Source organism: Stegostoma tigrinum, chromosome 18 (genome assembly GCF_030684315.1).
Source record: "Stegostoma tigrinum isolate sSteTig4 chromosome 18, sSteTig4.hap1, whole genome shotgun sequence".
In the NCBI taxonomy this organism is placed as follows: domain Eukaryota; kingdom Metazoa; phylum Chordata; class Chondrichthyes; order Orectolobiformes; family Stegostomatidae; genus Stegostoma; species Stegostoma tigrinum.
The window spans coordinates 12013284-12085372 of NC_081371.1; the positions used below are offsets into that span (position 1 = coordinate 12013284).

At 42.7% G+C, this 72089-nt stretch overlaps 1 protein-coding gene across 1 annotated transcript; it reads left to right on the top strand.

Moving 5' to 3' along the window:
• Nucleotides 1–1755: 1755 nt before the first annotated feature.
• Nucleotides 1756–28601, top strand: LOC125461033 (synaptophysin-like protein 1). Its single transcript, XM_048549338.2, has 5 exons — nucleotides 1756–2029; nucleotides 14662–14783; nucleotides 16541–16736; nucleotides 23018–23206; nucleotides 26939–28601. The coding sequence occupies exons 1-5, from the start codon at nucleotides 1961–1963 to the stop codon at nucleotides 27068–27070; spliced, it is 708 nt and encodes a 235-aa protein (XP_048405295.1). The 5' UTR covers nucleotides 1756–1960; the 3' UTR covers nucleotides 27071–28601.
• The last annotated feature ends 43488 nt before the right edge of the window (nucleotides 28602–72089 follow it).

The following is a 72089-nucleotide window of genomic DNA, read 5'->3' on the forward strand; positions in this document are numbered from 1 at the left end:
TGTGTGTGTAGTTTGCCTGTTGATGGGTGTTTCTCCCCGTGTGTGTGTGTAGTTTACCTGTTGCTGGGTGTTTCTGTGTGTGTGTGTGTGTGTGTGTGTATGAGATAAAGTTTACCTGTTGCTGGGTGTTGCTCCCTGTGTATGTGTGTAGTTTACCTGTTGCTGGTTGTTTTTCCCTGTGTGAGAGTAGTTTACTTGCTGATGAGTGTTTCTCCCTGTGTGAGTGCTTCTCCCTGTGTGTGTGTGTGTTTGTGGTTTACCTGTTGCTGGGTGTTTCTCCCTGCATGTATATTTTACCTGTTGTTCACTATTCCTCAGTATGTGTGCAGTTTACCTGTTACTGACTGTCTATGTGTGTGTGTTTTACCCGTTGCTGGGTGTCTCCCCTCTGTGTCTGTGTGTGTGTGTGTGTGTGTGTGTGTGTGTCTGCACGTGCACACATTTGCTGGGTGTTTCTCCGTGCATGTATATTTTACCTGTTGTTCACTGCTTCTCAGTGTGTGTACAGTTTAGCTGTTACTGAGTGTTTCTCCTCTGTGTGTGTGTAATTTACCTGTCACTGGGTGTTCTTCCCCCTGTTGCTGTGTTACTCCCTGTGTATGGATGTGTGTATGTGTACTTTATGTGTTGTTGGGAGTTTTTTGCCGTGTGTGTAGCTTACCTGTTGCTGAGTGTTCCTCCGTGTGTGTGTGTGTGTGTCTGTAATTTACTTGTTGCTGGGATTTTTTCCCTATGTATGTGCGTGTAGTTTACCTGCTGCTGGGTCTTTCTCGTGTGTGTGTGTGTGTTTTACCTTTTGTTGGGTGTTTCTCCCTGTGTGTCTGTGATTTTTACCTGTTGAATGCTTCCCCTGTATGTGTGTGTAGTTTACCTGTTGCTGGGTCTTTCTCCCTGTGTGTGTAGTTTACCTGTTCCTGGGTCTTTCTCCCTGTGTGTGTCTGTAGTTTACCTGTTGCTGGGTGTTTCTCCCTGTGTATCTGTAGTTTACCTGTTGCTGGGTGTTACTCCCTGTGTATCTGTAGTTTACCTGTTGCTGGGTCTTTCTCCGCGCGCGCGCGTGTGTGTAGTTTACCTGTTGCTGGGTCTTTCTCCCTGTTTGTGTCTGTAGTTTACCTGTTGCTAGGTGTTTCTCCGTGTGTCTGCAGTTTACCTGTTGCTGGGTGTTACTCCCTGTGTATCTGTAGTTTACCTGTTGCTGGGTCTTTCTCCCTGTGTGTCTGTAGTTTACCTGTTGCTGGGTGTTACTCCCTGTGTATCTGTAGTTTACCTGTTGCTGGGTCTTTCTCCCTGTGTGTAGTTTACCTGTTGCTGGGTCTTTCTCCACGCGCGTGTGTGTAGTTTACCTGTTGCTGGGTGTTTCTCCGTGTGTCTGCAGTTTACCTGTTGCTGGGTGTTACTCCCTGTGTGTCTGTAGTTTACCTGTTGCTGGGTCTTTCTCCCTGTGTGTGTGTAGTTTACCTGTTGCTGGGTCTTACTCCCTGTGTGTGTGTAGTTTACCTGTTGCTGGGTCTTTCTCCCTGTGTGTCTGTAGTTTACCTGTTGCTGGGTCTTTCTCCCTGTGTGTGTGTAGTTTACCTGTTGCTGGGTCTTACTCCCTGTGTGTGTGTAGTTTACCTGTTGCTGGGTCTTTCTCCCTGTGTGTCTGCAGTTTACCTGTTGCTGGGTCTTTCTCCCTGTGTGTGTGTAGTTTACCTGTTCCTGGGTCTTTCTCCCTGTGTGTGGAGCTGTGAAGCAGTGTGCCTGTGAGCCGGAAGGAGGAGTCTGCCTGCCTCTTGGCCCCTTTCCTGCGGGAGCGGCGGCGGGAAGCAGTGCCTGGTGGAGAGGAACTTACTGCCCAGCAGGAAGTGAGGGCGGCGGGTACTCCCAGGTAGGAGCCGCAGCACGAGGCAGCAGTCCGTCGTTCCCTCCCTGCCCCTCTCACTCGTTCCTTCCGTCCATCCGAGCCGGGGTGCGGACACCAATGCCCGCGATGCTGCTGGACTTCGGGCCCCTCAAGGAGCCAATCGGCTTCATCAAGATCCTCGAGTGGGTGAGTAGATGCTTCCCTCCTCCCGGCTCTCTCTCAGGTGAAGGCCGCGGCCTGGGGCCTGCTCCCGGCTCGGCGATGGGACTGCTCAGTGCCGCCAACTCCAGCCCGGGGTTGAGCGGCCTGGGGCCTGGCTGCGGGTCTCTCTCTGTGTCCCGTGTCCTCCTCCTCACAGGCCCCCGGCCCCACCCGGGCCTTTCGGGTGTAACCCGGCAGCAGCTTTCAGTGATGGAAGACGGTGCAGAGAGAGAGAGACAAAAACAGTCAGTAAAATGCTTCAAAAAGAAAGAGTAATCTTTAATTTTGAAATTTGCATTTTGGGCAAAATTGACTTCTGGCTCATCCGCTGCATTGCAGTGAAATTTTGAATTAAATTAATAATTGATTGTTGAACACTGACTTCATTGGTGAAATGGTGAACATTTTAGTGTTAGTCATTCATGTTTGTTGGTAATTTGGTCAGCAGTACAGCACAGATAATGTTTGACATGCCTTCATTGTATTTTATCCGGACAGTTGTGTTTTTATTACCTTAGCCATCCTTTCTGAAGGTGCTCACCCTTCGCAGTGACCACCATCAGTCGTAAGAACTATTGTTCTTCTGAGATTCAGCCTCAATGCTGCTCAACCAACAATGTGTTGAGGTGTTATAATGCTCCACATTCAAGCAGATCCATTTGGTTCAGTTCTCCTCATGCAGTTCACTCCCTGGATTTTTGACTGCACTGACTCTTGAGTGAACCTGATCCAAGTGAAAATTGGTCTCTGGTACCGTAAATATTCTCAGTGGTTTAAATGTGAGGTGACACGTTCACAATTCTGATTGATCGCTAGATAACTACAGCATGGACTGGATTGTGTAAATAGGGTCCTTTTTGGTGATTAGAATTAATTTTAACAATTCTCTAAAGTACAGTGAATGCTTGGTGTTACAGTCGTTGTCTTCGTAGGTATAATTGTTCAATAGTGTAAGCAAGAAGCTTTTAATGTTGTGCCACATTGGGAGTTAACGGTGAAGTGGGTATCTGTGCCTAATTGCTAAATTTCTGGTTTTGAAATCTTCTGCTTGTGGTTTTGTTTGACATCTTGCGCTTTAGATTTGTTTTATGTTTGAAATCACAACCACAAAACTAGCAACTGCTCAACTTCTAAGAGTTAGATGTGCAACCCATTAATAAACTTACACATTTGTATTGTTGTAATTCTTCTTGTCCCTCAGTTGGTAGTTTTGGAGACTGTGGAACTCTATTCTTCTGGATAAGCAACTCCATAAGGAAGTGGACAAATATTGATCAGTCTTGTAACAGCTTCCATTTACATTGAGTTGTAAAATTATGTCAATGACTATACGACAAAAATAAACCACGTAACACTCCTTTATAAACTGTAACTTCATCCCATGATTATCATTTAAGTTGCCCGTTTTCAAAACCAAAATTTTAGTGGTAAAGAGTTGAGAATTTTTGAAAAATTCACTTGAGATGTTGATGTCAGTGACTGAACCAGTATTTATTGCTCAGAGTATTAAAAGTCAAGCACAATGTTGTTGTTGGTCTGAACTTGCATGTAGATGAGACCAGGAAAGGATGGCAGATTTCCTTCTCTAAAGGGCACCAGTAAACGAAGTAGGATTTTTTAAAAAAAGCATCCACAGCCTTTTACTTCCATTTTGTTTAAATTGAATTCAAATTCCACCATCTGCCATGGTGGGATTCAAACTCATGTCCCTAGAAGGGTCGAGGCCCGAAATGTCAGCTCTTGTGCTCCTGAGATGCTGCTTGGCCTGCTGTGTTCGTCCAGCTCCACACTTTGTTTTCCCGAGAAAATTAACCTGATGTTAGAACATAGAACATAAAACAGTACAGCACAGAACAGGCCCTTCAGCCCACAATGTTGTGCCGACCATTGATCCTCATGTATGCACCCTCAAATTTCTGTGACCATATGCATGTCCAGCAGTCTCTTAAATGACCCCAATGACCTTGCTTCCACAACTGCTGCTGGCAACGCATTCCATGCTCTCACAACTCTCTGTGTAAAGAACCCGCCTCTGACATCCCCTCTATACTTTCCTCCAACCAGCTTAAAACTATGACCCCTCGTGCTAGCCATTTCTGCCCTGGGAAATAGTCTCTGGCTATCAACTCTATCTATGCCTCTCATTATCTTGTATACCTCAATTAGGTCCCCTCTCCTCCTCCTTTTCTCCAGTGAAAAGAGACCGAGCTCAGTCAACCTCTCTTCATAAGATAAGCCCTCCAGTCCAGGCAGCATCCTGGTAAACCTCCTCTGAACCCTCTCCAAAGCATCCACATCTTTCCTATAATAGGGCGACCAGAACTGGACGCAGTATTCCAAGTGCAGTCTAACCAAAGTTTTATAGAGCTGCAACAAGATCTCACAACTCTTAAACTCAATCCCCCTGTTAATGAAAGCCAAAACACCATATGCTTTCTCAACAACCCTGTCCACTTGGGTGGCCATTTTAAGGGATCTATGTATCTGCACACCAAGATCCCTCTGTTCCTCCACACTGCCAAGAATCCTATCCTTAATCCTGTACTCAGCTTTCAAATTCGACCTTCCAAAATGCATCACCTCGCATTTATCCAGGTTGAACTCCATCTGCCACCTGTCAGCCCATCTCTGCATCCTGTCAAGGTCCCGCTGCAGCCTACAACAGCCCTCTATACTGTCAACGACACCTCCAACCTTTGTGTCGTCTGCAAACTTGCTGACCCATCCTTCAATCCCCTCATCCAAGTCATTAATAAAAATTACAAACGGTAGAGGCCCAAGGACAGAGCCCTGTGGAACACCACTCACCACTGACTTCCAGGCAGAATATTTTCCTTCTACTACCACTCGCTGTCTTCTGTTGGCCAGCCAATTCTGTATCCAGACAGCTAAGTTCCCCTGTATCCCATTCCTCCTGACCTTCTGAATGAGCCTACCATGGGGAACCTTATCAAATGCCTTACTGAAGTCCATATACACCACATCCACAGCTCGACCCTCATCAACTTTTCTAGTTACATCCTCAAAAAACTCGATAAGGCTTGTGAGGCATGACCTACCCCTCACAAAGCCGAGTTTCCTTCCCTAAAGAACTCTAGTGAGCCAGATGGTTGTTTGTTTCGGCAATGGATTCACGGTCAGATTATTAATTCCAGATATTTTGTTGAATTCAAATTTCACCATCTGCCCTGGCGGGGTTCAAACCCAGATCCCCAGAGCATTACCTGGGTCTCTGGATTAACAGTCCAGCAATAATACCACGAGGCTGTCGCCTCCCCCTGCTACACCCATCCAGATGCCTTTTAAATGCTGTAACTGTACCAGCCTCCACCACCACCTCTGGCAGCTCATTCCATACACGCTCCACCCTCTGTGTTCCTCAATACCTGTGCTCATCGAAGAGAGAGAAAAAAAAATTACCTGCCTCAGCTTTAAAATTAACAACTTAATCTGATATCTCCTGCCAATTTGTGGAACAGAATTCTACCGCCCTTTGTGTGTTAAGCTGCTCCCGAACGCTCTGGCCCTCAGACTCTGTTCCCTCGTTCCAGAACCTCCAACCAGTGGAAATTGTTCACTTGCCCTGCCTTGTCCTGTTAACATCTTAAAGTCTTTGATCAGATCACCCCTTAGATTTCTAAATTCTAGAGAAAAACAGGCCTCCCCTTGTAACCTAACCCTACACTTCCAAGAGTAGTGGGAGCTGCAGATGCTGGAGAATCCGAGACAACAAGGTGCGGAGCCGGATGAACACAGCAGGCCCAGCAGCACCAGAGGAGCAGGAAGGCCGACGCCTCAGGTCCAGACCCTTAGATTTCTGAAGAAGGGTCTTGGCCCGAAACGTCACCCTCCCGCTCCTCCGACGCCGCCCGGCCCGCTGTGCCCATCCAGCTCCACACCCTGCCATCCCAGACCCTCCAGCATCTGCAGCTCCCACTGACTCTAAGAATCTAGGAAGGTGGTTCCCCTGGGCTGGGGTGTCTAGGAAGGGTCCGGGCTCGATACGTCAGTCTTCCCTGCTCCTCTGATGCTGCTCGAGCCCCACACCTGGTTATCTCCTATACTTCCAAGTACCATCCTTGTCAACTGATGGAAACAGTTGTTTTGTTATCCACGCCCTCTTTCCCCTGCGGACTGAGGCAACAGGAGGGAGTCGGACACTTGCAAGTTGTTTCTTGGCTGCATTGCTCCCCTCCGTCCCCAGGAGCATCCTTCCACACCTTTGGGAGACATTTCCAATAGCATCACCCACCCCCCTGGAAATGCGGCAACCAGCGGTTGGGTTGGCTCTAGAGTGGGTTTGGAAACTAGTTGTGGTGTTTGTGTGTGAGGGGGAGGGGATGGGAGGGTGGAGAGTGGTGCCAGGTGGGAGTCAAAACCATGTCTTAAGGCTGTGACGTCAGGTGGTGGGCCCCACCAGTTGTGGAGGGTGCGTTGCCCTTTTAAGAGGCCTCCCTGATCAGCTTCAAGTCGCGCCGCGGTAGCTCGGGGCCCCGGAGCCCCATGTCGTGGCAGGACCCGCTTGATGTCTCTCTCGTCGGCCACGATGATGGAGTCGGAGCTCGGCGGCGGCGGCGGCGACTCCTCTCTCGCCTGGGCCCCGGCATAACTCGGCTATCCCCGGCCGGGAGACTCGCCGGCTCCCCGACCGGAAATCCGGCCCCTGCTTCCGGGAAACCCCCCCCTCCGACGGACGGGACCGCGGACACCGGCAGCGCGCATGTCCAGCCCCGCCATGCCGCCGGCAACGCGCATGCCCAGCCACGCCACGCCGCGGGAAACGCGCCTGCACCTTGGCCTCAGCACCACAGGACCGCCGGGTCCGGCGTTGCGCGTGCGCCCTGCCTCCCAAGGTCCGCGCTGGACCCTGGACGTTTTGCTTGGTTCTGGACTACTCGTGAATTACTATTATGCCACTGCCTCCCGCAGTGCATCAGCAATCTGCATAATTTGTATTTAGTAGCTTTTTAAAAATTTTTCAATAGATATACTCCTACATCATCCACGTTTAAACAAAATAGAAAACACCTACCATTCCTGAGCCAGTTTCATCTTCCTGTATAAATAAGCCAGTATAAATAATCATTGTAAACCAAACTTTACTATCTGAACTATTTTGTAACGGTTTCTGTATTTTCAAAGAAGAATTTCTTCAGAATTTAAGCACATGTTTAATCTGATACAGTTGTTAGCCTTATTTCATTTCATTGAATGAAATGGCATAAAAGGAGGTCATTCCTTAATCTTTATGTTGGCTTGCTGAAAGGATCACCAATGGATTCAACTGCCCTGTTGTGTCCACATAGCTGTGCAATTTTTGTCTTTTTTTAAAAGTTTATTTCCAATACCGTTTGAACGTTTTTTTCAATTGAATTTGCTTCTTTTTCAGTTAATGAATTCAACAGCATCACACGTTAAATATTTTTCAACACTACTGGCTTTGTTGGCTATCAACTAAAATCTGTGCTCGCTGGTTACTGACCCACCTGCTGTAGGAAACACTTGAATTCAAAACCCTCATACTTCTAAATGTTGTACATTTATATTTATGTTGGAAGTGAGGTATAGGAACTGGCCATTCAGCCTAAACAGTATCTGCTGGTCTTTATGCTGCACTCAAGCCTCGGAATCCCCTTCCTAATGGCGTTGTGAGTCGTCCTGCAGCGGTTCAAGATGTCAGCTCCACCACCACCTTTTCAAGGGTAACTAGGGACAGGCAATAAATGCTGACCAGCTAGCGACACCCCCATCCCATAAATTAATTTTTTAAAAATTCCATATCTCCACCTCTAAATTGATCATCACAGGCCTTGAATGTCTGTGATTGGTCACTAGGTTCTGGTAGTGGTGACGAAAGCCAAGTCGAACTTGGGAACAGCTGATAGTTACATGATCATTTTGGGTAGTTGGTTGAGAAAGTTACTGGCTTTATAAATGAAGAACAAATGTGGTTAGAGTTAGTATGTGAATACTGGGGAAGTGTAACCTCTGGGTCCGAAGGCAGGTGCTCAAATCCCACCTGCTCCAGTGGTGTGTCGTAGCCCGTCAGAACAAATTGGTGAGGTCTTCTTTTGGGTCGGAATAAAATTCTGACCAGAAAAACATTTCTAACCAACATTTTAACCTCTAATGTTTAATGGTGCCTTTCTCCCTTGTGTGTAATTAACTTTTCCTTAAATGTATTAAGCAATTTGTTCAGATCCTTCCTGTGGTAATTAGTTGCATATTCTTACCTCTCTGGAGAGGTTGTTTTCTGGATTCTCTAGCTATTTCAATCTGGTTATAAAGGTGTCTATTTATGCATTATTGATGAGAGAAAACATTCTCTCCATCCAATCTTATCAAACATTTTATAATTTTAAAGATCTCTATTTGGTCAGCTGTCAGTCTTTCATTTTCAGTTTTGTGGGGTTTTTTTGAAGTTAACATTCCTCCTCATTTCTCTTTGTTGTAGTTATTCAGACAAATATAATACCCGACACAGACCTTTTCAATATGTTCCCCTCAATCCCTCGACCCCGACCATCACGCTATGTATTGAAATTTGAGAAGTGTGATTCTCACTGGTTAGTCAAAAATAAGTAGAGGCTTTGCCTCTGCCTGACATCTAAAGGAGGTGTTGAGTATTATGTGAGGCTAACATTTAACTTGTGCTTACGTTGCTGGCCCAAATCCAACCCAGGTAGAGTCATAGAATCATACAGCATGGAAACCCGTCCTTCAGTGAATTGGCTGTCTCTTTAGAGAGCTATTGTTTCTAAGCTAACTGTAGCTTAATCTTGAGATTATTTAAACATTTTTGAAATGAAATAATTGAGTTAAGTAAGGTATCTGAGTTAGATACTTCTGTGGGATAGAGTGACTATGAAAATTATTGCTGGGAGAAAGGTTGACTTTTCAAAACTCGCTAGGTTGACTTTTTTGTTGAAGAGCTTTCCAACTTTGTCATCTTTTGTGTGTGGTAAGTTTGTGTTGTTGCTTTAAAAGTAATTGATAGACCCGTGTCAATATATTCAGGTGACTTGCTGAAGGAGTAGCGCTGCAAAAGGTTGTGATTTTAAATAAACCTGTAAGACTATAATCTGGTGCCATGTGACTTCTGACTTTGTTCGCCCCAGTCCAACACCAGCACCTCCACATCAGTATGTTCAGTGACTAATCATCATGTTAGTCAAACTTCAAAAATAAAACTTGTGAACTATTGAGCCAGGTTTCATCCTGAGATCAGACTTGTCCAGTATTATCAACAGCTGAGATCATAATATTGTGCACAAATCTACGTCTTTGTTTCCTGTCCGTTAGCCTGTTCAGTAATACAATTGCTCTGTCTGACTGATGTATTGATTTCAGAGCTGATGTATTGGTATTCACAGTGTGATCACTCACTTACTTCTGATGGTTTTGACTAAGTGTGTGTATTGTCAGGTGTTGATTCCTTTAAGAACTCTGATTTGATCTCTGGTGTAAAAGTCTGGATTTCAGGAAGAGCATGTGGTCAAGCTGGCTGAGAGATTAACTACAAGTAAAAGGACCAACAAGTTTAACTAAAGCTGTCATTTCTCGGGTGGCTTGCTATTTAAACAGCTTTGAGAGTTTAGTACAAGCTGGTGTGGAGGAACATCTCTGTCAACAGAATTCACTTGAAATTCTGCATACAGGCTGAAAGAAAGACCTTTGTACCTGAAGGAATCTGCTAGCAGTGAGTTGTATTTCTGGCATAGCCAAGCTGAGGGTAGACCAGGGAAGGAGTTTTAGATACAGCATTCTATAGTTGAGGGACGCTGGAACTCAGATTTTAGATGAGGTAGTTATGCTTAAGACATCAAAGATGTCCAACGATGAGTGGAGAGTTCATGATATGAAATTTGATAGGCGTACTTTATAAGAAGTAAACTGAAGGCCCAAGAAATCATAATCTGTACAAATTCTTACCATACTTTAACTGTGTGGTTAATCTTCCAAATTTTTGATTAGCTTTTGGGAGTTTCAGGATGCAAGTCTAATCCGTCTTGGAGGGAAATGGGGGTAAAACATTTGATATGGATTGTAGGTAGTTATGTTCATTGCATTTTAGTGTCTCTTACCGAGCAGGGTTCTATGAGAAGTTGTTTCAATCACCAGGGCTGAGAAGGGGATCACGGAGAATCTGGTGCTCATAGGAGGAAGAGCATCCAAAGAAGGGTCTGGTGAGAAGTGACCAAGGAGGATTCTTGGAGAGCTTATTTCAGTCACCAGCACTGAGAAGGGGATCATAGTTATAGGTCAGGTGCTCAGGAACCAGATTTGCAGACTGATTGAATAGTGCCCAGAGAGAGAGAAAGGACATAGTTTTTATATTTATAGTCTGCTAGGAATGGACAGTGGGAGCGAGAGACCTTTGGTAAGCAGTAAGGTTGTGTCATCAGTTCCTGGATTTTGGACTATAGTTGCAAAGGTTTGAAAAGGCAGGAGAACCTGACTCCATGGAATGCTTCTCCCGCAATATGTAGGAAATGGGGGACACTTCCAGTGTCCATGGTAACTGTATTCAGGATGTCTGTTCAGCTCCTCATTGCCTGCGTGGAGTACCCAGAGCTATGGGTGGGCTCAGTATGGAGCATCCATGAGGCTGAGAATGTTGTGGATAACATATTTAGCGAGGTGGTCACGCCAGTAAGTGAAAAACTGGGTCACCGTGAGGAAAGCAAGTAAAGGCACACAGGCAGCGCAGAGTTCCCTTGTCGCCATTTCCCTATCAACAGGTATACTGTTTGAGACAGTGTTAGGGGATAGCCTCTCAGCAGCAGCCACTCAGTGGCAGCTGGACTGGCACCATCACGCAACAGGGAGGGTTGAAGTGTAGGTGAGCAGTGGTGATAGGCGACTCTATAGTAGGGGCACAGGCATTTATGTGGCTGCAAGCAAGACTCCAGGATTATGTGTTGCCTCCTGGGTGCCAGGTTCAAGGATGTTTCTGAGCGGGCATAGGATATTCTGAAGGGGAGGCTGAGCAGCCAGAACTCACGGTCCCAATGACATAGGCAGAAAGAGAGATGAGTTCCTGCAAAGGGAATTAGGTAAGAAGTTGAAAAGCAGGACCACTAGTGTTGTAATCTCAGCGAGGCAAGGAATAGGAGAATAGTACAGTTAATAATGTGGCTAATGAGCATTTGAGATGTCTTTTGGGGGAGGTGGGACTTGTGCAACCCATCCTGCTTGTACCTAAACTGGAGGGGCACCAATATCCGAGCAGGAATGCCCGTGTCACTAGGGAGGGTTTAGGCTAGTGTGGTTAGGGGCTGGGAACCAGAGCAGTAGGTCAGCAAGTAAAATAACTAAGGAGTAGTCAGAGACTGAGGCCAGTAAGACTTAGAGGAAGAACAGCCATGGAGAGATTTCTGAACACAGCAGGACTGGTTGTCTGAGGTGTATTTGTTTTAATTTGAGAAGTGTGACAGGTGAGGCAGAGGCAGTGAGAGATTGGATTAATACATTGTAACTATAATGTTGTAACTATTACAGGAACTTGGTTGAGAGGGACAAGTGTGTCAGCTTAACGTTCTGGGATTTAGATATTTCAGGCGAGATAGGGAAGGACCTAAAAGAGGGTGGAGGAGTTGCAAGATTCCTAAGTGAGAATATCTCAGCTGTACTAACGGAGGGCATCTTGGACAGCATGTTCCTGTGAAAATGAAAGACAAGGATGGCAAGATTTGGGGATTTTGATTGACAAGAAATTGGGAGCTTGGCCTAAAAGAAGAAGGAGGCAAAATGTGGTAAGGTTTAGCAAACCGAAGACAGAGCCCTTCACGAGTATGAAGAAAGCAGGAAACAACTCAAACAAGGGGTCAGAAAGACTCAATGAGGCCATGGAATATCTTCGGCAAATCGGGTTAAGGAAGATTCCAAGACATTTTATACATCTTTAAAGAGCAAGGGGGCTGCTCAGGAAAGGGTGGGCCCACCCAAGGACAAAGAAGGCAATTTATGTGGTGGAGCTGGAGGAAGTGGGTAATGTCCTTAACAAATATTTTGCAATGGTATTCACGAAGGACAAGGACATTGGGATATGAGTCTTGAGAAGAGTATGTTGATATTCCAGGTTATGCCAATATAAAAATGGAGAAGGTGTTGGCTGTTTTGAAAAGTGTTAAAGTAGACAAATCCCCAGGAGCTGATGGAAGCTATCCCAGAAAGCTGAGCGAGGCAGCCGAGAAATTGCTGGGGCTTTGTATGAAATCTTTGTCTCCTTTGTCACAGGAGAAGTCCTAGCAGTCTGGTAAATAGCCAAAATTTTTCTTTTAAGAAGGACAACAAGGATAATCTGAGAAATTATAGCCTGATGAGCCTTACATCAGTGGTAGGGAAATTATTGGAGAAAACACTTAGGATTTACACATAAATGGAAAAATATGAACTTTTATTAACAATTGGCAATATGGCCTTGTGCAGGGAAGGTTTTGTCTTTTAAACTTGCTTGAACTTTTTGAGGAAGTGACAAAGATGGTTATTAAGGGCTGGGCAATAGCTGCTGTCTATTTGGCCTTAAAGGCTTTGATGAGGTCCCTTGTCGCTGATACAAAAGCTGAAGTCACGAGTGATCTGTGGTGAATTAGTAAGATGGATACAGAACTGGCTTAGTCATGGGAGACAGTAAGTAGTGATGGAAGGGTGTTTTTCTGACTGGAGATAAGTGACCAAATGGCATTCCGCAGGGATTAGTGCTGGACCCACTATTGTTTATAATATGTGAAATCATTTGGAGGAGAATGTAGGTGATGTGATTAGTAAGTTGGTGGATGACACACAGTTTGGAGCTATGGATAGTAAGGAGGATTGCCAGAAGATACAGTAGGATACAAATAGACTGGAGACTTGGCAGAGGAATGGAAGAGTTTAATCAGGACAAATGAGAGGTGATGCATCTTGAGAGATCTGATGCATGAGGGAAGTTTACAGTAAATAACAGAACCTGTTGTAACATCATTATCCAAAGGTGTCTAGATGTACAGGTCCAGTTTCCTGAAAGTGGCAGCACAGTGGACAAGGTGGCTAAGAAGGTATATGGCATGCTTGCCTTCATTGGTCAGGGCATAGAGTATAAAAGTTGGCAAGTCATGCTACAGTTATATAGAACTTTAGTTTGGTCATATTTGGAATGTTGTGTACAGGTCTGGATGCCACACTACCAGAAGGATGTGGAAGCTTTGGAGAGGGTTCAGAAATGGTTTACCAAGATGTTGTCTGGTTTGGAGGGTGTTTAGCTATGAGGAGAGATTGGACAAACTTGGTTTGGTTTCATTTGAACATCAAGGGATAAGGAGTGACCTGTTAGAAGTTTACAATATTATAAGGCAAGTAGAGAATGGAGAGTCAGAGTTATTTTTCTTCCACAAGGTAGAATTGTCAATTACTAGGGGACACAGTTTTAAGATAAATGGGAGTTTAAAGGAGAAACGAGAGGCAAGTTTTTTTGTACACAAGTTGGCTGAAATGCAATGCCAAAGGAGGTGGTGGAGATGGATATAATAGCAACGATTAAGAGGTACCTTGACATGTATATGAATAGGCAGGGAATAGAGGGGTCTGGGCAGAGGAGAGGCAAAAGGTTTTCAAGTTTAGAAAGGCAACATGTGTTCTTTGTTCTTGTAAATCGCTAATCAATTTCAAGTTCTTTTTGATTGTTCAACCGTCAACCTTGTGATTTCATCTTCTTAGTAAATGATTGGACTTTAGTATTCTTGAAAAATCTATTGAAAATGTTACTAGTCTACTGAGATCAAATTCACAGCAGCAATTGTCTCGTCAATAAAGTTGCAGTAGTTAAAGTATCTGGCTCTAACCTGTATGGCACAAATTTATTTTCATTCGTCAGGAACCATTTCACTCGAATGTTTTGACTGACATGGTTTTGTTGTCACTGTTTGGAAAATCCAGCCCAATCTCATACAGGTTGGGGGTTAAATTCAGTATGAGGCTAGTTGAATAGTGACTCAGGAGTTAGGTTGTATGTTTAGTACTCTAACTTTTCCTGATTAACAGTTTACATCATTTCATCCAATCCCTCTGAAGCCTGTGATTTAAATCGCAGACTCTCAGAGGGTTCCACGCTTTGCGGATTTGCCCATTGGGATCTTTAATCTCCAGGTAATTCCTTTAGTGTCTGTTGTGATGTGGATTCTACGGGGTCCCCAGTGCAAAACCTCATTTACATTGGAATAATGACTGTCTGACCATTAGAAAATCTGGGCCTTTACCTCAGGAATTTTGTCTGATGGGATTGTTCAAATATTTATCATTTATCCATAATATTTGAAGACTGTGATGATTAGATATCTTGCTGTGTCTGTTCAACAAAAAATAATTTACTGAGACAATATTTCTCTTCAGCACAGTTTGCTTGTCTTTTATCATATTTGTGGGCTTTAGGTTGTGCATAGATGATCAGTGAGTCTCAGAAGTGTAAGTAACCCAACCTCTGTACAGTGCCACATTTGATAGTTTAAAAGCTACCCAGAGGATTATAGAGGTAATTTGACTAGCTAAGAATGAACTAATTTTTTAAAGTTGGTCAACATTTAAACTTGTTTTTTTTCATTAAATGGATTTCTGATTTTTGCTTTAAATTTCAAACCTAGATATTTGCAATTTTCGGATTTGCAACATGTGGTGGATTCAGTGGCAAAACGGCACTGAATGTGAAATGCAAAGATGCCAACGAGACACAGTTATTTACAGCGAACTTCCAATATCCATTCAGGTTAGTGTGCATTGGCCTTTATTTTTGAAATACTATTAATGGTGTCAACTCAACTTTTATGAGTTTAGTTTAATTGGTGCAGGAAATGTAATTTTGCACTCCCTTAAATTGCTTTCAAGTTTTGCTGTTCAACAGGCAAGTTTAATTTGTCAAATTTCTATGCAAGTTTAGCAGTTGTTTGCAGTCCTCTGATGTTTCAGCTAAACTGAAACTTTGAGATTTTGTAACATTTTGCCTCTGTTGTACTATGCAATGTTGAGCATCTTTTTGCATGTGGAAATTCTTTTTCTCCCAAATCTGTTGCCTGACCCTCTGTGTGCTGACTGGACAAATAATTGCATATGAATATGCAAACATAGATTTGAAAAATCATGTGTAAGAAGCGATGTTGACAAAGGAAAGAAATGAGAAAGAGATAACAGTGTGGAGTTGGAGGAGCACAGTGGGCCAGGTATCATCAGAGGAGTGGGAAAATTGGTGTTTTGGGATGGGGGAGGGGGAAGGGACCTCTGAAATAAATAGAGAGGAGGGTGGGAGAAGGTAAGTAGGATGATGATAGGTGAGTGCTGGTAGGCAGTGGTGGGGATTGGTCAGTGAGGTGGGAGGAGCAGATAGGTGGGAGAGAAGATGGGTGAGCGATGGAAAGGTTGTGTCAGGTCAAGGAAGCGGGGATGAGAGGGAAGGTAGGTCATGGGATGAGGCCGGTGGTGGAGAGATATTGAAACTGGTAAAGCCCGCATTTAGGCGATTGAGCTGTAGGCTCCTGAGGCACAATATGGGGTGCTGCTCCTCTAGTTTGCAGGTGGCGTTGTTGTGACACTGGAGGAGGCCCAGGATGGACATGCCGCCCAGGGAGAGGGAGTGGGAGGGGGAGTTGAAATGGTTCTCCACCAAGAAGGTGTTGCCATTTGTTGCAAACGGAGCACAGGCACTCTACAAAGCAGTCTCCCATTCCCTGAGACTGCTTTGTAGAGGCAGAGGTTCAGAGACCACTTTATTGAGCACCTGTGCTCTGTTGGCAACAAACGATAACACCTTCCTGTTGCGAATCATTTCAACACCCCCTCCCTCTCCCTGGGCAACATTTCCATCCTGGGCCTCCTCCAGTGTCACAGTGACGCCACCCGCAAACTGGAGGCGCAGCACCTCATATTCTGACTCAGTGGAGGGGTGGGGGGCCCTACACTCCAATGTTCTCAATGTGGACTTTACCAGCTTCAAAATCTCCCCACCCCCTGGCTTTATCCCATGTTGAACACTCCCTCTCATCTTTGCCTCCTTGACTTGACACAACCTGTCCATCTTCTCCCCCATCTGCCAGACCAACCCCCAGCACTCCCTACCTGCACTCATCTATCACCATCCCACCTACCTTCCCCAGCCTCACCCCTCCTCTCTCTATTTATTTCAGAGCACCCTTCTCCCTCCCCCATTTCTGAAGCAAGGGCCCAACCTGAAACATCAACTTTCCTGCTCTTCTGATGCTGCCTGGCCTGTATTCCTCCAGCTCCACACTATTATTTCTTACTCCAGCATCAGCAGTTCTTACCATCTCCAAAAAAAATGAGGTAGACTTATCTCTAACAGGAATATATTGCTGAGTGTTTCAGTATTAGCATTTGTAGGAGAACTTTCATGTTTATTAGCCTAGGCTGTTGAGGATGACACATCTGCGTATTTTTGAGAACCAAATAAGTAGGTAGCAAGCGTAATTGGTGTGTAAAAGTGATTTATTGAATTAGTTTGATATTTTCCAGGTTGAACACTGTTTCAATCATTCCCAAGAATACCTGCAATCAAACTTCAGCCTTCTATCTGTTGGGAGATTTTTCATCTTCGGCTGAGTTTTTTGTTGCAATTGCAGTATTGGCCTTTATCTACTGTACCGCCGCCCTTGTTCTCTATATCGGGTATCTCCACATCTACCGGGATGGCAGCCGGGGACCGATGATTGTAAGTAACTTGGGAACGTTTCCATGAACTCGCCAGTAGTTTGACTTTACACGTCATTATAATATGTCATTATACCAGCTTCAAAATCTTCCCCACCCCTGGCTTTATCAGAGAACCTAATCAAGTTATAACTGTGTCACAGGTTGAAGTTTTCAGCCCTTAGCAACCATAAGCCAAAAGGAATAGATCAGTAGGGATAAAATGAGGGAAGGCAATGGCTCTTGGCACCATGGAAGCGCTCTCACCTCTGGGCCAGGAGGTCTTGGTTCAAGTCCTACCTGCTCTGGGTGTGTGTCATAATATGTCTGAACAGCTTTATTAAAATAACTAAGCAGGGGAGGGGCAATTCATTCAAGGCATGGTGTATAGCTGACAGAGCATTACCATGGATTTGCCTCTGTTGTATGGTGCTAGCAGTTATTTGATCTCAGTCCTAACTTTAGCTGGTTATGCTGTAATTGGCTTTTGCACAGACACGTAGCAAATTGCTTATTTCTGTCAACCAGTTGTTTATTTGAAGCCCTGTATGGTTACAGATGCCCAATGTGTTTTGCTTTTGGTTGCTTTATTCAGTTTCCATATACCTTGTTTCCGATGATTTGCTTTGAATGAACCAATACGTACCATCATCTGATAACAATTTGACTTTTCTCTGTAAATGGGAACTGGGAGTATTGTAAGTATTAGCCTTGCCTTACAACAAATGAAGATCAAAATTCGTATAGTGTTTGGAAGATTTAATTTATAATGTTAAAACCAAATACTCCAGTAATATCAGACTTCTGCCATTGGTGACTGTATTCCAGAAGCATGCAGCACAGATCTGTCCCTGCTGAGACAGGACTAAAATATAGTGACTGGGGCTTGGCAGGGTGAATCTTCTATTATAAAAAGCTTCCAGCTGTATTCCCTTTACTCACTTGTCATATTGATATGAAATTCAATACTAGTCAGGGACTCTGTTCTGTTGCCATTAATAGTAAGATGTAATTGCATGATGTCAGTCATTAATTAACACTGTACTCAGCTTGCTAATGTTCTGTACCATAAATCAATTTCAAAATGTAATGCGAATTTGAGCAACTTTGTTGAGATGACTTCTAAAGTAGTAAATGCCCTGATACCATTCTAGTAGTTTGATTTATATTGTGTTGGTCAACGTCATATGCATGGCACTGTGCCTTTAATGATTAAAATTTACTTCTGAATCCTCCTTAAGGAAATGCTGATTTCTTTAATACAAGAAAAAGTCTAAAAATATGAGTCCAAAAGTATCCAATTAGTACAGATGTTTTAAGAGTTGATACTGTGGCTGATGCTAATTGACGCTTGCTCAGTTTTCCTACAGAACAGCCCATAATGCAAAGAAGCACCTTCAATACCATCTCCAAGTTGGGAAGATAAGTTGGAATAGATATGAGTTACAATTCAGCCTTTTAAAATTTGGCTTTAATAGCTTCTAGAAGATTATAGACTGATTATCGCACAGAAAGGAGGTTTTTGAGTCTTTATTGTGCCTGTGCTTTTTTTGTGTAGCAGAGCATTCCATACAGCTCCCACCCTCAAAGCTCTCCCCATGTCTGAACAATTTTTAAATTTAGAATAGTTATTATAGTCTTTTTTTCATGTTTCATGTGTGTTAATGATGCACGTCTATCACTGTTATATGTTTGTCTATTTGTATCTGCTTTCTTTCATGTTCTTTGTATTTAAATTGCTGTTCTGATCCACGATCTTTTCTCATTCGTGACCAAGTCAAAATGGTAACAAGATTCTTCAGGTTTAAAACAGTTTGTCATTTTATTTCCTGCTGCACAAATTTAAAGGATGCATTTAAATTGTGGTAAGTTTTATGGCATTTACTATTTCACCTTGAGAAATTTATTGTGTAATTAGGGAATTTGTTCTGTTAAAAATTTCCAAATAGCTGAGGTATTGTTGGTTGATCTGTTTCCGTCTGGTGTTTATCCAGGGTGCGATCGTGAGGTATTCCTCAGTTACTTGCCTATGTGGGTATCTAATGTGAGCCAGCAAAAATAGTGTTGCAGAAGGCTAGCTACTCAGTGTGGGTACTTCCAGAAGCCTGGAGACATTGCAGTGATTGTCTATCAGCATAATTTGATGCTGGCAGCTGTGAAGCAGTGTGCTTTAATTGACTTTTCACAGTGAATGTGGTCTACACAGCGTCTTGTCCCAGGTTTCCTTTTTTTTAAAGAAAGTGTTCACTGCAGCAGCTAGGGCAGCAGGGATGGGGAGAATTTTAATAGTTATACTGAAGAGTGAGGAGAGAAAGATAATAGGCATTACTCTGCAGCATTATAGCAAACAAGGTGATCCTTGTGCCTTTTGATTACATAATTTTATCTTTGACAGTGTGCTTCATGTCTGTCTGGCTGTGTTCAGTGGAACATGTCATCTTAGATGTCTTGTTTCAGTGACTTAAAACTGTGCATGTGGCAACCATCTTGTGTGAATTGATGCCTCACACCTTGTGTGTGTGAGTATCTCCTGTGACAGCAGGATGCAGTAAGGTGCTCTGTTCCTTAGGCCTCCACTTGCTTTTTGAATTGTATTCTTCTGGGTTGCAGGAGCATTCTTCACATTAATAGTTTTGTGTGCTTCCACTAGTAACTATTGACTTTCCCCTCAACACTTCAACTATTAATGTCAGGTTTGTGTTAGGAGACCCTCACTAACTTGATGTAATAACAAGACACTGGCCTGGCTATATAAACGCTATCCTTTATTATTAAGCAAGTACAAGCTGTGGAGGATCGCTGTACACAACCTGGTGCAGAGTGCTGAGTTCCATAAGCAATTCTCCTCGAACAGCGGACAGTCCCCACTTTTTTTACTCTGTGTATGAATTGGCTAATACAAAAATAATACTACATTCGGAACATAAAGAGGACAAGATACAGTATTGATTGTTCGGGATGTGACTGACAACAGCAGGGTGTGTTATTAAGACACCGAAGTGACAGAATGCGATTTCAAGCCACTGAAGTGTCTGGCTTGAACGAAAGGTCACTGACCTGACCATTTCAGTGTAAACAGAAGTTTCAGTCCTTCACAGAAGTTTCATCCACTTACAGAATTACAGATGTCTCACACCTTTACAAATGTTTCCCACCCAATCCTATTCAGGCAGGAAGTTTAAGACAGTTTCTACATACCCCTGGGTAGGAAGATAAGGAGCATAAATATTAAAGGGATATTATCCCATTAACATCTCATTGAGACATACTTTACTTTATAACTGTCTTGATAATTTTAGAATTCTCATGATAACCCCTTATGCCTGTATTATTTTCTTTCTGTTCAGACATCTGCACTCCATTTAAACAGTTTTACAGTTGGATCTGTGTGTTTTACTCTATTTCTGACTGTCTTCGTTCTGATTTATTCCTCATTAATATTATCCGTTTGTAATCTTTTCAAACTTTGTCAACGGATCCATGATTAAAAGGTTAACTCTGATATTCTTACCATACCAGCTGTCCGACCTGCTGAGTGTTTCCAGGGCTTTGTTTTGTGAGCTTTGCCTTCCTCTTTTTATGTGCAGTGTTGAATGCACATTTCCTCAGTGATACTGGATAGCTGTCTTTCTCTCATGGAATGGAGGTTGTTGCAGTTTTAATTGATGAATCTAAAATGTGAAGTAACACTAATGGAGCGGGTTACGTTTGTCTGTGTGCTAGCCTTATCGCTGAAGATTACAGACCATGCCAGTATTTGCAGAACTCTCTCTTTGCCTGCTGTATTGCGCAGTATGTAAGGGATTTTTCACTTTGAGTAGTGTAAAGTGGTTTATAATGTAACTGTTAGTTAAATATTCAGAAGTATTACTTGGCAAAGGTACATTGTAGGTGAAATTCATTGTAAAAACCCACTATTTATTTTCCCCGGATGTCCAGTTTTTGAAGACTGTGTACACATACTGTTCTTGCAGCAGCTGTGCCTAAAGTCTTTAGTTCATTTCCAAACTGACCCTAAATTACAAGGAGAATCACTGTTCAAGCCAGCACTGTTTGGCTCCAACATTAGTACCTGGACCTTAAGTTGCCCATGTGCTAAACTGTAAAAGTTCCTCAGGAAAGCTGTCCTTTTTAAAAGTGTTCCTTTAGTCATTTGTCCTAATGCTACTATGAAGCATCATCGGGTTGTTGACTACATTTAAGGTGCTATATAGACGCAAGTTGTTTTGGGATTGCTGATCAGTCTTGTATGCTGTGAAATCTTTCCCATGGTTAGCCAGTAGAATTGTATAATGTGACTTTTTGACCAAGTTAAGTTCTGTGTTTTGTGGAAGTAGTGTGTGAGAAGAAAGTGACCTGAAAGGATGAAACAAGTAGTTTTCATGTTTAATGTGGGATTGCTTGTGCATATTTTTTGTCTCAGTAGTTGTCTTTCCTGAGATTGGGCTTGTGTAAAACAGATGCCAAGTGTATGACTTACTATTGATCTTTTTTTTGAAAGTACCAACGAACTCATTCAAAAGTTGTGCTTAGATTAAGTGAAAGGATACTGTGCCAGAGTCATAGAGATACACAGCATGGAAATAAACCCTTTGGACCAACTCGTCCATGCCAACCAGATATCCTAAACTGATGTAGTCCCAATTGCCAGCATTTGTACCATAGACCTCTAAACCTCTCCTTTTCATGCATCCACCCAGATGTCTTTTAAATTTGTTGGAGGCTGGCAAATTACCACTTCCATACACGGAGCACCTTCTGTGTGAAGAAGTTGTCCCTTATGTCCCTTTTAATATATTTCCCCTCTAACCTTTAAACTTGTGCCTCTAGTTTTGGACTCCCCTATCCTGGGAAAAAGACCTTGCCTATTTACCCTATCCATGCCCCTCATGATTTCATAAACCTCCATAAAGTCACCACCACCACCAGCCTCTGCTCCGTAGAAATTCAGTCTATTCAGTCTGTCCCCTTTTAAACTTTTAATGCTTGACATGTAAATAAAGTTCACCAGGAATTAATTATGAATTTCATATCCAACAAATTTTAAGTAACTAATGCACAAGAAGTTCATTTTCCTGTTTTGGAAATGTTTCAAGAGGTGACCGTGGTCCAGGCAGTGAGAGTTGGTAATCATTTATGTGCTGCAAACTTGGTTCTAACCTGCCAACAGGCTGTTAGAATGAGGAAACATGTTTTATCTTTGACAGTGTGCTTCATGTCTGTCTGAATGGCTGTGTTCAGTGGAACATGTGATCTTCCCCCTTCCCCCTTCCAGCATCCCTCCCTCCCTCCTCCCTTGATCACCAATTAAAGCGAGACTAGGAAAGGTCATGCCTGCTTGATTTTAATTTTTTTTCACAAATTCTGGGATTTTCTTATGGAAATATTGCACAATGGTTAACCAATCTTTCACTTCAGTTTGTAGCTGCCAGTGGTTGCTGGATGACCAGGATTAAGTTGATCAAATGTGCTATAATCTTTATCTGTTTGTTGTGACGTAGCCTGTTTGTCTGCTAACCAGTCCCTGTTTTGCTAGTCTCCTTCCAAGCCCTCTTAGTTTTTGTTTCATTTGTATAATCTTTCATCTTCATTCAACTTCCCCTTTTGAAATCAGGCTGCTTTTCGGCCCAACCATGTCATCTGGTAACGAGTTCCACATTCTAACCACACTTTAAGTAGGAGAAACTTTGAAGGTGTTATTGAATTTTTTTAGTGATTTTTATATTACGTTTTTTTTGCCCCTGGTTTTGATATCTTTTTATAACAGCAACGTCTTCACCATGTATGCTTCATCCAGTAATTTTAAAGATCTTTCCTGGCTCACCTTTTGCTGCCTTTTATCTGGTGGGGAGAAAAAACCTTTGCCCATTCAGCAATCCCCTCATGGACATAAACTCTCCATTCTGGGGTCAGTCTTGTTAACGAGTTCCGTTGAGCAGCAGTTGATCCCCAGAGCCAATCCTGAGTGTGTTTCACAGGTTCGTCTCCTTTTGTGTGTTGTTACCGTTTTGAAAGATAAACAGAAGGCTGTGGAGGTCAGATAAATATAGAGACTGGGGGACAGGTCAGGAGAGTGGGGTTGAGAAATATATCCACCATGGCCGACTAGTGAAACATACTTCATGGGCCAAACACTCTAATTCTACTCTATCTTATGGTCTAAAGCTGCATTCATTTATTATGAGAACCATGCTATTTTGTTATGTAACATTTCCTATTTGATGTGACCACATTAGAGCAGAGTGAGGTCACGTTATTTTTCAGTGTTTTCAATTGCGCTTTTCTTTCCTCATTGTTTCCTAGGATTTTGTTGTGACTGTTATTTTTGCCTTCTTGTGGTTGGTCTCCTCTTCGGCTTGGGGGAAAGGTCTGACTGATCTGAAATACTCTACAAACCCAGAAAACATCATAAAGAATATTGCATTATGCAAAGAACTGAATCAATGTACTCCAGGAGGCATATCTGGTGTGGGAAGCTTGAATGTTTCTGTGGTATGTGCCCTTAATTTTATTTGATCTGTGTCTACCTATCTTGTGGTTATTTCCCTGCAAGCAATTCAAAAATTTAGGTAATTGAGTTGCTGCTCAAAACATGCATTCGGTTCAGAAAATTATCAGCGTGCTCTTGGGGGTAGCGGAAGGAAAATCACTTTGGGAGAGTTACGTTTTTAGCGACTGCTTAATGTGATCTTCCTTTGGCTGCTTCTGATACCATTGTATCAATGTTTTGTGTGATTTGTATCGTACTGTCATTGGGTGTCTTTTAATCTGAAAACTACGGTTTTCTAATTCCACGAGAGAAGCCTGGCTCTAAGTGTTCTGAGAGTGATGGGGTGCTGCCTCAACTAATGCTCACAATAGAGGCCTCCATCATGTCATGTGTAATTGTCTTGCAACAAGTTTGGGTATAGCTCTGCAGCAAAAGAATGAGATCCATTACGAGAGTGAATCTCATCCCTAACTTTTGCTATGTCATGTAAGAGATATTACTGGCATTTGACAGCTGCACTTGTACTCTGGGGAAATTTTACTACCTTTTTTAACCTTATTGGACATGCCATCAAAATAATAATCCAGACAGAAATGTTCCACTCCTAACATGGATGCTGAGGAATTTAAAATCAATTAATTAATCAACTTGATTTTTAAAAGCTCATCTCAGTAGTAGAGACCATGGCATTGTTGGATTATTGTAAAAATCCTTTTGCTTAAACAACATCCTTTTTATTCGGGGAAAGGATACCTGTTATCCTTGTTTAATTTTTAACAGTATGCGGTCGAATCTGAACCAGCCTCCTAAATAGCTTAGCAAGGCACCAAGTTGTAACCAAACTACCAAAATTATTAATTATAATAAAACCCAATGACCAGTCTGCTTTGCCAAGTCCTCCATCAGTATTTGGGTTGGACCAAAATTGGGTCAACAAAAGCTAACACCTGCATCATAGCTTTCAGTTGGTATTCCAGACTCAACCTCCACTATTGCCATGTCTCATCCCTTTGGATGGGCCCATCAAAGGTATATCAGTTTAATGACAGATAGTAATGTAAGAGAGGGTCTGGATCTCCTCCCTTTGTCTCCAGCTCCACAAATGATTTTTAATTCTTTTGGGATGTGAGTGTCACTTGTAAGGCCAGTGTTTGATACCCGTCCCTAATTGCCCTTGAAGAGGTGATGGTGAACCACCTTTTTCTAGCTGTATCCACAGGCCTGTTTGGAAGGGTATTTCAGGAATTTGATTCCAAAACAATGAAGAAACAATTCCAGGTCAGGATGCTGTGCGGCCTGGAGGGGAACCTGCTGGTGGTGACTATCTCTCGTGGTTCTACAGTCCTTGTGCACCAAAGATACTGATGGTAGAGCATTCTATAATAGTGCCATTGAAAGATATGGGGAAGATAGATAGATTATGTCTTGCTGAGGTGGCCGTTGCTTGGCACTCATGTGACAATGTCATTACATAAAATCTGATAAGGAAACCTCCTGCTAATTGACGGTTCTTGCAGTTCCTGAGTACATGCATCATGCTGCTGCATATTGAACATCACGATACTTCTTCCAAGCATTACCTTCTAGCAAGGGCCCAGATTATACTTTGAATGGGGCCATCTTCATTTTGATCCCTAACCCTGACACTAACTCTTGCCCATCAGGAATGGCTTGGTAACACCACTACTCAAAGAATCGTACGGTACACAGCCTTGGATCGTTGAATCTGCACTGACAAGAAAACTGCTCTAAATCAATACTAGACCCATCTTCCAGCCCATAATCTTGAATATTATGACCTCTTAAGTGCACATCGAAGTACCTTTATTCTTCCAAACATTGTGATTTTTTTTCACGCTAAACAGCCTCCCAAGCAGTGCATTCCAGATTTCCCACCACCGTCTGCAAGTCAACATTTTATCCCCTTCTAATCCCTTCTAAAGTTCCTGCCTTCTCCTTAAAACTAGGCTCCTTCATTAATGACCCTTCAATGGGACAGCTGCTTCTTGATCACCCTTGCTATGTCCCTCATAATCTTATAAACCTCTATCAGCTCTCTTCTCAGCTTTCACTGCTCTTAAAAAAAATCTAAGCTTAACTAGTACCTCTTCAGAGATAAATGATAGACATCGAGCTGAATGTCCAGTATAATCCCTCCAGTGTAATCACATCCTCCTTTAAAGTGCAGTGACCAGAACTGAATGCCAGCTGCAGCCTAACCCAAGTTTTTTGTACAGCTGTAATATAACTTCCCTACTCTTTTATAATCTTTGCCACAACTGATGAAGGCAAGTGTCCTGTATGCTGCTTTAACTACCCTATTAACCTGCCCAGCAGCCTTCAGGGATCAGTAGACAAGCACCCCAAAGTTTGTCTGTTCCACTGAGCTTCCTAATGTCCTGCCATTCATTGAGTGTTCCATTGTCTTGTTACTTCCTCCAAAGTGTATTACCTCACACTTATCAGTGTTAAATTCCATTTGCCAGTAATCTGCCCATTTGACAAATCCATTTATATCTTCCTAGGGCCTAAGACCACCTCCCTCACCACCAACCACCACCCAATCTTTGTGTCATCTCCAAGCTTACTTATCACTATCATGCCCACACAGTCTTACCTACACCATGTAAACAGTTATGGACTTGGCACTGATCCCTTTGGTATACCACTGGACACTGACCTCCTTTCTCACAAGTAGCCTTCAACCAACACCCTCTGTCTACTGGCACTAGGCTTGTTTTGGATCCAAATTGCAAGTTACCTTGAATATCATGTGTTTCTACCTTCCTTAGTCTCCCATGTGGCACCTTTGTCAAAGGCTTTGCTGAAATCCATATAAACCACATCAAATGCACTGCCCTCATCTACACACCTGGTCACCACCTCAGAAATATTAAACCAGTTTTGTTAAGCATGGTCTTCCTGTGACAAAGCCATGCTGGCTGCCGTTGATCAAATCTTGTCTGTCCAAGTGGAGATTAATTCTGTTTTGCAGAATTTTCTCCAACACTTTGCGACTGCTGATGTGAGACTCACTGGTCTAGAATTGCCTGGTTTATCTCTATCACCCTTCCTGTAAAGTGGAAACACATTAGTTGTCCTTCAATCCTCTGACACCTCCCTGTGGCCATACAGGAATTAAACATTTGGGTCTTCCTTTTGTATTCCAGGCTACTGTGGGAAATAAATCATCTGCAGCTGGGTATTTGTCCACTTTTTTTAGGCCCAACAAAACCTCCAATATCACCTCACTCCGTATTGGACTCTGATTCTCGGTCTGAATCTTTGTTACAGTCTGCATAAGATTATTCCCCCTGATATCTGAAGCCCTCTTCCCTCCTCAGCCTGGGAGTAAGGGGATGGTGTATGATTAGGTTTTGAGTGAGAAAGAGCACACCTCATTTTGTCACTCTCTTTAGACAGTATAGGTTTTCCCAGTGCTGTCTGATTCTGAACAAATATCTGAATACCTGTGGAGGAGGAGATCGCAACATGCAGATACTCTCTTCTTTGTCCTGAGGTCTGTAAGCTACGGAGGCCTTCCAGTTTTTTTCTTACAGGACCATGTAGTCATTATTTTTTTTTTCCTCTTTTCCCCCGAAATCCTGATCAGGAGCGCATGATGGCCTGTACAATTCTTTGTTTTATAAATGAAACTTTAATTAGCCTTAAAATCAAGTTGAGGCTGTTGCTGTGTCACTTCAGTTTGATGTATTTTAATATTTCCTTTGCAGGTGTTTGGTTTCCTCAATGTGATCCTGTGGTGTGGAAACGCATGGTTTGTGTACAAGGAAACCAGTTGGCATACTCCACCACAACCTCAGCAGGATCCAGCAAATGTGGCACCACCACCACAAAACCCATAATTCTGCAGATGGAAATTTGTTGAGGCATGTGTTTCTAAACTCACCACAGCATACAGTAGGTTCCATAATCACTCATAACACTGCATAAGCTTAATGGGAAAATGCATCTGTTGTATTTGCTATTTGTGCTGTTGTGTCATATGCCTTTTTGATACGTTGGGGAGAAAAAAAATGAATGTGTGTAGTCCTATTGAAGTTGGGGTTTACAATGAAAGAATGTGCAGACATTGTCAGTGATAATGTCAATAATGTTACACCACACATGTAACACAGTGAAGCCCTTTCAAGATCCATCTAATATGCCAGCTATTTTCTTCCTTGGTTGGTGTTTGCAGAGTTTTTATCATGCACACTTAGGACTTGTAATGATCAGTAACTGACTACCTGCCAAATTCAGTGTTCTCCTATCTCAAGAAATATAAAAGACTTAGCTTGCATATTTACAAGCCCTTATGGATTACACAGAACAGCAGATTTCTCTTAAGTCTCTTTCAACTGAGGAAAAAGTTCGACTTTCTGTTTTTAAGGTTATCTTTCAATGGTTAGTCTCTGACTACTTCAACTATATTGTACTGAATGAAGATAGCTTGGTATGTGAGTGAAATTGATCTTTAATGGGCTGTGCTGTGTTACTCAATTCAAGCCATTGCAATGAGAAATATTTTTACTACAATACTGAAAAGTTATCTTTTTTTGTTGCTTTGTCTACTTTCTTGTACAGAAATTATGGAAAGTGTTAAAGAAATTATTTTTTGTCCAAATCTGCATTGCTTTTTTGACAGGGGTGTTAAATCATTAAGTTTCCTTGGTGCAGTACTTGATAATAAATAGCACTTTCTCAAGTTTAATGTAGTCTTGCTTTGGGCTTGCTTGATTTGGGGTTTTTCTGTTTAGTAAAGCGAAAATCCTAATTGTCATCATGATCCACTTTCATTGTAAATTACGTGCCTTATAAAATGAAAGTCATTTGGTTAAGCTTGAAAATGTATACCTATCCAAATCCTTGCTTGCTTTCTCTCAGTCCTGAATTTTTTATTTGCTGGTGCTGTTACTCCTTGGTTAAGAGCTGATGGCAAGTTGTGGTAAAGAACCAAATGTATTTGAGCTTTCTTTTTATATCTACATACGCACACTGCCTCTTTTTTGAATTTTTTTTTGGAACTGTGCTTTTCTGTTAATTCTCTGCTTCGTTAGAAGCTTATGAAGGAGGCAGCAGAAAAGGAGGAAAAAAAACGTGATTCGCCTCATAGCAATTGTCAAATTTATTCATGTAAGAATTCCAGATTTTCACCGAAGTCCCAAGTGCCTTTTCCTTATCAGACACTGGCTTGTGTTTTTGAAAATGGAATTCTCAGAACTGTCCGTGTATTTAGTTGGTGCTGCTGTAAGACATACCATCAGCTTAAAGCTGCGTCAAGTATTTTGCCAAACTTGATGAATGCTTTGGCCTCATGAGACGGTCTGTTCAATTTTAAAGGCCTCTGTTTAAGAATTCAGGAAACACAAATAAAAGATTTTCTGTTGACATAAATCCTTTGCATTTTTTTATTCAGATATAATTGTTACTGAAATAAGAGTGGGCGAAACGCGTGCAAATTGAAATTGTACCGTAAACTTCTGTTGAAAGCATTGGAGTTTTATGATCGTTCAAAACTAACAAAAACTTCTGTACTTCATTTACCTAAAAGTGCTGTATCTTTTGTTTCTGGTTTTGGATTGGCTGAGTGTTGAATGTAGTCTCAGATGAAAGTGGTAGTTACAATAAATGTTTTGCACTTTTATATTTCAATTTCTGGAATTATGAGTGGCTTTTTTTTGAAGCATCTCAAATTTCATAAATTTGATCACTTGTAAATTGAGTGCAAAGATTGGCTTTGGCTTTGGAGACTTGCAGTGAAATATTTTCAATTTGAGACTCTGAATTTGAAATGTGGTTACTGCAGTGAATTGAAGGTGCCAGTTCTGTACCAGATTATAGCTTCCAGCTTAGCTTCTGGACGAAGCCACTAGCATGTGTTCTCTCCAGAAAGAGCATCCACCTCCACCAGAAAGGAAGAAAATCTGCCAATAAACAAAGGGATCAGTAAAAATAAAATACTGCAGATTCTGGAAATCTGAAATAAAAACTTAGTGGTGGAGGAACTCAACAGGCTTAGCAGCATCTGTGGAGAGAGAGACTGAGTTAATTAATAACTTGAATTCTTCCAAAGAGCACGAGACATACTTGACTTGACATTTAACTGTGTTTCCTCAGCATGATGTTGCCAGACCCATTGAGTTTCTCCAGAACTTTGTCTTACTGATACCTTAAATAAAAACATAATTTTGTCATCCTCCTCAAAATATAGAGTTAACACCCAGCTGTTGGTATTTTACTTAATGGGGCAGCATGGTGACTCAGTGGTTAGCATTGCTGCCTCAGTGCCAGGAACACTGGTTCAATTCCACCCTTGGGCGACTGTCTGTGTGGAATTTGCACGTTCTCCTGTGACTGTGAGGGTTTCTTCCGGATGCTCTGCTTTTCTCCCACAGTCCAAAGATGTGCAGACTAGGTGGATTGGCCATGCTAAATTGCCCATGGTGCTGAGGGATATGTAGATTAAGTGGGTTATAGAGGGATGGGTCAGTGTGGACTTGTTGGGCCGAAGGCCTTGTTTCCACATTGTAGGGATTCTATGATCGTTACTGTCAACTGTGTGCGGATTGCAAGCTGAATTCCCAAATGTAAACCCCCTCCATAAAACAGAAAGTTTGCTTTCTTCAAAATTTCTCTTTAGTATGTTCACAAATTAGTGGGCAGGAAAAGCTTTACTTCTGAGGCATCATAACTAAACGTCATACCTTCCCTTCCTCTACCTGCTCTTGATTTGGAAAAGGCAAAAGACCTTATGAGCTCAGAATCTTTGAACTTGTTTGGCAGGCTTATTTCATCACTTGTTTTTGTTCTCAATAGTTGTTCAAATGTAAGCAATGTTACGTTACGATTATTCTGATGTTCTCTGCATTACAGTATTTCAGCATGTGCCTGTTGCAAAGGACAGAAGGAGGAACTGATCTGAGGATTGCGAAAGAGGGCTAGTGATTTGGAGACTTTGAGGAACAAAGCCAAGAAAATCAGTGTGAGGGAGTATCGTATAATGGTGGAAGGCTGAAGAGAAATTAATTCCTAGCATGGAGAAGTAGGATGCTGGTCGGGGGTGCTGTGAAGAAGGCATATCAAAGAGTTGGAAACTGTATAATTGATTTAAGGAGCAGAAATAGAGATGTGAAGGGGTGCATGTATTTGAGGAGTCAGAACAAGCTGAAAATATTGAGGGAGCAAATAAGATTTAAATGTTAGTTATATTCTAACGAGATAGAAAACAATGATTTGAAAGATTAAGTAAAGCAGCCAGAGAAATAGTTATTAATTCCAGGATTTGTCTGTAAAGAAACCATAGTTTACACCATGTCTCAATGCTTGAAGATTGAGTCTTAGACTCAGGTCAAGATAGTTTCTCCATTTGCAGACCATGGCTCCCAAGGAACTGAAACTAGCTGTTTCGTGTAAAGCTTATTCTTATTGGCCAGTATCTAGTTCTATGATAGTGTGACCTTTGTCTGAAATAGTAATTACTTTCTTATATAACCAAATACAATAATCTGGCGAATTAGTCATCCTGATATTTGAATGGTAGACTCATAAGTACTTCACAAATAAATTAACGGAGTAGCTTGTAGATGAAATTCCACTTTCCAGCTCTGTAGCATTTTTATTACAAAATATGCCAGAGTCAGCCTGAATGTCGCCTTTTAGCAGTAAACAGCACTGTTCTTACTGTAACATCCTTGAGTCTGTCAGCCATGAACTCCAAGGAGAGATGATTCTCTGATTAGAATTTTCTTTACAAACCTTCCTGATTACCTCCAATCTTTCTTTTCTTGGTGTTCTGGAAACCGACAGCCTAATTTTACAATATTTTTCCCAAGACTCCATGTCTCTTGGTATTATATATGCCAGTTCCGTACTGGCAAGCCAAGTTAGGGACTACCAACTGCAGACTACCGTCTATAACCCTCTCTCTGACTTTTGGAGCTAGAACTAGATCATTTGTAACCTTTGTGTCAGACTAAGTTCCTTTACAGAGGAAACTCATACCCTTGGTCTGGCTGACATGTAACTCCAGGCCTTTAGCAATGTGATTGACTTTTAAATTGTCCTCTGGCGATTACGGATGGGCAGTTAAGGCCACCTTAGCCAGCATCCACATTTCCATAAGTGAATTTTTTGGGGGGAGTGAAAAAAGGACTTTCAACCAAATGTGTATCATCTTGAGATCGTTTTTTTTTTTAATCACCTCCCTAACATCACCCAGATCCTCCATATATCAGCTCGTGTGCTGCTGAAACTCTCAACTATGCTTCTGTTATGTTTAGAGATTACTATTCTACTGCAGAACTTGTTGGCTTCAGACATCCCCCCCCCCTCCATTAATATGAGATCGCCCAAAACTCTGCAACCCGCATCCTTACTCCAGTTTTTGTTTTCCACTTAGTGCTGTGCTTGCTGATCTACATTTGTCCCTCAGTTAGGCAACACCTCAATTTTTAAAATACTCATCCTCATGATTTTGCCCGTCCTTCTCCCTTTTCATCTCTCATTTGGTCTCATTTCAATTGCGCCCCCTCTCTGCCGCATCCTCCGCTCCCTCTCAGTCTCATCCCCTTCCACCCCCTTCCTGGTCTCATGCCACCTCCGTCTCTCTAATGTGCCCTACAATCCTCCTTTTAAGCATCTGAGTTTTAATAACTCCACCAGTGGTGACTGTGCCTCATACTGCTGAGAGGGAGAACTCCAGAATTTAGGAATTTACCCATTTAGGAGGTTTTCAGCCTCTAATATAATGTTTTCATGTGATTCAGTGTGGAGTTTTGTTTTGTGATGCTCTAGTGAAGCTCTTAGGATGATTATTGCATAAGAGGAGCTAAATGAGAATAACTTAGAAATGAATACAGTCTGCTTCGATGAAGAGCCGTCTGGACTCAAAATGGTAGTTTGCTGCCTCTCCACGTATGCTGCCTGACTTGCTGTGGTTTCCAGCACTCTTTTTTCCTCTCTTTTTCAGTACACGATCCAGTACCTTCAGTAGTTTGCACCTGAAAGTACAATTTGTTGTTCTTTAGACGTGACAACAAAGCCAATGTGGCAAGTGTGAAGATTTGGAAGAAAAAATTAAATTTTAGGTTGACCCTTTTGATCTGCATTTTTGTGAAAACAATTTTTTTGATAATTTCCGAGATGGCATGTGATTTATCATGTGACTCAGTTGCCACAGTTAAACAAAAGCAGAGAGGTTAACTTTGGGGTGAATAAGTTCCTCCTTGTCATATCTTGGGGCATTTCAGTTGTAGTTTAGCACCGCTGGAATGAAAGAAAAAATTCTTTAAGAAGGGGTTTAATTGAATCTTGGATAAAACAGTTAAAATTTGTTGTGTGAAGGATTCTGCTATTAGTGGGTTGAGTTTCTGATGTTGTCTTACAGTGCACATTGAGAGTTTTAGATGCAAAACTCCAAAATTAAAGCTTATTTGAACCAAGAGTTCTGACAAGCGGCCACTATACTTGGATGGTAGAGAAATTTATTTCAGTGAGGACTTTACAAACATGGGACATTTGGGACAGATTTTTCCTATAAATCTCTCAAAAATAAACAAAGCCCAAGAAATAATCACTCTTTGCATCTTCAGTGCAATATTCAGACCAAATAGTTAATCTTCCAGTTTTTGGTAAGCATCTGACATAAGTATTAGGGTGGAAGTTTTTTATGATAGTTTGAAAGTGTATGTAAGGAATTTAGATTATGTGATTGAGTTTATTGTACTTCCAATGTCTTTAACTCTTCATGATAGGGGAGTCATTAGATACTGTTTTCTCTTTAATTTTGGTGTGGTAAAATTATTGATCCAAACAGTAAATCTTGTGGCTTCATAATTTTTTTTCAGTAAATATCTAGGTTTTTGGAACCTTAAAAATAATTGGTCTTGATCAAGACATAACAAATTTTATTCCAGAAATGATAACAAATAGAAATAACATAGTTGATGTAATCAGAGATAATGGGAACTGCAGATGCTGGAGATTCCAAGATAATAAAATGTGAGGCTGGATGAACACAGCAGGCCAAGCAGCATCTCAGGAGCACAAAAGCTGACGTTTCGGGCCTAGACCCTTCATCAGAGATCCCTCTCTGATGAAGGGTCTAGGCCCGAAACGTCAGCTTTTGTGCTCCTGAGATGCTGCTTGGCCTGCTGTGTTCATCCAGCCTCACATTTTATTATCTTATAGTTGATGTAATAACAGGTTTCCTTTATCTGCCTTATCAGTATGAAGGTGGTGCTTGTTCTAGAGGCCGTTACAGATCAAAATAATCAATGCTTGTAATGTCAGTATATTTTCCTGTTTGGACCTTAATGCAACTCCTTGAGTAGCTTCCCGCCAAAGCATGAAGGGACAAGGCTTTAAGAACGTGGCATTACCAAGTCTATTCTCAGAGAACAAAGGGGCTGAGAGAAAATTTGGTTGCCTTAGAAACAGCAGATCCTCAGCAGTATATATCAGTAAAGATTGCACAGTCTTACAAGAGGGTAGTCACTCCCCATTATGGTAGGCAGGCAAGGAGGTGTGTAGAGATAACAGGTGAGTGGGTGATATTAAGTCCAGGAAATGCAGGACTACTTGGAGCTGTCTATCTTTTTAGATGTGTATTTAATAACAAGTGAGTCAGGGTGGATGACTCTAGGGAAAACCATAGTACAGTGGTGTCCTGAGGCAGCCCTGGGAAAAGAAAGAAAGGCTGATAGGCAGATTAGAAGGGTGGCGGTAGTAGTTATTGACTTAGTAGTTTGAGGGATAGACAGTCTAGTCTGCAGCTGTGATCGTGAATCCTGTAAGGTCTGCTGTCTCCTGGGTGCAAGGATTCTGAATATAATGGAACAGCTGGATGAATTTCTGGAAAGGAATGTGAAGAGCCAACGGTTGAGTTCATGTGTGGGCACCAAAGACATAGGGAGTGTCAGGTTGGAGGATTTGCAGGATCAATATCAGGAGTTAGGGAGTAGGTTCAAACACAGGGCCTCCAGGCAGAAATACTGCTTGTGAATGAGCTTCACTATTTAGCAAAGTCAGATCAGGGAGGTAATGAGTGACTTTAGGGAAGATGTAGAGGGGAGGGATTTAGATTGTTGGGACATGTGGATTTTTTTTGGGAAAGGAGAAAGCTGAAAGAGAGAAGGGCTTTACCTGAACAGAAATGGAACTAATCTCCTGACTGAGAAAGTAGTGTGGTGAGGGTGAATTTAAACTTGGAAAGCAGGGGTGTGTTGACTAATGAGCCTAGTTTTGGAAGTATCAGTGAGGGCAAAAGAGAAAAAAATTGGGAACATAGAAAAGGAAGAGAGGGAACGCTTGAGCTTTGACAGCGAATGAAAAAATGCTCGTGCCCCAGTGAGCATGAAAGAGATCAGGGCAGTGTTAGATTAGATTAGTGTTAGCGGCACGGTGGCTCAATGGTTAGTACTGCAGCCTCACAGCGCCAGGGACCCGGGTTCGATTCCAGCCTCGGGCGACTGTCTGTGTGGAGTTTGCACATTCTCCCCATGTCTGTGTGGGTTTCCTCTGGGTACTCCGGTTTCCTCCCACAGTCCAAAGATGTGCAGGTTGGGTGGATTGGCCATGCTAAATTGCCTGTAGTGTTCAGGGGTATGTGGGTTATCTGGGGATAGGTCTGGGTGGGATGCTTCAAAGAGCGGTGTGGATTTGTTGGGCCGAAGGCCCTGTTTCCACACTGTAGGGAATCTAATCTAATCTAAAGATGCATTAAACCCACAGAGCATAGTGAACAAAACCGGGGAACTAGAAGTAGAAATCATTCTGGGGGATATGTGATGGTAACATTGACAGAAGCGTGGCTCAGACCGGAACAGGAGTAGATACTTAACATCTCAAGTTCTGAGGAGCGGGGTGGGCTAAAAAATAAAAGTGTAGCTGTTTGGTCAAAGATAGTGTCATAGCAGTTGAAAGAGCTGCTGTTGCTGAATTTGAATCTGTTGGGGATGAGAAACAGGAAAGGAACGGTGACCTTGTTGGTTGTTTAAAATAGATCTCCAAATCATGGAAAGTAGGAGAGAGCACTTGCGGGTAGATTATGGAAACCTGCAGGACAAAAAGGGCTGTGATGGTTGGTGATTTCATTTACTCTGGGTAGACTGGGAAGGAGGTAGTAGGGTGTGGGGCACAGAAGGGGAGAAATTCCTGCAACGTGTGCAGGTGAACTTTGTGCAACAATACATTTCCAGTCCTACCAGGGAGGGAGCTATGTTGGATCTGGTCCAGGGAAATGAGGCAGGCCAAGTGGAGCATGTCAGGAGTGGGAAAGCACTTTTTTATTATTTTTGGGGTGGTGGGGTGGTGAGGGGAAGTGATCATAATAAAATTAAGGTTCAATATCAAATTGACAAATGATTTTTTTAAAAAATCAGTCAAGCATTAAGATCGCAGGCTAAAAAAAGGGCAGATTTCAGGACTCCAAAAGTTGAACTGAATCAGGTTAATTGGAAATGCATTTTGGTGGATCAAACGATGGATGAAAAATGAGAGACTTTGAAAAGAGAGATGAATAGGGTGCAAGCTTGGTATGTAGACATGAATAAATACAGGATATTCAACACTGGAGTGCCCAGGATGACTCAGGATACTGATGAGAAAATAGGAAGAAAAAGGAGGCAAATGATGCATACTGGAATAATAATAACAATAGAAGTCAGGAAGAGTATTTCAAATGCAGAAGAAAGCTTAGACTGGAATAAAGAAAGCTAAGGTGAAACATGAAAGAATGGCAGGCTGCACTAAAACGAATAGTAAAATGGTCTTCAAACATTAATGATCAAAGATTAGTGAGGGATAGAGTGAGCCCCATAAGGTACAAGCACAGCAAACTGCTTGTTGAATATTGGTAGGGTAGGGATGCTAAATGAATATTTAACTTCTGTCTTTACCAAGTTAAAGATGGTGACAATGACCCAGTTGAATGTCTGGGTGTTGAGCATCTGAACAGCATAGTGATAGATTAAAGAAGAGGTACTAAAAAGGCTGTTGGTGCTACAGGTAGAGAAGTCATCAGGCCTAGATGGGATACATCTCCGATCGCTGAGAAAGGTAAAGGAGCAAATTGTGGAGCCATTGACAGAAATGTTCCAGGCCTATCTGAACACAAAGTTAGTCAGAGTTAGCTGGAGTTTTGCAAATGTGACACCATTGTTTAAAGAAGGGTCAAAGGATAACCCAGTAAGCTGCAAACCTGTCAATTTGACATCAACAGTGGGAAAATTGAAGGAGGCCATAATACAGGATAAGATAAATATACTTGGAGGAAAAGAAATCAATATGAGACAATCAGTATGACTTTGTCAAAGGCACTGTCATGTTTGACACATTTAATTGACTTCTTTCACAAGGTAATCCTGGCAATGGATAAAGGGTAGTGCCGTTTGGACTTTGAGAAAGCATTTGATATGGTGCCACATGGCAGGTTGGTTTGGGATTGTCGGATGCCTAACAGGATAGATTAGAAGTTGGCTAAAAAAGTAGAAAACATCGGGTAGGTATGTTGGGCGAGACAAGCTGGAAGTGGTGTTCCCCAGCAATTGGTGTTGAGACCCATGTTTTTTCTGATGATTGAGTTTTCTAAGTTGCAGATAAGTCTCCAAAATCTCTAAATTTGCAGATGATACTAAGTTGGGGAAAATAGTGAATTGTGAGGATGATTCTGAATGACTTCAGAGAGATATTGACAAGTTGGCCAATCAGACAGCCACCACAATTTCAATGCAGAGAACTGGGAAATAATGCATTTTGGTAGAAGAAACAAGGAGACACAATGTAGGTCCAATGTTACAACTTTGAGGTGAGTACAGGATCAGAGGGCACTCAGAGCTCATGTGCATAATTCTCTGAAGGTGGTCAGGCAGATGGAACCGTTGTTAAGAAGGCTTATAGGATCCTATTTATAAATAGAGGCACAGAATATATAAGAGAGGAAGCGATGTTATTCCTCTTCAAATCATTTATCAGGCCACATTTGGAGTATTGCACTATGTTCTGGGCACTTCATTTAAGGGAGAATGTTAAAACCCTGGAGAGGGCTCAAAGGATCTTTACTGGAATGATTCCAGGAAAGAGGGATTTTAGATACATAAAAGTTTAGAGAAATTGGGAATAAAGCAAAAGGACTGTAGATGCTGTAAATCAGGAATGAAAACATAAGTTGCAGGAAAAGCTGAGCAAGTCTGGCAGTATCTGAAGAAAAGTCAGAGTTAACGTTTCAATTCCGATGATCCTTCCTCAACTGAGACCTGTTGTGCTATTGCAGCAGTTCATGTTTTTGTTAGAGAAATTAGTATTATTCTCCTTTGTATTGAAGTGTTCAAAATCATGAATCTAGTTGGTGTGTCAGTAACTCGGAGTTACAATTTCAAGATTGTCAGCGCAAGAGCTAGGAGTGAGGATGAGGAGAAACATCTCTTAATCAGAGGGTTGTTAGGATTTGGAATGTGCTGTCTATGAGAGTGCTGGGCATTGATTCTTTGGGAGGTTTTAAAAGAGACCTGGGTACATATTTGAAGGGGATGAATTAGAGGGCTATGGAGATGGGGTTGGAAACTAATTGGATAGCTGTTTTGGGAGCTGGTACAGATGTGATGGGCCAAATGGTCCTGATCTGTGCTAAGTGAAATTATATAGGGGAACACCTGGTAGTCGTGGAACCAATGGGCTAAGTGGGGATGGAGAAATGTAACATTCCCGTGAGACTATGTAAAAGAAGATGATTAACAAGGAGGAAGAGAGAATTTTACAACTTCATACACCAAGGCAGGGAAGCCTGAGGTTTCAGAGGGAAGGCCTAGCATTATAATTATTGAAATCTAATAGTGTATAATAGCCCAGGTTTTGTGTTCACTGGCAAATAAACAGCACTATGCATTCACAACATTTACCACTACCCACAGACTTATTGTGGACTTTGGACTCCAGATCACTCCAGATTTCTGTACAATCATCTGTTTTGGAGTAATCAACAGCGGATCTGGTACTTGTGGGTGCGGAATTGCCTGTTATTTCAAGCAGTCAGATTGAATATGACTGACTGAGCCCTGCAGAGTGTAGATCAGGAAATACAAGAAAGAATTGTTAAAATGATGTAAAGTCATGACCAGAACGTAACAGAGACAGAGGAAATAAAGGATTGCTTAAGGGAGCTCGATCAAATGGGCAATTGGAATTTAAATAAAAATGCAAATAAAACATTAATTGAAATATGAGACTCAGACTTCAGATTTTAAATAGCAGAGAGATAATTGGGCCTTATCCAAAAATATTTAAACATTTGCTTTGAATAGACCAGCTGAAATGTTTTCTGGCCTTTTTAGTGAATATCTTGTGGACAAATATGCCACAACTTCCTGCCATCTTTGGTTAAAGATTCAATCACGATGAGCAGGGCAAAGTGGAATTTCCTGATGCTGTAATTTAACTGTACATGTGCAGACTCCGCAAATTACTGTTCAATTTACCGTTTAACTATGTTGAGTGCTAATACCCTCACTGCAATACTTAACACCATTAAGGCCATTGCTATCCTCATAGCAGTACTTCAATGTCATCTGTGTTTTGTGTGGTTATGTTGGAAGATATATTAGTTTAAGCACTGGGAAAATTGTCTGCTCCCCTTCGAATAGTGAAATTGGACCACATCTATCCAGCCCAATTGACATGGGAACAGAGATGGGACAGTAGAAAAATAGCTTCCAAGGAGCATTGTCAGGACTTCGTTGTCTATTTTCTCTCTGTACCATTTTCCCATCTATTTAAAGGATGGCAAGGGAGTGTGTTTTGGGAGGCAATGGCATCGTGCTAATGTCACTAATTTGGTAGTCTAGAATTCTGGGCTATGTCCTGGGAACAGGAGTTTGAATCCCAAGATGACAGATGGTGAAAATTGCAGTCAGTGAGAATCTGGGGTTGAAAGCTATTCTAATGGCAACATTGTAATCGCTGATTGCCGTAGAAACCTATCTGGTTCACTAATGCCCTTTTGGGAAGGAAATTTACCACATTTAAAAGACATTTGTCAGGTAGGTGTATAGGAAAGGTTTAAAGAATATGGGCAAATGCAAACAAATGGGACGAGTTTACCTGGTCTGGCTTACGTGTGACTCCAGACCCACAGCAATCTGGTTGACCCTTAACTGCCGTCTGGGTAATTAGAGATGGACAATTAATACTGGCTTGTCCAGCGATGCCCATATCCCAAGAACGAATATTTTTTAAAATTTTAACAATTCTGTATAATTAAGCTTCAGAATGTAGTGTACAGTGGAATTATTGTGGTATGTTCATTTCTTTGGTATATAGCCGCTTATAGAGCAGTATAAAACCTCTGAACTCATTGAAGAAATTTTGATGTAAATTAGCTCAAGTGCCAGCTGACCTTGGCCGTCCTTGTGTTCGGATTCATTCATGCATCGCTCACTTTATTTCTGTCACCTTCTGTAGCCCTGCGATCATATTAAAACTGTGCCTTCCTTTTTATATGCTAATCTCGTTTCCCAGTTGCAGCCTTAATATTGACATCCGTGTCTTCAATTTCCAGCCCTCTGGAATTCTCTCTATTCCTTTTGAAATACCCGCTAAAGTTCATTTCTTAGAACAAACTTGAGTCACCTGCTTAAGAGCTCATTCTTTAGCCTAGCATTCGGCTTTGTCTACATTGGAAGTGCTACATTAACTACAATCTCTGTTTGAACAAATTTTTTTGAATTCATCTTACATGCACATCCTTGCACTCAACACCACTGAAATGTGCATCTTGAGGAAAGAAGTAGTTGCATATCCTTGGAAAAGAAAATCTGAATTTATTCTTATTGCAACAATTGAAGAGAGCAAGAGGAAAGCTTTCAGACTTCAAGTCAGAAATTTACAATTACATCAGTTCAAGAAAGTTGAAAGGTGAACAAACTGAAATTGACATGGGAATTTGATGCAAAACTACTTGTATGGAAGGGAAGCAAAGTTACAATAAAATGAAAGTTCTATTTCTCGAAGGTGAAAGGATAGTATCAAATTGAAAAAGGTGGAGAAAAGATTTACAAGGATGTAACTGGGACTGAAGGGTTTGAGTTACAAGGAGAGGATAAACTGGGACTCCTTTCCACTGGAGTGTGGGAGATTGAGGGGTGACCTTAAAGAAGTTTACCTGTGCTCCTCATAGTTTTATAATGTGAATAGCCATGGTCTTTTCCACAGGGCAGGGGAGTCCAAAACTAGCAGACATATTTTTAAGGTGAGAGGAGAAAAATTTAAAAGTGAGCTGAAGGGAAACATTTTCTCTGAGAGGGTGGTGCCTATGTGAAATGAACTACCAGAGGAAGTGGTAGACACAGGTAAAGTTACAATATGTAAAAGACATTTGTCAGGCCCTTGAATAGGAAAGGTTTTGAAGAATATGGGCCAAATGCAGACAAATGGGACAAGTTTAGTTTGGGAAACTTGGCATAGACACGTTGGACTGAAGGGTTTGTTTCTGTGCTGTGTGACTGCATGATTCAGGAAGTGTCATTTTTTTTGATAACCAATAATTTATTATTTCCATTCATGTTCTGAAGTTATGTTATAAGAAGTTGTAGGTTTAATGAAGATTTAAGGTGGGGAAACAAATCTTAAAATGAAGAAAAATATGGAAAGCAAGCATGAAAGTTTTGACCATTTTTTGCAAGACTAAAATTAAAATATTAAAATCGGGCATATAAACAGTTAGTCCTGAGGTCAGGCTTATTCTGCTTTGCCAAGCTAACTTCATTTGGAGCCTGATTTGCACATACATAGGGAATTTCCAACAATTTCCTGAACACAGAATTCCTAGGAATACACTAACTTAAGTGGTTTCTAAAGAATTTAGTTGGTCTGTTGTGATATTGCCCACAGAAAGTCAGAATCTTCAAAGTTTTAGAAGTAGCAGCAACATCCCTGCACACTTCTAATCTCAAAACTATGTCCAAAATGAGGTGTCACTGTCTTCCTGGCCCTTCCCCTCTACCTCTTCAACAGGATTTTACCATGAACAGACTGTCTCTTCCTCTGCATCATTGTCTTTCTCTCACCTGTTTCCCTGCCCCACAATGAGGCTGCAGACTGAAGGCGGTGTCTCTCTAGTTACAAGGTTATTTTTCCTTCACTCCCTTTAAGTAGTGCCCTTCTCTCACCATTCTCTAGATTACGGCATTACCAAAATAGTCAAGAGGTTTGTTCATACTGGATATAGGCTTCAATACACTCACATCATATTAACTTCACTTTTTTTTCCTCCCCTGTTCTTACACCCCTCCCTCCTATTCTTTCCATTTCTTTCCTTCAGTTCTTTTTCCATTTCTTCTGTCAATTTCCCAAAGAATTTTTTCCCCATTCATCCTGTCATTCCTGTTTTACATTTGTGCAATATTTTCCTCATCTCGTGCCCCAAGCTTTTCATGATCTGATAACATTGCAGTGCTAATGACAGCTGGTCTCAGGAAAAGCAAAGCAAATATTGAGGGTAGTGTGGGCCAGATGAAAAGCATGAAGAAGGAACAGAGGCTGGCTGTTTCTGAGTTTTTCAAGCTTATTCCTTGAATAGTCAGCTGTTCAAAAAGCTACAACTAGTCCCCAGGAAAGATTCGTAAGTCCATTACAGTTCCAGACAGGATACCCAAAACTGTAAAGCTGCTGAGGGAAGAGAGATGAACTGGCTCCACTTGTTCTTCTGCGTCATAGATAATTTGTTGATAAGACTAATGTTAAAAGGGACACTCCTTCCCTTTTGGGTGCCATTCCCCCAGCCCAAAGGAATTTGTTTTTAAAGGAGCCAATTTAACCAGGCTTTCCTGAGTTATAGAGTCAATAATTCTTAAGTTATTAAACGTGAAAAGAATTAATAATGCAACATATATACGCAGATTTGAAATGAAAAATGTATCCAAAAAAGACAAAAGTTGATAAAGGTTTATAGATCACTCTCCGAGTTCCATGAAACGAGACATTGTAGCCATGCTTTTGGCTGCTACCCATGGCCCTGATGTTGGTATGTAAATAGTTGACTTTAAGATGTTTACCTTTGCAGATCCACTAAATAGTCCATTCTCAGTCATTTCCTTAGCTGCATATTCTTTTTTTTAAAAAAGTCGTCGGTAAAACTTCAGTTGGCTTGTGGATGAACCAGAGTTATGATCTGTGACCATGACAAACAGAAACAACTTCAATGGTTAGCAGTCAAAGAAGTTTGAGAGAAATGGGGAGAATTAATTTAGCTACGAATAGGAGGCGTTTAGAGGGCCACATGCTGGCAAATGGACTAGATTAAGTTTGGAAATCTGGTCAGCATGGATGAGTTGGACTGAAGTGTCTATGACGCTTGATAGAGATGAAGAAACTGATAAATAATATCAATATTAATTTTGCCGAGAGGACAGTTGTACCAGGCTGTTCTACAGTTCTGAGGAAGGGTCACCGGACCTGAAACGTTAACTCTGTTTTCTCCTCCACAGATGCTGCCAGATGTGCTGAGCTTTTCCAGCAACTTTATTTTTGTTCCTGATTTACGGCATCCACAGTTCTTTTGGTTTTTGCCAGGCTGCTGGTATGTGGTTTGTATGTGGTTTGTTCTAAGACATTCAGAAACCCCATTAGGAGAATTATGCTGTATTTTGGTGAAGTGAATATTAAGGATACAGTTTGACTGAATATTTAATATATATATTTTAGAAGTTGGCGAGGGAGTATCTTTTGTTGACTTGTGGCTCCTTATGAAAGGTGATGACAAAATGTTTCTAGTGGAACTTTAATTTAGGGATAAAGTTGATGAAATTAAATAGTGACATCCTTTCCCTTAAAAAAGAAATGACTTCATGTCTTTGGAGGCATTGATCCAATGTGAGCACCCTATGTCGGTAGGGACTGAAAATTCTGAAGGCAAGTGACTGTAGCCAATTTCAAGCAGCTTGTCGTGTCAGCTCTTTGGTTGTCTGAACAGCCCTGCCTGTTCAGTTTAGGGCAGAGTTTAAGACAGAGTTAAGCTCTTTTTAAACTCAGAAGAGGATTGTAAATTGACAGCCAATTCCCAGATGGAAACTTTTTTTTAAATACAATTGTAAGGAAATATAATGCTAACTAATGTAAGAGCTTCACTGGTACTGGAAAGGATAGAGAATTGGGGGCACAATCCCATTGTTCATAAAAGACACTCATGCAACAGATACAAGCACTCTTTGTTCATTGGATCTCTGAACAAACAGTCCCAATTGTTATTGCCTTCTATCAACTGTAAGAAATTGGCTCATTTTTAATGATCTCATCACTGCCTTACTGTCAGGGTGGTGACTATGTCTTGAGCATATTGCAGGCTAAGCAAGTAGAACAGATGATTCAAATTAGTTTAATGGATGCTTGGATTTCTTACCGTCATCTGAAAACAATACACATGAAAGCATAGAGTGTCAGTGTACCAGATCAGTGTAAATTTGATTTTGGGTGCATTGATTTTTTTCTCCCCCATTATATGCTAAGCCCCATTTAAGAAAAGGGGAATGTTGTTGGTGTTACATATAATGTGGGAAGGTTGAACAATCAAAAAGGACAGGACTAATGTAGAAGTCTTCGCGTTGCTAGAGACAAAACTATTTCTGTTTAGAGAAATGAATAGCTGCAAAGTTCAGTGGAAACAAACAATTGCTGCATTCAGAAAATCCACAAGCTGACCAAGCTTATAAAGTTGACTGGCAATGATTCAGAAGTTTTTTTTTCTAACTGTAAATAAAGATGGAAATGGAAGAATTTAACTCCATTAAGCTGTTTAGATTCCAAAGTCAAAATATATTAAATATTAAGACTATAACAAAGATTGGCCCTCTGTTTTAATAGTGCTGCAGATGTGTAATTTATAGATGCCTGTAATCGTGTTTTATAAAAAAGTTATCTGGTTATTAGATGACATAAGGCACAAACACAACTCGAGTTTCCAGCGACCACTTTACAGCTTTACATTCAGTATATCACTGTCAAAAGTCTTTCTGCTTCATACAGCGCCGTCGTTATACCCAGTTGAATTCTGATTTTAGTAGTTTGCGCTAACAATACATTTAGAACTTACTGAAATAGGACATGACTGTTGAAAGGGTGATCCAAAAATATGTCCCGAACAGGTATTGATTTTGACACCCCATTCTTGTACCGTTTCTGATATTTTAGAGCTTCCTGCCTTTAAAAAAAAAGTTTCTCGGAAGGTTAGCTTTGAAATAAGAAAATCATGGCAATTTATCAAAGTCTGGCTCAGTTTTGAAATTTTTAATGACCTAACCTGTACAGCTGTTCAGCAGATACTTCATAATATCAAAAGAACTCTGCTTTGTGTGGGTAAACAAACTAATCATATCAATGTTAAATGACAGCTGAATAAGGTACACAATAAAATGTACACCTCATACAGCTCAAACTTGACTGTTTACTTTGTTTGGTTGATTTTCTTTAACTGCAAAACCAAAAACATGTATTTAAGAATTTCTATCTTACTAGGAAAGCATCAAGACAATTCACATCCAACAACCTGCACTGATTCACTCTCCAACAGCTGTGATAAATTCCACTACATCAACTGCAACAATCTACCATTTTCGAAAACACTCACCGACTTCCTAAACATAATAACCCACAATATTCCAAAGAAAAATATCAAATTTCCCTATCTCCCAATGTTAATGACTACCTAAGAAACTATCAGGATCTAGGCCTGCGTCTTCACCAAAAATTGAACGTGTTTTCTCAAGGTATGACCAATCTGTGTACCAGTTTTGTTGAAATTCGTCAAACAGATTAAAACTGACTAACAACCAAAAACATAGACATTACTTTTGGCTGCCTTAGGTGGTGGAATAGCAATATTCTGCAACTCTCGAACCTATGATCTAACAGTTTGCATTACACATCATCACAGTATTTTAAATATTGAATTTTCTGTAATTTACTTAAAATATGTAAAATGCATTATTATTTCTATCCTCTTTATTTTCAAACCCTGGACATTCACTGTGCAGTGAAAGGAATGTATAATAAATCTACTAAAAGCATTCAGGACAAAGGATGTTTTGATTTTTAATATGCAGCTGTGATTAGATTTAGAGCCTTCAGAGAGATAACGATTAGATAAGTTGTATAAAGTTACTTCAAGAAAAAAAACATTTTTAATAAGCATTGTTATGGTTTATTTGTCAAACATGGGAATAAAGACTTAAAAGGAATAAGTTGGTAGTTAATTTTGTGTGATAGTGTAAAACAAATGATCATGAATTGGCAATCCATGTTACATCTTACCTCATCTTTGCTTAAATTGTTTATTTACCATTAAGATACAGGAGAATGTGGGGAATAAAAAGGATGTTGAGATTCATTTTGAATTGCTCTCGTAATTGGCTAGCACCACAGAGTAGTCTGTGAGGTTTCCTTCAGTATGGGAAGCACTATGCTTCTAAGATTGTCAACAAGAACAATAATGCATATGTTTTTGGATTGTTGTTTCTGTGATTTACTCTCTGGACTTATTTACACTGTCTATCAAGATAAATCAAAACAGTGACAAAACATCTTGCTGTTGTGGGGTATGCAGGTTGAAGAGTTCATATGGTTGTTTTGGGACTGCCTCTTTAAATTAGGATAAAATGGAAAATGAAAGGGGTCACGTAACCTAGTCTGAATTCTCCCTGCTTGTGGCTTGGTTCCTCATAGTTTACTGGGAAGGTGGTGCAAGATTTTCTCATCTGCAGACAATGGTGAGACCATCTGTTCTGACTGTAGGTCATCTCCAAGTCTAATAGGGAGGTGTTAAAATGTCAGGTTTTGTAAATGGTTATACATTAAGCTGTCTGGATATTGAAAGAATAGCTAATTAGCATTTCTACATAGATCCGAGGCCCATGAGATTCATGTCAATTGTCATCAGAAGGAAAAGTCAATAAAAAAATATTGTTACTGTTCTAAAACATACCTGCACTTTTCAAATCATTTGCAAGAATCTGAGAAAGCAAGAGGCAGGAAGAAGGATGTTAAGATAACTTGTCTTACATCTGATGCAGAAAGAATACCCTATCTATTGTTCACCATGCACTCAGATTTAAGAGACAGTAAGTTTTTGCAAGGATTCAGAGGAAGCTGGAAGATTCGCCTCACTTTGTCCAGAGGGAGCAATCTCCAGAGTAACTGTTACTATGGAAGCCAGTTATTTGAAGGTACCCAGCTGGGAAAGGGGAAAGGAAATGGGCTAGTGCGAGCAAAGAATACCTCTAAACAAGTTCTGAGAAAATAAAGTGTCTATTTCAAGGGACAGATAAACCATAGTGGGGAATTTTTGATAGTTTCGAAAGTTAAATGGGGAATCTTTTCTGTAGATCAGGTTATAAGTTGCCTGATGAATAGTGCTTAAATAATGTTGTTTTAACTTTGTTATAATAAAAGTCTTAAAACTTGAAATCATCTCATGTGATCTTTCCAGTCAGCCACTTGAAATTCAAATTTGTTTCAAAAGGCATTGATCTCTATGGTGACCATAACCAGAATTGCTCCGGGATGGTTCCTGTGGGTATCCTGTTGTCAGCTTTGAGGAGTGGATCACTTGCAGAACCTCAGCATTAGGCTGCTGGAACATCAGCATTTAGAGAGACAGAGGTGATGAGTAAAGCTGGTTGTGTGTATTCAAGGCATGTGAAATACCCTTCAAACTAATAAAGGCCATTGGAACAGGTATTTCTTGCTGCAGTTAGGTTGATAAAAGTCACCCTGAAAGATATTGCAAATTCCAATTCTGATGCTTTCATCGAAAGATATAGCACGTTTGTTATTCCATTAAAAGATGGAAGTAAAATTAGGATACAACTGGCGTACTGACGTCTACCTTAAAGATGCTGAGCACCAGCTCTTAGATACCTCCTCTTATCTTCCCCTGGACATGACCTCACCATGACACATCAGGCCATTGTATCTACAACAATCACTGATCCAATTTCCTCCGGCAGTCTCCCCTCTCTGCTTCCAAGCTGTTAGTCCCCCAGCCCTGCACAGTTCTCTTCTACCTCCTCCCAAAACAGGATTATCTAGGCAGACCCATTGTTTCAACCTGCTCCTGCCCCACAGTAGTCATCTCTTTCTAACTTGACTTTGAATTCTCTCCCCTGGTCCAATTCCTACCCAGGTACATCCATGATTCCTCTTATGCCGGTTTCAAAACTTCCAGTTTGCAGGTTCCAGCCGCATCCTCAATGCCGAAGGGATTGCACATCCATTTCCCACAAGGAGGGTTTTAGGGCTCGACGCTTCTTCCTGGGGCAAAGACCTGAACCATCTCCACCCACCACCACCCTCCTCCGCTTGGCTGAGCTTGTCCTCCCTCTCAACAACTTCTCTTTTAACTCCTCTCAATTTCTCCAGGTAAGAGGGATGGCCATGGGTGCCTGCATGGGCCCTAGTTATGCCTGTCTCTTCATGGGGTATGTGGAACATTTCTTGTTCCAGTCTATTACAGCCCCCATCCACAACTCTTTCTCCGATACATCGATGATATCATCGGTGCTGCTTCCCTCTTCATCTGGAATTGGAAAACTTCATTGATTTCATCTCCGGTTTCTGTCCTGCCCTCACTTTCACCTGGTCTATCTCTGACTCCTCCCTTTCTGTCCTAGATATTTCTGGGAATAAGGTGGCCACTGATATCCACTACAAACCCACAGACTCCCACAGCTACCTCGACTATACATCCTCACACCCCACTTCCTGTAAAGACTCCATCCCTCTTAGTTCCTCTGTCTCCGTCATATATGTTCAACTGAGGCCAACTTCGACAAGGGAGACTCCGAAATGTCCACATTCTTCCTCAACCGAGAATTCCCCAGCTCCGTTGTCGATTGGGCTGTCAACCAGGTCCGACCCATCTCCCGCACATCCACTCTCACCCCCTCTCTTCCTTCCTGCAACACTGATAGGATTCCTTTTGTCCTCACTTACCATCCCACCAGCAACCATATCTGGAAGATCATCAGATGCCATTTCCGCCACCTCCAGTGAAATGCTACCACTAGACACATATTCCCCTCCCTTGTCTGCCTTCTGCAGAGACCATTCCCTCTGGGACATCCTAGTCCACATTTCCTTCACCACCAACACCCCCCCCCCCCAACCAAACACTCCTACTGCACCTTCTCGTTTATCCAGTAAAGGTGTAACTCCTGCCCATTTCACCTCCTCCCTCCCAGTATCCAAGGGCCTGTATATACCTTCCAGGTGAAACTACACTTCACCTGCAGTTCCCACAATCTAGCCTACTGCATTCGCTGCTCACAATGTGGTCTCCCCTACATTGTGGAGGTGAAGCGTAGACTGGATGACTGCTTTGCAGAACATTTATGCTTTGCCAAAAGAAAGACCCTGAACTACCTGTTACGTGCCGCTTTAATGCACCAACCTGTTCGCTGGCCAACATCTCTGTCTCTGGCTTGCTGCAGTGTCCAGCAAAGCTCAATGCAAGCTGGAAGAACAACATCTCATTTTCCGCTTGGGGACCCTGCAGCCCTACGGACTCAATATTGTGTTCAATCATTCTGGGGCCTAAACTCTCCCATGTCCCAGCCCCTACCCCATAGACCAGGCCTTGTTATCACGTAGCTTGTAATCACATTGATGTTTCTTTCACAGATACTCCCAGACCTGCTGAGCTTTTCCAGCAACTTTGATTTCGTTCCTGGTTTACAATATCTGCAGTTCTTTCGGTTTTTATTAGGATACAACTGTGTTCATTGCATCAAGCACCAAATCCCTTCATTCCACTGTTTATATGATGTAAAAGCTAAATATCTCCCTGTTCTATCATCTCCAAAATACAGCAAATTAATAATTCATTTGCTTGTCAGTAATTGTGACATTTATTCCTCATTATGTGTAATCTGCTTCAGCTCGAGCTATCACATGACGCAAAGTTGAACTCTTTGAAGATCTCCACAGATGAAACATTCATCACAGAAGAATACGTGTTTATAACTCAGCTGAAAAGAAAGTTGGACGCTGACAGCTCATTACGAAATCAACTGTTTATTTTTTGAGGTGTGTTGGAATGGCTCAAAATGCTATACAACCACAATCAACATGAAGTATAATTCTCAAGAAGAAACAGCCTGGGTTTATATGCTGTCCTGTTCATTGGAATGACATATGTTTTGAAAAGTATGCAGTTTCACTTCTGTAAAGCAAACAATTCCTGCAGATTCAAACAGAATGAGAACAGTTATTTCTGGGAAAGACTGGGATCTGTGCAGAAGTGTAACTTTTTTTACACTAACAAGAGCAGTTTGCATTTATATAGCACCATTAATGTAGTAAAACATCCTGTGACACAGGAATCTTCTGAAGCAAAATCTAAGCCACATGAAGTAAAAGGGCAGATGACCAAAAGCTAGGTATTAAAGAGTGCCCCAGAAGGAGCAGAGAGAGAGCAGGCAGAGAAGGGTTTAGGGAGGGAATTCCATACTTAGGTCCTAGGCCGCTAAAGGTCTGCACGTCAGAGGTTGTGTGATTAAGAGGCCAGAATTAGGAAAATATATCCAGGAGGATTCGAGGATAGGATTTTGGAGCAGGACTTAGACGTTTGACTCTTACAACCTGTTCCATTGTTTAATAAGGTAATGTCTGACTTGGTTGTATCTGAACACCAGTACCCTGTCTGCCTATGGTAACCCTAGAGTCATTTGTCTATCAGAAATCGACATGACTCTGCCTTGAATAAATTCAATGGCTTAGCCTTCCCCTTTTTACGGAAGTGAATTTCATTTATTAATAATCTGATGAGTGAACAAGGCTATCCACGTCTCCATCTTAAAAATGAGACCTCTTGTTCTTAAACAGTGTTCCCTAGTTCCAGTCTGCCTTGCGAGAGGAAATGCCCTGCTGGGTATCCATCCTATTCTCCTCCTTCAGGATCTTATGTGCTTCAGGAAGATCATCCCTCATTCCACTGCACAGCAAGGGGATTAGACCAGCCTGCTTTATGGTTGGAGGAGATTGTGAAGACAGGGAGGGGCAAGGCCATGGAGGAATTTGAAGACAATGTAGAAAATTTTAAGATCAAGGCATTGCTTAACCAGAAGCCATTGTAGGCAAATGAGGACAGGATGATCTAGACTGAGCACAAATTAGTGCATGAGTAGCAGAGCTTTGGAAAACATATTAAGGAAGGGTGGATTGTGAGAAATCAACCACAATTGTTTTGGAGTGATCAAGTTTACAGGAAACAAAGACTGACTGAGCTGATGCTGGAATTGATTCAGGTGATGCTGCAGGGATGAAAATAGATATTTTTAATGCCAGTATAAGTATGTGGGATCTCCAGATCAAATTTGACACCAAGTTTTCTGACACACTAGCTCAGGCTCAAACAGGAAGTTTATTCTGTAGGAATCACTGTGACTCATGGACGTGTACAACTCAGAAAGAAACAAAGATTTGACATCACTAGTCCCACCTTGTAGCTTACAGCTCATTGCCCTGGAGGCTGTGGCAATATACATGAAAATCTAAAAGTTTCTGATCTAGTCACTTTTTCAGTCAGTAAATTTCCAATTCCAACTCCCACCATCCTCAGTAAAAAAAACTCTTTCACTTTCCTCAGCCTTTGACCTTTTACCTTAAATACATGCCCCCTTGTGAGTGACCCATCTATAAATGGGAATAGTGTGTTCCTCTCCACTTGTAGCTCTTATCCTCATAATCTTCAATGCTCTAGAGAACACACAGCAGCCTATCCAATTTTTCTCCAAAGCTCAGACCCTCCAGCCCAGGCAGCATCTTGGTAAATCTCCTTTGCACATTCCCTAGTGTAATCACATCCTTCCTATACTAATGTGGTGATCAAAACTGCGTGCAGTGCTCCAGTATTTTATGCAGTCCCAGCAAAAGCTCCCTGTTCTTAAACTGTGTCTCACCTAACAAAGACAAGTATCCCATATACCATCTCAACCCAATTCTGGTATACTTGGAAGTCAGCACTTTTTTTAAATGGTACAATTTGATGTTTTGCTTTGAAGATTTATAGTGCCTACAGCAAAATTGGACACGTCTTTTGCATTGATTACTTCTATACATTCTTAGTCCACTCGGCAGTTTAGTTTTGGCATTTACACGAACGGGAGTCTGCTTTTTGGATTCGGGAGGGTTAGTTCCTGATTATAATGTTATCAACTGAATACATTCTCAGCGTAATTTGAGTTCCTTCCCTTTCCTTTGTATCCATAATTTTGATGAGAGATTCGGAACTGCAGAATTCTGATAAACTGTTGTGGCAACTTTTCACTTTTCCAACATCTAGCTCTATATTTTGAACCAGACCAATTCACAAAGTTTCTGACAATTCAGGGCCAGCTTTGGATAAGCACATGGACGTACATGGAATAGTGTAGGTTAGATGGGCTTGAGATCGGTATGACAGGTCGGCACAACATCGAGGGCCGAAGGGCCTGCACTGTGCTGTAATGTTCTATGTTCCATGTTTCCCTGCTTCAGGCATTAGAGGTAACCCTTAGAGAAGGCTGAGCCAGTGATGTCTTTAAATGGTGTAGTTTTCAACTACACACATAAGACAGTCACAACTGAGTTGGGTTAGTTCTCGTAAACAGAATATCTGACATTCACTTGCTAAAGTGAATGTTCTTTTGAAAGGGTTAAAAATTGATGTTACCTTACAGTTAAATTAGTAGCAGTTCTTTGAGCTGAAAATGCTGTCACGGTATTTCCTTCTCAAATGCAACACTTAGAGAGCAATCGGAAAGCCTTTTGCATTTTAGGTCAAGATTAGGGAAGCAGAGCTTATCAAAGATAGCTCACCTCTACACCCTGGCAAAGACAAATGTATTTATATAACATCTTCTTTGACCTCAGGATATCATTAGTTCCTTTTAAAGTATATTCATGTTATAATGTGAGAAATGTTGCAGCCAAAGTGCATCATCAGGCCCTGCAAACAACAGGGAAGTAATGACTGGATAATTAGGTGTGAAGAAGGGTCACTGAAATGTAAACTCTGCTTTGTCTCTCTGCAGATGCTGCCAGACCTGCTGAGTTTCTCCAGCAATTTCTTTTATTTTTGATTCAGATCTTCAGCGACGGCAGTTCTTTGTTTTACTTGAATTTTTTTTGTAATGGCTAATGAGGGATACATGTCCAAAACACCAAGGAAGAACTCCTCTGCAGATGACTGTAGACTAGAAACCAGTAATTAGCTGGTAAAGTGGCATAATATTGTGTGCATCTAGTTCTAAGTGAAAAATCAACAGATTAAAAATCAGAAAAAGGATGATGTCCCGTGCTTTCCTGCTTCACTGATGGCGCCTTCACCAGACAGCAAGTGCTACCAATGTGACTTTGCTCAGATGAATCTCCTTGGAGAGCCATTTAGTAAGGATCACTGTTTCAAATTAAGGAATTGCCCTTTTATGCCAGTGATAAGGAGGAGTGTTTTCTCATAGAGGGCATGAGTTTTTGCATTACTCTTCTTCAAAAGCTAGTGGAAGCAGTGTCTTTGAATATTTTCAAGGCACATGTCAGTAGATTCCTAATAAGCAAGGGCTGAATTGTTATGTGCAGAATCAGATCATGATCGTATTGAATGGCAGAGCAGGTTCAAGGTGCTGAATGACCTACTAGTCCCAAATTGTATGTTTGTTTATAAAAGACTGTAGGGCCCTTGAGGTACCGTGGTAGTATCCATACCTCTGATCCAGGAGGTCTTGGTGCAAGTCTCACATGCTGTAGAAGTGTACAAAAACACTCTGAGCAGGCTGATTCGAAAATATCTCCAAAAGGCTTGGCTTTTTAAGGAGTGAGCTCAGAACCAGAACAGTCATAGAGTCGTAGAGATGTACAATATGGAAACAGATCCTTCGGACCAACTCGTCCATTCCAACCAGATAGCCTAATAAATCTAGTCCCATTTAGCAGCATTTGGCCCGTATCCCTCTAAACCCTTCCTATTCTTTTACCCATCTGGATGCCTTTGAAATGTTGTAATTGTACCCACCGCCACCACTTCCTCTGGCAGCTCATTCCATATGCACATCTCTTCAGAGGAGAACTCATTTGACCTCCCTGTGCAGCAATAAATTGCCCCTTACGTGCCTTTTAAATCTGACCCTTCTTGTCTCAAATCTTTGCAATCCTGTCTTGGCGAGCAGATCTTGTCTATCCATCCTATTTTGGCCCCCTCACGATTTTATAAACTTCTATCAGGTCATCCCTCAGCCTCCGATGCTCCAGGGAAAATAGCCCCAGCCTATTCAGCCTCACCCTAGAGCTCAACCCTGACAACCTCCTTGGAAACCTTTTCTGAACCTGTTTGAGTTTCACAACATCTTTCCTACAGCCGAGAGACCAGAACTGAATCATCAGGTGGGGGTGTGCCTCTTTTTAAAAACGAAACAACAGCCCAGCTCTGTCACTAGCTGAGCGCAGGAGATGACTGAGAAGCCAAAGTTCTGAACTCATTGCAAAAAACAATTACAATATTGTGTGAAAGTGAGCACATCTTTTATCTGCTGTTATGCCAAAACCTTGAGTTCTACACATACAACAGAAGTTTTGGTACAGAATGTACTCAACTTCACACTGACTTGCAGTTATGGTCGAAATCTGGGTGGGGTTAATACCCTACTTAACTCCCAAAGTTCATAAGAATTCCTTGTTTCTGAATCTCACCTGATTTCCCTCCCGACTCTAGACTTAAACTAGAACATTTAGAGTTGGTGTAAAGCATTACCATTTGGCCTTGACCCTAACTATAGTGTCAGTGAAGTTTAAAACAGAATTACAGATCTGCACAGAGTCAAAGCTAACTTTCCAAGGAGAAGTCAAAATATGTTTTCAAATTGAAATTTATTTTGGAACGCAATGGGAATTTATTTAAGGCTTGTCACAACTTGTTTAAGCAGGGCTTAACAACGATTAATAGTTGCTCAATCCTGCAAATTGTGCTAATTAAAACATATTTAAATGACTACAACCCATTGATCTGGTCAACTATTTTTGTTAACAGATAGGATATGTTTGTGTGAATTTATCACCTATTCAATTGAGTGGGAGGTGAAAATTTATTGCAAGTTCACTCAATTATTGTTTAATAAAGGATTGAAGACTTAAACAAAAGGCATACCTTGCAGAGGACCACATCCACGCTATTGTAAAGACAGTTGTAATAAACTTAACACTTTAAAATGCTCATTATGGACTGGAATGTGTATGAAATTAGAGTCAATATTTGGTTACACTTCAATTCCTCCAAGAGATGGTCATTCCCAGAATTTGGATGCTCAGGAAAAGTGGCAATTTGGAGTAAGTAAAATGAACTCTAAATGTTGTAACAAAGTGTGGAGCTGGATGAACACAGCAGGCCAAGCAGCATCGTAGAAGCACAAAAGCTGACATTTTGGGCCTAGACCATCAGAAAAGCTTTTGTGCTCCTGAGATGCTGCTTGGCCTGCTGTGTTCATCCAGCCCCACACTTTGTTATCTTGGATTCACCAGCATCTGCAGTTCCCATTATCTCTAAATGTTGGTAGCTGTCCAAAAGTTGTTCCCATTGATGCAAAGAACATTTTGATGTAAATATACAATCGAAGGAAAAGGATTTCCCAGTGGAATCTCTTCAGTGACTTGGCAAACGACAATATTTATAGGTTGATCTTAATTTGCTTCTAACGATTAATGAACACTAGAGTGATAACAGATCAAAACCAGAAATAAGAAATTCATAAATATCAAATTTCAATATTTAGATTGTTTCTTCTGTTCTGATGTGAATGTCAGAAGAAAATGAGTATTCTCTCCTTGATATTAAATTTGTGACAATCTGACTTTTCAACCTCCGAATATTTAACTCTATTGGATTGCTTGTCTTTAGAACAGGCAACAAGAATTATAGATCTAAATACGCCATTGACATTTTAAAAGACTTGGTTTTGTTGTTAGTTTAATTGAAGAGACTGAGAATCGTGAGTTTAATCTTGCTAATGATACAAAGTAAGGTGGATAATAAGAGATGAGCAGGAGTCACACAAAAGAAGGTGAATGGTTAACAATTGGTAAATAAGATACAATATGAAGTAGTGTGATTATTCACTTCAGTAATAATAAGGAAAAAACAAAATATCTTCAATGGTATGAAACTTGTAAATGTTGATGTTAATTTAGATATGCTTATCCAAGGAACACAGGAACAGCAAACGTTTTGGAAGGCAAATGGATGTTTTTTCCCTTTGCAAGGAAGTTGGAGTAGAAGAATAGGAGATGTTCTTTTCAAAGATTCAAAGAGGTTCAAAGGGTAGCTGGCTGAGGAATCTCAAACCAGGGATAGAGAGTCAGGATAAGGAGCTAGTTATTTAGAACTGAGATGAGAAACTTCTTCACTCTAAAATATTATTACTGTTTGGAATTCAGAGGATGATGGATGCTCTGTGAATACATTTAAGGCTGGAATGGACAGATTTTTGGCTTCACAAGAAAGAAAGGGATGTGGGCAAGAAAGTGGAACAGAGGCCTTTGGTTATCAATGATCATAGTGAATAGTGGTGAATTGTGTAGAGGTAGGAGATAAGCTATCATTTAAAAAAAATCGAAATCTGTGAAGTTTTTTTTCACCTAAGTTATCAATGACTAAATTCAAACATCTAGGCAAATAAAGTCCATTCTCTGGGACACAGACAAAATTGGAAACCAGTGGGGCAAAAAATCAAAGTGCTAACTGGATGAGGAAATCTGCAGATCAATTGAAAGAAAACTAGGATTGGTATGTGATGCTGCTATGGCTTTAAGAGACATATTTAATCCTGGATTTTTTTTGTTTTGGAGAGGTTTTAAGACATATGATGAGCTGTATTTGAATCCAATAAAGTAAATAGCTTGTGAGGCTTTGGGTTTTTAAAGTTGGAGCAACAGAAGCAGACTGAAGTAAATAAGGTACAATATGAAGTAATGTGAGATTATTCACTTTGGTAAATAATAAGAAAGAAACAAACAATCTTCAACACTATGAAACCCGTAAATGTTGATTTACAGTGGTATTTAGATATTCTCATCCAAGGAACACAGGAATAGCAAGCAATTAGGAAAACAAATGGTACAGTTTTTCTTTTGTGACAAAATTGGAGTAGAAGAATAGGTGATGGTGTCAAGCTCCCACAGAACCAGGATTTACAGTTCAATTTTTTAAGTAGTGGTTGCTGGTTCTTGAAGTTGGTTTGGGAAGCTGCAGTACATCTCTCCCTGCTACTCTGAGTTTCTCTTTTCCTGAGGTCTTCCTCCTGGATGAGAGAATTACATGTGAGACAGTCTATTTTACTGAGTGTGCCTTTGCCAAGTGTGTGTTTATGGAATGCTACAGAACAAAGAACAAAGAACAGTACAGCACAGTACAGGACCTTCGGCCCACAATGTTGTGCCAACCTATTATCCTGCCAAGATCAATCTACCCTGCATAACCTTCATTTTACTATCCTCTGTACTCCTATAGCTACTATATTGGAACAGCTACTGGTTATTACTTAAATAATCTATTATTATGTTAAGATTTGCAATAGCGTTAATTATTCCAATTTCTCCTTTCTTTTGTTGTATTTTACTATAGTTTATGAAGAAGCTGTTTTTCTTAAAGACTGGTAATTTGATCAATAGAATTACATGAAGATTGCAATTCCTGGCACTTGCCTTTAAAATAAGAAAAAGTTAGGGTCTAGACTCCCCTCTTAATATATCTAGGTGGTGGTGGGGTTTGGTCTGGTCCACAACAAGTATGATATTTCCAGTATCTGAGAAATCTGCCTTTAGTTTTAATGTGATGAATACTCTTTCCTACTCATCCTTTTCATTGGCGATAATAAGAACTGTCGATGCTGAAGTCAGAGATAACACAGTGTGGAGCTGGAGCAACACAGCAGGCCAGACGGCATCAGAGGAGCAAGAAAGTTGATGTTTCAGGTCGGGACCCTTCTTCAGAAATGGCTCAATTTCTAATATATTTTGAAAATGATCCACTGCTCAGTGAACAAACCCGTCTTGAATCAGCAAGAACACGTTCCCTCTAACCTTGAGGTCAGAACGTCAGCAGGTATGGCAACATCTGTGGAGACAAAGCAGAGTTAACGTTTTAGGTCCAGTGATTCTCCTTCAGAACTGCTAGGAAACGTAGGATCAAGTAAAAACCCTCATTATTTAAAACAATGGACAGAACCCTGGACTTTTCCAAACTTGTGAAAACGTAGAAGTGACAGCGAGACTGAGTTTTGCAATTTGGGTTTGTACATTTTACACAGGACTGAGACAGCTGCTGGAACCATTGTTCAGCCGGTAATTCCAATTTGTATCCCTTCTGTAAGTGGATAATCGGCTGGAGCTCGCAAACTGTGGCCTGAGACAGCTTTTACACCTCAGTCTACCCAGCACAGACAGTATGGGGCCTACAGAGATACCAGACATTCAGCCTCAATCAAAATCCATTCACATGTACTCTAACTGTTGGAAAGCCAATTATCTTCGGAAAAGGACAGTAGAGCTCCATGAAAACTACAGATTTAAGAGGGGGTAATGGGGCAAACGGGCAGTATTTGTGTCCGCCCCGGTCTTGCCTGAAGGAAGACCTCTTCAGCACAAATAACTTCCCGTCCTCAACAAGCAGTTTCGGAACCAGAAACCAGAGAGGTCCAGAACAGGAAAGCCAAACTCAGGGTCTCATCGGAACAAAAGACATCTGAGAGGGGGAAGCCAGCCACTCAGTGATAGTAGGAACTGCCGATGCTGGAGTCTGATTTAACAAGGTGAGCAAGCTAATGGGGCTAAAGGTAGACAAGTCTCCTGGCCCTGATGAAGTGCATCCCAGGGTACTAAAAGAGGTGATGGGGGAAATAGCAAATGCACTAGTAATTATTTAACAAAATTCACTGGACTCTGGAGTGGTTCCCACAGATAGGAAAACAGCGAATGTGATGCCACTTTTTAAAAAAGGAAGTAGACAAAAAGCAGTTAACTGTAGGTGGTCAGCTTAACTTCAGTAGTGGGGAAAATGCTTGAATCTTGTAATCAAGGAAGAAATAACAAGACATCTGGATATGAATTGTCCCATTGGGAACACCCAGCATGGGTTCATGAAGGGTAGATCATGTTTAACTAATTTGGTAGAATTCTTTGAGGACACTACTTGCATGGTGGACAATGGGGAACCTGTGGATGTGGTGTATCTGGATTTCCAGAAGGCATTTGACAGGATGCTACACCAAAGGCTGCTACATAAGATAAAGTTGCACGGTATTTCAGGTAATGTATTGGCATGCATAGAGGATTGGTTGACCAGTAGAAAGCAAACAGTAGGGGTAAATGGGTGTTTTTCTGGTTGGTGGTCAGTGGCTCGTAGTGTGCCTCAGGAATCAGTGTTGGGACCTCAATTGTTTTCAATTTACTTTGATGATTTGGAATTGGCGACTAAGTGTGGTATGTCAAAATTTGCTGTTGAGACTTAAGGTGAGTGGTAGAGTGTGTAGAAGACACTGAAAGTCTGCAGAGGGATATAGATAGTCTAAGTCAGTGGACAAAGGTCTGGCAGATGGAGTACAATGTTGATAAGTGTGAAGTCATCCATTTTGGTGGGAATAACAGCAAAATGGACTATGTTTTAAATGGTTAAAAATTGTAGCATGCTGCTGTGCAGAGGGACTTGGGTGTCCTTGTACGTGAATCGCTAAAAGTAGGATTGCAGGTGCAGCAGGTAATTAAAAAGGCAAATAGAATTTTGTCTGCCATTGCTCGAGGGATGGAGTTTAAAAGCAGGGAGGCTATACTGCAGCTGTATAGGGTCCTGGTGAGGCCACACCTGGAGTACTGTGTGCAGTTTTGGTCTCCTTACTTGAAAAGAGATATACTAGCACTGGAGAGGGTACAGAGGAGATTCACTCAGTTGATTCCAGAGTTGAGAGGGTTGGATTATGAGGAGAGACTGAGTAGACTGGGATTATACTCATTGGAATTCAGAAGAATGAGGGGAGATCTTACAGAAACATAGACGATTATGAGGGGAATAGATAAGGTGGAGGCAGGGAGGTTGTTTCTGCTAGCAGGTGAAACTAGGACTATTGAGCATCGCCTCAAAATAAAGGGAAGCAGATGTAGGACTGAGGTCAGGAGGAACTTCTTCACCCAAAGGATTGTGTAACTGTGGAATTCCCTGCCCAGTGAAGTGGTTGAAGCCACCTCGCTTAAGGCAAGGCTAGATAAAATTTTGAACACAGTAAAGGCATTAAGGGTTATGGTGAGTGGGCGGGTAAGTGGAGCTGAGTCTCAAAAAGATCAGCCATGATCTTATTAAATGGCGGGGTGGACTCGAGGGGCCGGATGGCCTACTCCTGCTCCTAGTTCTAATGTTCTTTTGCACGGTGTGAAGCTGGATGAACACAGCAGGCCAGGCAGCATCAGAGGTGCAGGAAAGCTGGCGTTTCTGAAGATGGGCCCAGATCCCAAATGGCAGCTTTCCTGCTCCTCTGATGCTGCCTGGCGTGCTGTGTTCATCCAGCTCTACACCTTGTTATTATGATACCCAAACAGGAGCTCCCAGACACAGACCTTTTCCAGACCAAGAGAACCAACAAGAGCCTCAAAAACTGGGCACATTTGAAAACTGTGTTACGAATGGCAAGCATAAACTTCCTAGACCCCAAAGATCCGATCTACCTAGCAGACAGGGGAAGGTGGGTGGTGACAGTGCATTGGGACCCCCAGGGTAGGAATTCTGATAAAAACTTGGCTTAAATTGGTGTGTTGTGTCTCAGTGGGATAAGGTTCTAATAGTGTAAATCCAGCAAATTGTCTATTTAATAGGACTACTGCTCTCAGAATAACTAATTGTCAATTTCCTTGTTTATTGCATTACTTAATTTTCTTGTGTTCATACCTACCGCTTGGTATTTTAAATAATCACAGAGGTTCTTTTTGCCCTAAAACACCCGTCTGTTGCCTCTTCATTTCACATTCCCTAATTAAGTCCAGAACCAGCGATCTGGGGTGATTCGAACCAATTTAAAATCAGAATAAAAACCGAAGGAACTGCAGATGCTGTAAATCAGGAACATAAACAAAGTCACTGGAGAAGCTCAGAAGGTCTGGCAGCATCTGTGAAGGGAAAAACAGAGTTAATGTTTTGGGTCCGGTGACCCTTCCTCAGAAAACTGACTTGAGGCCGAGAAAAGGTTGGTATGTATGCTGAAGATGAGGTGAGCAGAGGAGAAAATGATAGATGGAGATGGAGCCCAAAGAAAGAGAAAAAAAACAGTTGGGCAGACAGAAGAATGGGTAAAGGGTGGCATGGGAGAGTTAGGAAGCTGCTACTGGGGATCATTTGTGGAACCAATAAGTTGTTTCTGGTATCAGCCCATGTGATGACAAGGCTTGGTGCGTGGGGATTTGGGTAAGGACATGGCAGAAAGTGTTCAGGCCCTGAAATTATTGAACTCGTACATTGGGTTCCCAAATGGAAAATGAGACGCTGTTCTCCCCCTTGCACTGAGCTTTGCTGGAGAACTGCAAGAAGCCCAAGACACATGTTGACCAGGGAAAACGGCAGTGTGTTGAAGCAAAGCTTAGTGCAGCTGGGAGAGCAGCATCTCATTTTCCACTGTAACCTTTCGAGCTCAAATAGAATTCAGTTATTTAAGGGCCAGAGCACCTTCTCCCATGTCCTTACCTCAACTCCACACACCAGGCCTTGTCATTACCATGGGCTGCTACCACAAGCAGCCCATTGTCAGCCACTGATGTCCCCACTGGCAGCTCTTCATTATCCTAGGTTGACCTTTTTAAACCCATTCTTTCGTCTGCTCAGTTGTCTCTCTCTCTCTTTCTCCCCCTCTGCTCTGCTGAGTTTCTCCAGCATCCACTAATATTTCATTAGAATGTATATTGAGAACTTGTCGTTAGTCAAACAACGTGCTTTTCTTGAGTGACAACAGTGGTGCCAAAATGTTCAGGTAAGGCTGAAATTTTGAACCGGTGAACAAAAAGACACACAAAGTAGTGGCTGAGCTGCAGCAATCACAGGGACCAGTAACTTGCAGTGGCACTCCCTTTTCATTCTGGGTTTGATGTTGAGCAGATGCATTAGCCGTAACATACGTTGTGTTGCAGATCTAGCAGTGGTTTTGGTAAATGGTCAGTGATGGAGTAATGTGTTGGACAATGGACTGTGGACTTTCAAAATAACAGAAATGAAAAGTGAAAAAAAACACTTACCATTCCCCAGAAAATAGTTCAGCTAACCACCTGGTTATAATGTCTTTATCGTTTTGTCTCATTCACCTTTGCATTTTTCCAAAATGTTCTTCCCATGGGCAAATCATCATGCAAAATGATTTTACCAGGTTACAAAAATAGATGTCCAAACATGAGTACATCATTGACTGTAGTTATCTTGGTCTCACATTAGAAAACTGATGCTACTTGGCCTGCTGTGTGCATCCAGCTCTGCACCTTGTTATCTCTGTATCCACAGTTACTTGTTGTCGGCATATATAAGATCTGATTTAGTTTCGAGCTTTCCGTATGGTGAATGTAATTTATATTGTAGGATTTGTGAAACAAACCTTGCAAGGATATGAATCTCCCCAGCAATGCCCAAATGAGATGAACAATTAAATTGCAGAACTGTCGTAATAAATTCATGGCTGTTTAAATGCAGCAGTGTATTTAAATTTGAGGGTGTAATGCTGCAACTAACAGAGTGGACCAGCTGAATAGATGAAATGCTGAATAAGCGACCCAAATACAGACAGTAGATGATGTAGTTGAGTATGGTGCAACAATTAATCATGAACAGTTTCGACATTAACCGAGTTAACACCCAAGATCTGAGCACTCCACGGTAGCAGAATATTCACACTGAATATTGGTGTTTCAGTGAATGCTTTACAAGTATTTCTTTTAACTGCTTGCTCATTGAATCTTGTGATAATGGGAACTGCAGATGCTGGAGAATCCAAGATAATAAAATGTGAGGCTGGATGGACACAGCAGGCCCAGCAGCATCTCAGGAGCACAAAAGCTGACGTTTCGGGCCTAGACCCTTCATCAGAGAGGGGGATGGGGAGAGGGAACTGGAATAAATAGGGAGAGAGGGGGAGGCGGACCGAAGATGGAGAGAAAAGAAGATAGGTGGAGAGGAGAGTATAGGTGGGGAGGTAGGGAGGGGATAGATCAGTCCAGGGAGGACGGACAGGTCAAGGAGGTGGGATGAGGTTAGTAGGTAGGAGATGGAGGTGCGGCTTGGGGTGGGAGGAAGGGATGGGTGAGAGGAAGAACAGGTTAGGGAGGCAGAGACAGGTTGGACTGGTTTTGGGATGCAGTGGGTGGAGGGGAAGAGCTGGGCTGGTTGTGTGGTGCAGTGGGGGGAGGGGACGAACTGGGCTGGTTTTGGGATGCGGTGGGGGAAGGGGAGATTTTGAAGCTGGTGAAGTCCACGTTGATACCATTGGGCTGTAGGGTTCCAAAGCGGAATATGAGTTGCTGTTCCTGCAACCTTCGGGTGGCATCATTGTGGCACTGCAGGAGGCCCATGATGGACATGTCACCTGAAGAATGGGAGGGGGAGTGGAAATGGTTTGCGACTGGGAGGTGCAGTTGTTTATTGCGAACCGAGCGGCGGTGTTCTGCAAAGCGGTTCCCAAGCCTCCGCTTGGTTTCCCCAATGTGGAGGAAGCCACACCGAGTACAGTGGATGCAGTATACCACTTTGCAGATGTGCAGGTGAACCTCTGCTTAATGTGGAAAGGCATCTTGGGGCCTGGGATAGGGGTGAGGGAGGAGGTGTGGGGGCAAGTGTAGCATTTCCTGCGGTTGCAGGGGAAGGTGCCGGGTGTGGTGGGGTTGGAGGGCAGTGTGGAGCAAACAAGGGAGTCACAGAGAGAGTGGTCTCTCCGGAAAGCAGACAGGGGTGGTGATGGAAAAATGTCTTCAGTGGTGGGATCGGATTGTAGATGGCGGAAGTGTCGGAGGATGATGCGTTGTATCCGGAGGTTGGTGGGGTGGTGTGTGAGAACGAGGGGGATCCTCTTGGGGCGGTTGTGGCACGGGCGGGGTGTGAGGGATGTGTTGCAGGAAATGCGGGAGACGCGGTCAAGGGCGTTCTCGACCACTGTGGGGGGAAAGTTGCGGTCCTTGAAGAACTTGGACATCTGGGATGTGCGGGAGTGGAATGCCTCATCGTGGGAGCAGATGCGGCGGAGGCGGAGGAATTGGGAATAGGGGATGGAATTTTTGCAGGAGGGTGGGTGGGAGGAGATGTATTCTAGGTAGCTGTGGGAGTCGGTGGGCTTGAAATGGACATCAGTTACAAGCTGGATGCCTGAGATGGAGACTGAGAGATCCAGGAAGGTGAGGGATGTGCTGGAGATGGCCCAGGTGAACTGAAGGTTGGGGTGGAAGGTGTTGGTGAAGTGGATGAACTGTTCGAGCTCCTCTGGGGAGCAAGAGGCGGCGCCGATATAGTCATCAATGTAACAGAGGAAGAGGTGGGGTTTGGGGCCTGTGTAGGTGCGGAAGAGGGACTGTTCCACGTAACCTACAAAGAGGCAGGCATAGCTGGGGCCCATGCGGGTGCCCATGGCCACCCCCTTGGTCTGTAGGAAGTGGGAGGAATCAAAAGAGAAGTTGTTGAGGGTGAGGACGAGTTCGGCTACGCGGATGAGGGTGTCGGTGGAGGGGGACCGGTCGGGCCTGCGGGACAGGAAGAAGCGGAGGGCCTTGAGGCCATCTGCATGCGGAATGCAGGTGTATAGGGACTGGACGTCCATGGTGAAAATGATGTGTTGGGGGCCAGGGAATTGGAAGTCCTGGAGGAGGTGGAGGGCATGGGTGGTGTCACAGACGTAGGTGGGGAGTTCCTGGACCAAAGGGGAGAAAATGGAGTCCAGATAGGTGGAGATGATTCGGTGGGGCAAGAGCAGGCTGAGACGATGGGTCGACCAGGGCAGGCAGGTTTGTGGATTTTGGGAAGGAGATAGAAACAGGCCGTGCAGGGTTGGGGAACAATGAGGTTGGAGGCTGTGGGTGAGAGGTCCCCTGAGGTGATGAGGTCATGAATGGTGTTGGAGATGATGGTTTGGTGCTCAGGTGTGGGGTCATGATCGAGGGGGCGGTATGAGGTGGTGTCGGAGAGTTGGCGTCTGGCCTCAGCGATGTAGAGGTCAGTGCACCATACTACCACTGCGCCACCCTTGTCTGCGGGTTTGATGGTGAGTTTGGGGTTGGAGCGGAGGGCTGCCCGTTCTGCGGGGGAGAGGTTGGAATGGGTGAGAGGGGTGGAGAGGTTGAGGCGGTTAATGTCTCAACGGCAGTTGGAGATGAAGAGCTCGAGGGAGGGTAGGAGGCCTGGGGGTGGTGTCCAGGAGGAGGACCTGTGTTGGAAGCGGCTGAAGGGGTCAGTGGAGGGAGGGTTAGGTTCCCGGTTGAAGAAGTAGGCGTGGAGGCGAAGGCGGCGGAAAAACTGCTCTATGTCCAATCGTGACTGGTATTCGTTGATGTGTGGTTGTAGGGGGACAAAGGTGAGCCCCTTACTAAGGACTGACCGTTCGTCTCAGTTAGTGGGAGGTCTGGGGGGATGGTGAAGATGCGGTAGGGTTCAGTGTGGCTGTAATCACTGGGGTGTCTGGCTGTGGAGGTTGTGGGCGGAGCGATGAGGTCGTCGGCCGTGGGCGGGGTTCCGTCGGCGTCGGCCGTGAGCGGGGTTCCGTCGGAGGTTGGAGGATCGGGGTGGGCGGCAGCAGCTGCAGTGAGGGTGGTGTGTGAGGTGTTGTGACTGGAAGTGGAGGCGGTGACTGCTGTGAGGTGTTGTGCACCAAACCATCATCTCCAACACCATTCATGACCTCATCACCTCAGGGGATCTCCCACCCACAGCTTCCAAACTCATTGTTCCCCAACCCCGCACGGCCCGTTTCTATCATCTTCCCAAAATCCACAAACCTGCCTGCCCTGGTCGACCCATCGTCTCGGCCTGCTCCTGCCCCACCGAACTCATCTCCACCTATCTGGACTCCATTTTCTCCCCTTTGGTCCAGGAACTCCCCACCTACGTCCGTGACACCACCCATGCCCTCCACCTCCTCCAGGACTTCCAATTCCCTGGCCCCCAACACCTCATTTTCACCATGGACGTCCAGTCCCTATACACCTGCATTCCGCATGCAGATGGCCTCAAGGCCCTCCGCTTCTTTCTGTCCCGCAGGCCCGACCGGTCTCCCTCCACCGACACCCTCATCCGCGTAGCCGAACTCGTCCTCACCCTCAACAACTTCTCTTTCGATTCCTCCCACTTCCTACAGACCAAGGGGGTGGCCATGGGCACCCGCATGGGCCCCAGCTATGCCTGCCTCTTTGTAGGTTACGTGGAACAGTCCCTCTTCCGCACCTACACAGGCCCCAAACCCCACCTCTTCCTCCGTTACATTGATGACTGTATCGGCGCCGCCTCTTGCTCCCCAGAGGAGCTCGAACAGTTCATCCACTTCACCAACACCTTCCACCCCAACCTTCAGTTCACCTGGGCCATCTCCAGCACATCCCTCACCTTCCTGGATCTCTCAGTCTCCATCTCAGGCATCCAGCTTGTAACTGATGTCCATTTCAAGCCCACCGACTCCCACAGCTACCTAGAATACATCTCCTCCCACCCACCCTCCTGCAAAAATTCCATCCCCTATTCCCAATTCCTCCGCCTCCGCCGCATCTGCTCCCACGATGAGGCATTCCACTCCCGCACATCCCAGATGTCCAAGTTCTTCAAGGACCGCAACTTTCCCCCCACAGTGGTCGAGAACGCCCTTGACCGCGTCTCCCGCATTTCCTGCAACACATCCCTCACACCCCGCCCGTGCCACAACCGCCCCAAGAGGATCCCCCTCGTTCTCACACACCACCCCACCAACCTCCGGATACAACGCATCATCCTCCGACACTTCCGCCATCTACAATCCGACCCCACCACCCAAGACATTTTTCCATCCCCACCCCTGTCTGCTTTCCGGAGAGATCACTCTCTCTGTGACTCCCTTGTTCGCTCCACACTGCCCTCCAACCCCACCACACCCGGCACCTTCCCCTGCAACCGCAGGAAATGCTACACTTGCCCCCACACCTCCTCCCTCACCCCTATCCCAGGCCCCAAGATGACTTTCCACATTAAGCAGAGGTTCACCTGCACATCTGCCAATGTGGTATACTGCATCCACTGTACCCGGTGTGGCTTCCTCTACATTGGGGAAACCAAGCGGAGGCTTGGGGACCGCTTTGCAGAACACCTCCGCTCGGTTCGCAATAAACAACTGCACCTCCCAGTCGCAAACCATTTGCACTCCCCCTCCCATTCTTCAGATGACATGTCCATCATGGGCCTCCCGCAGTGCCACAATGATGCCACCCGAAGGTTGCAGGAACAGCAACTCATATTCCACTTGGGAGCCCTGCAGCCCAATGGTATCCATGTGGACTCCACCAGCTTCAAAATCTCCCCTTCCCCCACCGCATCCCAAACCAGCCCAGTTTGTCCCCTCCCCCCACTGCATCACACAACCAGCCCAGCTCTTCCCCTCCACCCACTGCATCCCAAAACCAGTCCAACCTGTCTCTGCCTCCCTAACTTGTTCTTCCTCTCACCCATCCCTTCCTCCCACCCCAAGCCGCACCTCCATCTCCTACCTACTAACCTCATTCCACCTCCTTGACCTGTCCGTCTTCCCTGGACTGACCTATCCCCTCCCTACCTCCCCACCTATACTCTCCTCTCCACCTATCTTCTTTTCTCTCCATCTTCGGTCTGCCTCCCCCTCTCTCCCTATTTATTCCAGAACCCTCACCCCATCCCCCTCTCTGATGAAGGGTCCAGGCCCGAAACATCAGCTTTTGTGCTCCTGAGATGCTGTGTTCATCCAGCCTCACATTTTATTGTCTTGCTCACTGAATCTTGGTGCCTGAATTAGATTAATAGATCAGAAACCTGTCATTTGACATAGTAAAGTCACAGTGTTCAAGTTTCCTTCATTTGACTTGAGTGACCATATACCTATTCATAATTTTGTTCTTACTCCTTCGAATCTGATGTATTTGCAAAGGAAGAGGTCCACCAACATGTTCTACAGTATACTTTCTACTGACAACGTGTATGCTTGTATTTTACAAATTCCAGGATGTTCTGGCTTTAAAACCACTTCTTTTTGACCCAATTTACCAACATAGTACAAATACACCTCTGTTGTTAGGAAAGGAGATCCACGATTTTGATCTATCAACAGTGAGAGAACAGGTATTCAAGATGGTGGCATCATGGTAAAATCCACAGACTAGCAATTCAGAGCCCCTGATTAATGTTCTCAGGATGGTGTCCAAATTCAGCTGCAGCAGATCGTGAAACTTGAATTAATTTCCAGGCTATAAAGAGTAAAAGGATAGTTGAGGAAAAAGTGGGACCTATCAGAGATGATGGGAATTTGTGGGAGATTTTAAATGAACTTTTGCCTCTGTTTTCACCAAGGAACGGATATAATAATCCAATGGGAGCAGTGTGAAATGTTGTACAAAATAATCATCATAACAAGAGAGGAAGTCTTAGAGGAATTGGAATCCTGAAGTGGGATTGTTGCCAAAGCTGAATGGATTGTTCCCTAGGATGTTGAAGGAGGTCAGGAAGGAAAATCGCAGATGCTCTGGGGATTATTTTCCAATCCTCACTAGATACAGGTGCCAGAACACTGAAGGAGTGCAAATGTGGTTTTATGTCAAACATTTGCAGGCTAGTTAGTCTTATTTCTGTGATGGGCAAATTTTTAGAATCAATCCTGAGAGATCAGATAAACTGTCACTCGGAAAGTGGATTAATCAGAGATAATCAGCATGCCTTTAAGGGAACGTCATGCCCTACAAATTTGATTGACTAGTTTAGGAAGTGACAAGAAGGATTGATGAGGTGTGGTGGATGTTGTCTACATTGATTTTAGTATGGAATTTGTCAAGATCCCACATGGCAGACCAGTCAATAAAGTAAAAGCCCATACGATACAGGATAACTTGTCAAATTAGATCCAAATGGTAATGATCGATGATTGCCATTTCAAATGGAAAGCTATTTCATGTGGTGTTCTGCGCTTGGTGTTGGGGCCCCTGCTGTTCTTTTTATACATTAACGATTTGGACTTGAACATGGTGGGGGTACAGGTGCTGTTGGGAAATTTGCAGACAATGTAAACATTGGCCATACAGTGGATAGTGTAGAAGTTAACTGTAAGCTCCAAAATGAAACAGATAGGATGGTGGAGTGGGCAGGGAAGTGGCAGAAGGAGTTTAACTCTAAATGGGAGATAATGCATTTGGGAAGGTCAAACAGTAAAAGGCAATACACAGTAAATGGGAATACGCTGAGAAGGGTAGGTGAAGTGAGAGCTCTTGGCATGCAAGTGTGCAGATCCCTGAAGATAACAGCACAGGTGGAGAAGGTTGAAAAGAAGGCATATGAAATGGTCTCCTTTTTGGCAGAGGGAGAGGAAACAAAAGTAGGGACATAATGATGAAACTGTTTAAGACGCTGTTGAAGCCTCAACTGGAATATTGTGTGCAGTTCAGGTTACCACATTTCAGGAAGGACATAAAGGCAGAGAAGATTAACTGCCTGAATAAATGAATGAACTAACCAGCTAAAGAACTGTAGCTATGAGGAGAGCTTGGAGTGGTTGGGGTTCTTTCTCTTGGAACAGAAAAGGCTGAGGGGTGACATGACTGAGGTATACAAAATTGAGGGGTAGGGATAGAGTAGACAGGAGGAGCTGATTTCCCTTGGCAGAGAGTTCAAAAACCAGGAGTCATAGATTCAAGCCAATTGGCAGAATGATTTAGAGGAGATGTGAGGAAATACCCTTGTTTTAAATTACACAGAGAGAGTCGGGTGTCTGGAATTCACTGTCTGAGTTGGTGGTGAAGACAGAGACCCTAAATTCTTTCAAAAAGTACCTGAATCTGCACCTTAAGAGCTATAAGCTGCAGGGTTTGTGGGCCTTGTGCAGAAAGTGGGATTAGAAAGAGCATCTGTGTGTTTTTGGGTTGGCATGGACAAGATGGGCTGAATGCCTCCCCCTTCTGTGCTGTATCATTTCGATAGTTCTGTGGTAACAGTGGCATTGTGCTAGGTCAGGATGACTTGGAGTGGAACTTGCTGTTCATAGTTCTGATGTATCTGAGGGCAGGTGTGCTGTGACCTACAGAGCCATGGCACTAGGCTGAACAGCTCTCTGGGAGACATAGCCAGCCTCAATCCTATGTCTTCTGCAATAAGACTTGTGGACGTAAGCTCCTGACTCAGGGAAACCTGTGGATTGGGAAAGTTTTAGTCTCTCTTGGTTTGCCCCGTAAACTTTGTGCTAGCTTGAGGATATTCCCTTTTTGGTCTCTTTCTGGTCTTGCGGTCAGCACAGAGGGATTTCTTGTATGGTCTGCTGCCATACACCATTCACTTCCTTTCCTTGGTGTACCTTTCACTTAAGCCCTGGTGTCCCTCCTTGCTGTGTGGTGACGGTGGATGTCCCCAGAGGAGAGATCTGTCTATGCAAAGGGGGGATTGGTGTCCTCCCTGCTGTGTTCCCATCAATGTCTCATGGTGAACGGTGCTGCACACAGTCAATACCATTTTAGGTTTATGTGGGTTCACAGACTCCCAGGCCGTTTGTCATTTTTGTGCCTTCGAGAAGGGCGTTTGGTTGTGGAGGGGGTCATTTCAGCTGACTGCCCCTCTTCTATGGTTGCATGTGTGCCCGGGGTCCTTGGAAAGGGCACATGTGGTATCCTGAGGTACAATAACAACTGCACTACACCCCCCTCCCCACCCCCACCACCCCCAACCAACCATGACATGTTAAAATTTCAATTTGTGGGATTTTTGTTACGGTGCCCTTGAGGGCTGCCAATTCAAATTTGTTCAATTTGGTCAGTTGCTTATTGGTTAAAATAGTTAAAAAAGAAAAGGGTTGATGGTAGCATTATACCTCAAGCTGCCAGTAATTGGTAACCCCACTAGAACAACTTACACTTCTACTCTGCCTCCCTCAGCCCCAAATTTACAGCACTAGAAACTTTGAAATAAGGAAACCTACCAGAATAGAATCCATTTTCCAACATTAATGACATGATACCGATGTGGGAAAGCACATTACCTCACTTAAAAAGAAATCTTGGCATCAACAACATGCACAATACTTTCTCAATGAGTCGCAGCATGAAAATATTTACATCCTAATCATGAAGTGATACCTCATAGAATAACTGCTCCGAATGTTTTACTTTGCAATCAGCATTGTTAGGCATACAAGTGTTGAAGGATGTGGGAGTGACAATAACATGGTGGACAGGAGATTGCTTTACAATATTTCTTTCCCTTTTACCATGCTACATATTGAACGTTTGTAGGAGTTCATTAGTATCAGTATCAGTAATTGACACTCTGCCACGTCAGTAAGAATTTGTATGTTTGTATTTGCTAATGCCCTTGGCTTGTAGTTCAGCCTTGGATGTGCACTTGTCTTGATTGGATGGTGCTTTACAAAAAAATTCTGCACTCAACGTAGACAGATCACTATGTCCAAGAGTTCTAACCTTTTTTAAAGTATGTATTTGGACTTCTTTTTAAAAGAAAAGGGTATATTTCAAACTGGGCTCTGGGCGGGATGTGTTAGTTATTTAGACGACTGCCAGACCCTTTTGTGTTTTTCTCATTTGGGGAAAACAGCAGCAACTGCTTAAAAGGAAAACCATATTTCTATTGGTATATTTTATGAGTACAGTTTTTTGGTTTTTAAATCAACCAAACACAACCCTGCTGAGCTTGTGGCTTTTCAGAATCCGCTCCCACACTCAGGATGCCCAGTTTAAATCTGAGCCTTAAGTTTTCCATGTGTTTTTTTACTAAAGACCAATTTCCTCATTTTATGTAGAAGTGGGTAATCTTTCACAGGAAGGCTGAATCTTACCTTTTTTTAGCTAAGTTTCTTAAAGTTTGTCACAAGGTGTCTTGTGCCATATCTTAGCAACCTTAGCCCATTAACTACCTACCCTGCACTAATGGCGTGGCTCAGACTCAATTCTAGCCACATCTTAGCATATATCGTTTGCCCACTCACTGAATATCTGCCAAAAGACCAATCTCTGGTGCCTGCCTGTGCCATCAATCACTACTGTGCACCCGACAAGTGCTAGCATTCTGAAGCCACCCTGGTCGATGATGGATGTTCACTCAGAAGGGAAGGTGGTGACGCGATATTCCGACTGGAACCTAGAGATCCTGGTGGATGGGCTGCTGCAAAAGACACTGAGACACCACAGCCTGGCCTGAGGTCGCCATCCAAGACAATGCAATTTCCATGGTCCAGAGGAGTGACCAACACTGCCAAAAGATGGTCAGTGACCGTCTCCACTTCACCAGGGTGAGTGCCACACTGTCTCTGCCATTTCACACTCATTCCATCTCTGCTACTGCCCCCCCTTCCCATGCTCCCCCTTCTCCTGCTCTGCTAAAAGCCACCACCCCGGCCTCAGAGGAATCATCGGCCAGACTGCCCCAGGCTGCTGGCACTTGGAGGGCTCCTGGAGACCAGGTACCAGCTCAGGCCCAGGCAGGACAGGCCCCTGTGGAGTCAGCAACCAGGGACTCCATCCAGACACGCCAGGAGGAACAGGAGCAGCAGACAGCAACGTGGGAGGCAATGGCCCTTGCTGCCCACATGCTGCAGGAGTGCAGCTCTGCCTTGGGGACACACCTGCCACGAGATGGTGACCTGGCTGCCTTGATGAGCAGGTTGGCAGAGCCATGGAGACCCA

Coding starts and splice junctions, on each gene's coding strand:
- LOC125461033 (XM_048549338.2), top strand. CDS start 1,961: ATGCCCGCGATGCTGCTGGACTTCGGGCCCCTCAAGGAGCCAATCGGC. Junction 16,737..23,017: donor GCAGCCGGGGACCGATGATT/GTAAGTAACTTG, acceptor ATTGTTTCCTAG/GATTTTGTTGTGACTGTTAT. Junction 23,207..26,938: donor GAAGCTTGAATGTTTCTGTG/GTATGTGCCCTT, acceptor TTTCCTTTGCAG/GTGTTTGGTTTCCTCAATGT.